This window comes from Nicotiana sylvestris, chromosome 3, assembly GCF_000393655.2.
Source record: "Nicotiana sylvestris chromosome 3, ASM39365v2, whole genome shotgun sequence".
Classification (NCBI taxonomy): domain Eukaryota; kingdom Viridiplantae; phylum Streptophyta; class Magnoliopsida; order Solanales; family Solanaceae; genus Nicotiana; species Nicotiana sylvestris.
This window is the reverse complement of record NC_091059.1, coordinates 22104118-22176206: the sequence shown is the minus strand read 5'-3', so window position 1 is coordinate 22176206 and position 72089 is coordinate 22104118. Positions and strand designations below refer to the sequence as shown.

At 38.2% G+C, this 72089-nt stretch overlaps 3 protein-coding genes and 2 long non-coding RNA genes across 5 annotated transcripts; 2 read left to right on the top strand and 3 right to left on the bottom strand.

The window, feature by feature from the left end:
- Window positions 1–4113: 4113 nt before the first annotated feature.
- LOC104215189 (uncharacterized) lies at window positions 4114–9130 on the top strand. The gene is made up of 3 exons (XR_011406002.1): window positions 4114–4441; window positions 4568–4636; window positions 8812–9130. It is a non-coding gene; the product is annotated as an uncharacterized lncRNA (long non-coding RNA).
- LOC104215187 (FT-interacting protein 1-like) lies at window positions 5602–8805 on the bottom strand. Its single transcript, XM_070170701.1, has one exon. The coding sequence runs from the start codon at window positions 7957–7959 to the stop codon at window positions 5602–5604; it is 2358 nt and encodes a 785-aa protein (XP_070026802.1). The 5' UTR covers window positions 7960–8805.
- An 8421-nt stretch (window positions 9131–17551) lies between the features above and the next one.
- LOC104215193 (uncharacterized) lies at window positions 17552–18309 on the bottom strand. The gene is made up of 2 exons (XM_009764947.1): window positions 17895–18309; window positions 17552–17799 (listed from the first exon to the last, which is right to left on the bottom strand). Exons 1-2 carry the CDS (start codon window positions 18307–18309, stop codon window positions 17552–17554), a joined length of 663 nt encoding a protein of 220 aa, XP_009763249.1.
- A 25635-nt stretch (window positions 18310–43944) lies between these two features.
- Window positions 43945–44800, top strand: LOC104215190 (uncharacterized). Its single transcript, XR_708115.2, has 2 exons — window positions 43945–44269; window positions 44356–44800. It is a non-coding gene; the product is annotated as an uncharacterized lncRNA (long non-coding RNA).
- A 281-nt stretch (window positions 44801–45081) lies between these two features.
- LOC104215191 (uncharacterized) lies at window positions 45082–48143 on the bottom strand. The gene is made up of 4 exons (XM_070170700.1): window positions 47717–48143; window positions 46067–47550; window positions 45647–45996; window positions 45082–45562 (listed from the first exon to the last, which is right to left on the bottom strand). The coding sequence occupies exon 2, from the start codon at window positions 47534–47536 to the stop codon at window positions 46670–46672; it is 867 nt and encodes a 288-aa protein (XP_070026801.1). The 5' UTR covers window positions 47537–47550; window positions 47717–48143; the 3' UTR covers window positions 45082–45562; window positions 45647–45996; window positions 46067–46669.
- Window positions 48144–72089: the final 23946 nt, after the last annotated feature.

The window sequence follows — 72089 nt, the reverse complement described above, 5'->3', positions numbered from 1 at the left end:
AATTCTGCCTATAAATCTAAAATCAGTTTAGTTTAAATAAGTCAGTTCAATTCATGTTAGTTTACTTTGAAATTGGTCTAATCAGTGGTTTGTTTTCCTTAAATGAATTCTTTCAAGGACTATCCTAATTAACTATTAGAAAGCATGCCTATAGGAATTCAAAAGTCCGTTTTTAAAATCTGCCCACTGTTTTACTATATCAAACGTAATTATCATGCTATTGGGACACCACTATTCAGCGTTTAGGCAAGCCTATAGGGCGAGTTTAAATGCAGCAACTCCGAAATTGTATTTCTACTACTTGAAGTTGTTCAGATTTAATAGGTCTAATCAGTAGGCAAGTTAAATAGGATCCTTCACATATTGTCCTAATTCAGTACTTTATAACATCTGCTCACTTAGATATCATGTTCTAGGATTTATTTTCTTAAGTGTTTGAATGTTGTTTGAAGACGTGCACTTATGTGATATGCTTGAGGAGGTAACTGTGAGCCTCTAACTTGCTTTATATACAGTCCTAAATTGTTCTTGCATGTCGCCTAGAATTTTCTCCTTTTAAGCACCTTAGGGGTTGTCTAAAACTGTCCAGCTTTAGAGGTCCTAAAATACCTCCAGGACCACAAAGAAGGGACGGGTAGTGCACGCATAAGACATTGTCAAGGTTATTAGAACGCTTTAGGCTATGTCCAAGGGGAGGGACTTGGGTAGAACGGGATATGATGACTACGCGCTAATGTCACGTATTGCCCCTCGTGGAGGAGTGTTTACCGGGCATTGCGTGGGGTGATCCTGTAGGCTAACCAACCTAGGACCCCTCTTCCTAAATCCCCTTTGCTTAAAAACTTTACTTTTTTATGCACACAACTTGTTCAAATTCTGTGTCTTATTATTTGAGCCATACAATGCCTAATATACTTTATTTATTTGTTTCAACTACTTATCTGTTAAAGGACTAAGTCATAAATATAAGTTCCCCTCAAGGTTATTTCGAGTCCTTACTCTAAATCTCTGGTAATGCAAACCAATCCAAGATTTAATCGCTCTAGGTGCCCTAATGCACCATAATCCGTTAGGTGGCGACTCTTCAAATACCCAATTTTCAAAAAGAAAATGAGTTATTAACCCCCATAAATGTTGAAAACCCAGACCTTTTCCTCCCCATAAAAGGGGAGGGAGAAAAAGGGGGCACGACACATATCATCAGTACCAAGTTTAGAAGTGTTACTTACCTCAAAGTGTGCAACTCAATGCGCCAACAAATCCTTGACTCACAAATCGGCCTCCGAACAACTCGAATCCATTCATTTAAATGATTAATAACCTTCCTAGTCCAAATATATAATTAGATTCTCAATCCGAGTCCAAATTGGTATTCAAATTAAAAGGAGTGTTTTCTTTTCTTTCCAAATCAAGACCCTTTTTTCAACCTTTAATTCTTTGATTCTAAGGCAAAAGTAAAGATAGATTCATATAATAATTATAGATCCATGTTAGTAATACTTACCCCAATGAAGTAGATGCAAATCTCCTAAAATTTTACCTTAATTCGAGCTCCCTAACTCCCAATATAATAAAATAAGCTCTAAGTAGGCAGAAAATGGTTGTTGGTGCAAATTTAATTCTAGTTTGCCAATTTTTGCCTTAAATATCTTCTCTGAGCACCCAAAATTCACCCGAGCCCTCAAGATCCCTCCAAACCATCCCAACAATTCCAAATACCCTATATGAACTTATCCAAAAGCTCGAAATGTAAAGAAAAATGCTTTAAATCAAATTGACAACTCAATTAACTTAAGATTCCTTAAAATTCTATTTTATTATGCAATAGTGCCGAAATATACCCGAACCCCTTGGGTCCTAATTCGAACATGCGTACAGGTCTAAAATCATCATCTGAACATGCGTACAAGTATTTCAAAATGCTCTCGAACCCTTCGGAACCCGGACCACCCATACTTGCAAGTCACAAATCATCAAGTGAACCTAAGAGAAGTCTCAAATCATAAAACAGCATGCTAGAACTCAAAACGATCAATTGAGTCGTTACAAGTTTTGGATTAATCAATTTGGTTATTTTGAATTTTAATTTTAGCTTAAAAGTTAGACCTTTTGTTCTTACAAGTAAGAACATCTATATAATGTATTCCTATCAAATTTGCTTATTATTTCTCATTTTCACCATAATCATTCAAATAAAGTATTCAAATAAAAAAAATGCAATTACTTTCTTAGCACAAATGAGAAAAATGAAAATCAAGAACGTTCAATCTCTGCTTTATTAGCGATAGAGGGATATTGAATATTGGTGATTGATTGCGTAATAAAATAACTTGCAAATTGGTATGTGAAAATTGGTATTCGGTGATTTAGTTTACGAACGAATTAATTTAGTTTACGAATGGATTTAGCATGGGTAGTATTTATTGGATAGAGCTATAAAGCCAAATATAACTGTATAAGGTATTTGAGGTTTGAAAAAAATAGGGAAATTTTATAGTTTTACCTACAAAAGTTAAACTAATTGCCGGTGCCTACCTATTGGTTTTTCTACTCATCAAACTAATATCTTCTTCTTCTTTTTTTTTTTTTTTTTTTCTCATTTTCAATTTTATTTCTCTGCTCTTTTTTTCTTTTCTTTCTTTTCTCTTTTTATGTTTTCTCGTTTTTATTTATTATATTTTTTTTCTGTTCATATATTTTTTTTCTAGAATCATATTATTCTTTATTTTCTTTATTCACCATAATCTAGTTTTATACTCAAATTGGATCTTTTTTCATTTTTTTTATTTTTATTTTTCTTTCCTTTTGTTTATTTTTTAGTTTCACGTTCCTTTTCTAATTTCATTCAGCTTTTTTTTTTTAATTTTTTTCCCGCATATTACTATTTATATCTTCCGACACCTACTTCATATACAATGAATATTATTTTCATGGAACTCCTTTAAAAAATTCATTTAAGAGAATAATTGCAAGGACCTAGTTGGAAAAATTAAAAATATAAATGACTTATTTATTAGTTATATTATATTGTATAGTATAACAATATAATGTTACTATAACCATGACTTTAGCTTTGCATTATAGCACCTAGATGATTCAACAAATAACAGTCGAAGTATATTATTATGGTATATTGTATACTATTACAACATACTATTGCAGTATAGTGCATATTATTGCAATGCACCATTATAGTATATTGTATACTATGATAGTATACTGTTACAATATAGATATACTATACTGTTAGGTAACTATGTTCTTCTTCGGTTAGTACAATATATCGTCACAGTATATTATATACTAACATTATACTATTGCAGTATAACTGTATACCCCTACATTAATTATATTGTTCACTGTAGCAGTATATTATTGGGTAACTGTGTTCTTCTTTGATTTTCAGTTGAAAAATTCGATCAAATTTTATTATGAACTTTCAAAAGGTACTATAAGCAATATTTAATAACACTCACTTTGAATCAAACAAGAATCTTTAAAATAAAAAAAAATTAAATTCAAGAGCTTCAAGCCCCACAATGGTGGATATTCAAATACATATAAAAATTCAGATCCAGAAAGCTTACTCGGAGATACTATATAAAATATGTTATAGCACCCATATTGAATCAAACAATAAATCTTCAAAATACAATTTCAATTTCAGGAGCTTCAAGCTCAACAATGGTGAGTCTTCATACACACAAAAATCAGACCTGGTAAACTTAATATATTAAGTAATTGTATGTGCTACTTAAAATAAAAAAAGACCAAATTATTTAGTTATCAAATTGTCATAGCTACTAAGTAACCTTGTAAAATGAAGGTGGATGCTTTACATTATGTACTTTAAATGCGAATGCAAATAGCTAATGGATGGGTCGGGTAAATAGTTTGGGCCGCATAAATAAAAAAAATAAAAATAAATAGTTTAGACTTAAATATTAAAGGGTAACTAGTTTGAACTTAATGAAAATTGAGATTTTCCCCAAAAAGGGTTACTTGAGGTTTCGAAAGTTTTCAAAAATTTTAAAAATTAAGTTCAAAATTCGATCCGTAATACAACCTAAACCAAAAATTCGAAAATTTTGAATTTCCATTTTTCCGAACTATGCCCACCTCGATTAAGAAACTTTGTGGAATTAAATAGAAGAAACTAGGGAAGCTTTTGTAACTAATCCAACTCCAAAAAGAAAAAAGAACAATTTAAATATGTGGGGCTCTGAACATTCAAGATTTCCAACTTAAATAAAATTTCCATAGATGGCTCAATCGTCCGGATTCAATTATTTAATCCTTTTCAATTAGTTTATGGAAGTGATTCAGTTTCTATTACTGCAAAGATGTTTTCCTGAGCAGCTTATGAATTTTTCTTATAAAGATGGTGTCCAGGACGCATCTACTACTTGGACTAGTCCACTGAAATACCTGCTACCCACCAGTACACACCTAGTTATTTATTATAACTTTTTCTTTTTTCCTTTTTCTAATTTGGGTGTGGTTCATGGGTTTATGTTGAATCTAAATTATGTCCACTTTTTTAAATTAACTTTTATTGTCTTTGTAGTCCGTGGAAGTAGTTAAAGATGCTGGATACGAGAAGATGAACTGTGGTTTAGGACGCCATGACCCTAAGGTTAGTCTTGACGTTCTCATACCTTATATATTTAGCTTGTTTTCTTGCTCTTAGAGTTGTTATTTCATTTATGAAGTGAATAAATAGGATTACAGTCAACAAAAACGAGGACAACTACTTGTAACTGTTCCAAATTTTTCTGTTTGTTACTAGTTTTCTTTTTGTTATCAGTTACTTGAGCTCAATTTGAAGTGCATGAGATCACAATGTGAAATTTGCTTCTGCATTCTGAGTATTAAAATTTGCTTCATTGTTTGTGCAATTATATTTCATTAATAGATTCAGTGAATCAGAAAAATGGAAGTTCATTTCAAATATGTTTGATAAAGATTAGAACTATTTGACAACATTAACCTCTGTATTACATTTCTCACTGAACAGTGAACATCCATCTTTTCTTTGATTGTTTGATTATTATCAATTTCTTAATCCCTGATCAATCCAATAACCTAAGAGATTTCTCTTTTAGTTTTTTAATTGTATTCTTAGATATTCCCATTATTCAACCTATTGGATTTGGAGCCTTCATTTTAATGATCAAGCTGGTGCTATTCAATGTAAAAAACGATTTCCCAAGCTAATCTGGATGATTTTAGCTTGTGTCTACATTGGTCAATTTAACTAAAAAAGAGACCCTCCTTTAAATTTAAAAGAAGAGACCTTCCTTTAAATCTTATTTAGAGCTTGGTATAAGGCCCTTCAGAGTACTCAATGTCAATGCTATGCGCAGATGCCATCTAAGAGAAGTATTTTGGTTATTTTACACCTACCGAGCTGAAAGAGAAGTGTTGCAGTAAAAGATATATAGTTAACTTTGTATTAAGGAAAATAATGAAAAGGGTCTCTTTTACTCATCAAGCAGAAAAATATCATAATGATACAAACTATTGAAACAGAAAAATGGAGAATACATCACTGATGTTCAGCTAAAAACATTAGAAACTCGTCTACTTTATTTATTTGTTTCAGAGCATGCTATCAGCTCGAGCTGGCAATCTTCGGAAGAAATTGATTGGTGGTGAAGGCATTTTGCTCCTGAATCTTGGGTGCCTTAGGTAAACGAGACTTGCAACTAGAGCTATGATTTTGAAAGGTGTCACATACAGTATCACTGCTGTGATAAGACAGAAGACTACGAAGAGGCTGGTTGCCCTTGGATCTCTCCAACTTAGCAGAGCCTGGAGTCTCTCTCCTTGAGTTGCCATGTCCCCGATGACCGTTTGGATTCTACCAGACACACTTCTAAGTCTGTCATACCTCATTTTGACTATATTCTCAGCCTTCGATGTGGGGAAAGTGTCAAACTCTTCGTCCAGTTCGTCTGGGTTAACTGCTTCAGCCCAAGATAATTTTGTGTCCATATGTGGAGGCTGCCTAGGTCTGGAGCGGTAGTTCCATATTCCAATGAGAAACATATAAAGGAATGTGGTTGGTAGTATTAACTCTGGGTAGCAGATCAATATGCAAAAGAGAACATGAACGAGCATAGTGGTGATTGGGTTCTTCCATTTGCAAACTTCTTCAAGCCACTTGCTCATGGAAATTACACCTGAGAACAGAGAAACAATTCTGAAGAAGTTAGCTTTGCTTCTTCTCATGCTCCACATGTGGGAGTCTACATCCAGCATGTACTCCACAACCTCTTTGTGCAGTGGTGGCTCAGCTCTTCCGAGCCTCACAGCTACAATATTCATGGCCTGATATCTCAAACTGTCCACTTGGTTTACCGTGAAAGGATGTAGATAATGCATCTTTGGGAGCAAGGGATGGCCATAGAGATATATGATGCTTGCAAGAGATAAACAAGTAAATCTAAAAGCCAGTTGAAGTTCACCCATCTTCTTCACTCCAGATGGTTGTAAAACAAGAAGGGGGTAAGACATTGTATAAATTCGATCAGTTTCCAGTGTTGATAATCTGATCCTTACCTTACCAATCCGAGAGTCCTTTCCAGCAGCTGAGTTCTCCCCTCCTAGGTGGCCGTTGTCGAAGACACCCAATGTAATCACTGTGCAGGGGTCATAAACCTCCCACGTGTATTGTTCGTTCCATTTAGGACTCAAGCTATCAAGTATAGTTCTGGTTCTTACCCACTTCAATCCATATTTAGCCACACAATAAGCATCTGTGGTTTTTCTTCCATCCTTAGGTTTCATAGGGACAAGCCCTTGTGCACTCAAGATGCCTACTTCCAGGATTCCAACTGGTTGCTTCCACAACTGCCTTGCTGTTGGCCTCTGATCGCTGATATACATTGTTGATTCATCTAGTACATGGTATCCACCTTCAAGGCAACCTCTGAGATGGATTCTTGTTGAAAACTTGAGTTCATTCCTCCTGTCTCCCTCTAGAACTCCGAACCCGAACCTTTCAAGATTGAACCAGCGAGAATGAACTGCCCGGTGATCCAATCGTTTCTCAAAGGTGTTAAGTGGCAAGACTATCCTCCCCGCAATCTCATCTTTGGAAGGATCAATCTTACATTCGATGGTAAGTACCAATTGCTCCTCAAAAGGCTCTGCAACCACAAATAATAGGTCTTCATTCCAGAAAGGATTAGTTGTTCGTGTTTGGCATACTTTGGTCTTTAGTACCTGCTTCCCGACTTGAGACTTCACAAATACCTGTGGGGGTTGGCTTTTGTCTTGGGATTCTACATCTTGCGCTTCAATGATATTGACTCTCAGGTACCACAGTTTAGGTGAAACATATACCTTTGATCTGACACTATGGACACCTTCTCCTTGAACTGAAGCAGCATCTGCATGCCATGCTTCTGAGAAGGCTTCATCTGCTTGGGTTCCCATCCACACTGCAAGCATGACCTCTCCCCTGACTTTGCTCTCCCCTCGTCGATCCACTAATCTATACCACTGAGGTGCCAAAGGGCTGTCAGGTGGAACCCTTGTAGGAACTTCATTCATGTCAAAAACTACTTTCCCTAGATAATCATCTCTCTGCACCATTTCCTTGTCTCTTACGAAAACTTCAAGAATTGAAGACTGAATCTTCTCTTTTGAAAAAGCAAAGACTTGCTTCCATTCAGGGTTTACCTTCTTATCAAAGTGCTTTGTTTTGCCTTTATAGTTTCCAAGTTTCACCTCCACATATGGATCGCAACTCCCTGTTACTGGATTTGGCGGTAGATCTCTTGCTTTCACAACTCGGACATAAAGAAAATGCATCTGTTCAACAAGATCATAAGTGCTTGTGACTCGGTCACTGCTAATCCATCCACCTCCACCTCGAAATCCTCCGTGTGGCCACCGTTCCCCAAGTTGAGGTTTCGTTTCTTTGGCTTTATAGTCGTCTTCAGCACCCATGTTTTCTTGTCTAGCTCTTACGTATTCCTTGAGGAGCTAGAGACTTTTGTGTTTATAAGACTTGTGAAAATGATAGCAGCTTCAGCAAATCCACAACACCTGAAGGGGACGATTTGTTTGTATTAGAAAACCTCAGTTGCAAAAGAAGAAAATGAATGGAACTCAAGACTGATGAACAATGTACTTGTATGAGGACGGGACTTCCTGTGCAGTCAGCCCTCAGGGTTTTAGTGTTTCACTCACCACCTTTTCTCTGGAACTAGCTGAAAGCTTGCCCTGCAATGAATGTTGCTGATAGAAATTTTCTTTCCAAGATTAAATGTTGAAGAAAAGGAAGAGTTCTTTCAGCTAGTTGGTATAAAGTTGGTGGTTTATTTGCAATCGTAAGTGAGGACTTCTGAATTTAATCCTGAGTTCAACCCTGTATTCTGCCAGCTGTTGTACTTTAGATTGTAACCATGAAAATATAGCCTTTGGTAAAAAATGAGTTAATAATCATGACAGATAAAAGCAGAAGCATTTTGTGGTTTGATTAGCAAATTATGAGTGTGTAAAGATTCTTGAAAGCATGCTGGTAGAAAGTACAGTATGCCATTTGCTTCGTTTAAACGCATGAATTCCACTTAGATTAAGTACTTTCTGAGTTGTTGAAAATTCATATTTGGAAAAAGTAATCTTGTGGCACATCTCTAATGACAAAGTTAGCCTTTGTGGACTTGAAAAGAAGGGAATTTTTCCCTTTTCTGATTATGATAAGCCTTTTAGACTTTTAATGTTCTCTGTACTTGCTTTCTAAGATGCCTGAGTTCACCAGCACTTGTATTCCGTGCTGCTTATGTATGTTTTGAGCAGGAGCTCATGGGATTCCCAGAGCTAAAGAAGAGCATTGGAAAGGGTACTTGAGCATGTCTATAAAGATGCTTTTTATCCTTTATTCTCTTATCTTTTATTCTGGCATTGATACTCTCTTTTTACTTGTTAAAGGAAAAATCAGAGATTCCTCCATTTTTTCACTTTCCTTTGTTAGGTGCGGAGATCGAGCATTAGGGTTGTAGGTTAGGAGTTAATTGAGTATTTTTCGACTTCGTTTCGAATGTGAGGATAGACTGATAGGATTTGTCTTAGATTTCTAGTGGTTTATGTTGTGTTCACGCTATTCTCCCGTTTTTCTACTAGTTATTGCTATTGCGTTTCAACTATTTTCTGGTTCTTATAGTGCTGTTATTATTTCTATAGTTTCTGTTGATGGTACTGATATATTGTCTCTTTCATCTTTTTCGTTTTCTTGAGCCGAGGGTCTATCGGAAACAACCTCTCTACTCCATGGGGGTAGGGGTAAGGTCTATGCACTACCCTCCCCAGACCCTTACTTGTGGAATTTTAGTGGGTTGTTGTTCTTGATGGCCTTTGTCTCAACCGTATTCTTTCCTCGCTCCTATTCGTTAATAGGAAGTTGTGTTCTAGATTTCATTTAAGTGTAGCACGAGCCTATGCAATGCGAAAGACTGCTAAAACTTGGTCTCGACTCTAAACTTATGTCTACTGAGGATTTGATTCAATTCATAATGCCAACACGAGTAATTTAATTCATCACTACCTTATAAGGGTGTCGCGAATTGCTTTTTCTTTTCTCTTTCTATGTTGTGAAAATAGACCCAACATACAATGTATAGAAGTTAAAATTGGAACTGGATAATGCCTAGAGGAAGGAAAGTAGAAAGAGATTGTTATGCGAATTCACTTGATGAAAGTGACTGAGATGTTAGCTTTCTCGGGGTCTTCAGTACAAAACAGAAGTGTAATTTGATCAATAGCATTAAACTTAATCAAAAGATATAAATAAGTTTCTCTTTTGTGCAGTAATTTCGACCCCTTCACATAACCAAATATATTGGAATCAATTATTATTTTATAGATTGATTAAACATCAAAATTAAGTACGGAGTGAATTTTAGGGGAGAATTGATTGGAAAAAGTAGGTTTCACAAATAGAACACATGGAGTTGCATGCTTTGAGGTATTGTTAAATGAAAACTCTATAATGGCAAAATTTCAAATGACAATTAGGAATTTCACATAAAAAAAGAGGCATTCATGGGAACAACTTGCCTGGGGGATATAATTTGCATGTCAGCTCAGTCATTTGCGTGAAGCTCTGTAATGCAATCTTATAAAACAGAACCACAATGCCAAAGAATTGAGAGAAATTATTTTATTTTATTTGAGAAGAGTTGAGAGAGGGGAAAAAATGAAATTTTATAACCTTTTTATTAAAGTGGAAAATAATTTTTATATATATTCCTCTTCATCTTTTGTGCAAATCAAACGCTGACAGATAGCGCTCGATTTGGGAGGCTAGATCAAGCTAAGCCTGCTTGGAATTCAGATATCAACTTCATCTCTCGTCCTGATTTTATATAAAATAAAAAGTACAACGATATATGACAAGAATAAAAAACTAAACTCGTAATTTATAACTGTGGAAAAATCTATGTGTGATATATTCCAAGAAAAAGTTATCTTATTTCCTTACATCGGTAAGCAAATTAACTAGCCTCTACTTCGTAAATTTTTCACAGTTTCATTAGCTCATATAGATGATTAAGGCTGCATTTTATGGAATCAATAGGACGTTTGTTAATGAATCAACTTATTCATTTTATACCGTTAAAAGGACTCACTAATAAAATTTTACTGGATTGTTGTTGTTATTGTGTTAAAAGGGAGTAAGGAAGGTCCAATTGAGTAACAATGACAATGAAATCATTAAAGGTGACCTCGTGCATTGTAGTTCGACTGTGACCTTTTCTAAGATAGTTGTCCTTTTAAGGAGGAATTAATTTCATTCAACATAAGGGGAAGTGCACGGTTAGCCACTAATAACACATGTATTTACTTTTAAGTCACTGTTTAAAATGTCTTTAGTTTTTAGCCACTGTTTTAATAAATTTTAACTGCCCGGACGAAAATACCCTTTTGCTCATGTCCTTAACTTTTGAACTTAAGTTCAAGACTTCAGGACTACATATCCTTAACTTTTGAACTTGGAACTCTGAGTTCAGGACTACATGTCCTTAACTTTTGAGCTTGGAACTCTAAATTCAGGACTTCAGGACAACATGTCCTTAACTTTTGAACATGTCCTTAATTTTTGAACTTGGAACTCTAAGTTCAGGACTTCTGGACTACATGTCCTTAACTTTTGAACCTGGAATTCTAAGTTCATGACTTCACGACTACATGTCCTTAACTTTTGAACTTGGAACTCTAAGTTCAGGACTTCAAGACTACATGTCCTTAACTTTTGAACTTAACTTCAGGACCTCAGGATTACATGTCCTTAATTTTGAACTTGTAACTGTAAGTTCAGGACCAAGTATCCTTAACTTTTGAGCTTGCTAGTCTAAGTTCAGGACCTATTGTCCTTAACTTTTGGGCTTCTTAGCCTAAGATCAGGACCTATTGTCCTTAACTTCCTTAACTTTTGAGCTTGTTAGTCTAAGTTCAGGACATCGAAACCTATTGTCCTTAACTTTTGAACTTATAACTGTAAGTTCAGGATCTATTGTCCTTAACTATTGAGCTTATTAGTCTAAGTTCAGGACCAAGTGTCCTTAACTATTGAAATTCCGATAACCTCCCTACTTCGACGACCCTCCTCCATTTTCTCAGACAACTTGCAGCTCTCACTCTCTCTTCTTCACACTCACCTTTTTAAGCTACATACCTATTTTTCCTCAATCTTTATTCTAACAAGAAAAGTCCTAAAGATCAAACATAACAGTAGCAACGTTTTCTTCTTGAGAAAGTAAAACAGTAGCAACGTTTTCTTCGAAGGAATCTCATTTGGAGGTCAAATTTGTCTTACGCGAATCACAGCCATGACAATGAAGACGATAACACGCCCAAAAGTAAGCAAAATCCCGCCGATCATAAAAACTTAGAAAGGGTAACACTGTCTTTTTATATTGATTTTAATAGACTAGTGGCTATTATTGCTAAACATTAAAAATATTGAATAAAAAGTAAATACCACTTTAAAAAGTGGCTATCCACACAATTTTGTGTTAAAAGGGAGTAAGGAAGGTCCAATTGAGTAACAATGACAACGAAATCATTAAAGGTGACCTCGTGCATTGTAGTTCGACTGTGACCTTTTCTTAGTTGGTTGTCCTTTTAAGGAGGAATTAATTTCATTCAACATAATTTTACAGTTATCGAATATGGGACCTGATAAGGTTATTTTGGTTTGGGCTTTCACTTTGATCCAATTCTTTTTGGGCTTGCATTATTTTCCAATTACTTCAAGGGAATATCGACACAAAGGTACTAGGGACTCTTATACAAATGTACTGCCCAAACAAGGGATTTTTATATACTTATACATTATTGGAAACTTCATGATAAAAAATATCTATATTTAATTAATTACCCGACCTAAACAAGTTTTGTCTATAAAATATATACATTTCACCTTAAAAGGCTCCCAATCCATTATTTGTGCATTCAATCAAGGGATTTAGTTACACCATTTTCCTTTTTTCTCTCCTCTGTCCCCTCTTCTCTCCAGATTCTCTCTTTCTCTCCATATTTCGAGTAAACGGAATGCTTTGAATAATAATGAATTTCCTAACTAAATCTGCTACTCTAACAGACTTTGCTCAAAATTCTCTTGTTTACTCTTCTTTTTTATCTTATTTATATACTGTTTAAGTGTCAATAGATGAGCTAACCTCATGTACTAGTAAAGATAGTCACTGAATTGAATGATTATGAAATGAGAATTCTCTCCAACTATCTTATGGTCCAAGAAAAGCACGTGTTGCTTCAATTCAAAACCACTACAGTAGAATTAGCAACTTGTTTAATTATAAACTGCACCAATTAACATCACTTAGGTGTTAAGTACTCCAAAAGTCTGAAGGTCTTTAGCCCATTGAGTACTAGCTTTTACGTAGCTAATTATTTAATCAATCATACAAGAGCCAGCAAATTACTGTCGTTCTAAAATATTCTGGTTTTACGGACAGCATCTGCTTGAGTAATTTAAAATAATTAAATATTCCTGTTTGAGTTAAAATAACATTGACACTTGGACAGTAAGTTACAATGTTACTACTCTTTATGGGAAAATGAAAAACAAGAAAGAAAGTAAAATTCTAAGTTACCGTTACACCATCTTCTCTTATAATCAAAATTCTTGCATTTTCTTTGCTATCTGTTCATATGGATGGGATAGTAGTGGTCGATATGTTAATTTCAATGTCGAGAAAATTGTGATAACTCGGAGTCAAGTTACGACGCATTACTTTCAGCCATTGCAGAGCATCTACCAATTGATATATAATTACAAGTTTCATACATTATATATATCTAGCTATATACAACTACAATATTACACCATTTAAATATAATTTTTATATAAATTTTATATAATATGTCTTTTGTATGAGAGTTATACATAGTAAAACAAAGTTCATACAACTAATTATATAATATACAACTTATCTAAAACGTTAATATATTATTTCTACCTAGTTATATACAACTACAATATCATACCACGTAAATACAATTTTTATACAATATATATTTTGTATCTTATTTATACATAGTAAAAATAAATTTCATACAACTAATTATATATTATACAACTTATCTATAATTTTCTACATTATTTCTACTCAGTTATATACAACTACAATATCATACAACTTAAATACAATTTTTATACAATATTGTTTAACTTTTATACAATATTTAAATTTATATATATATATATATATATATATGTAAACTTTACTACAATTTCTGCAGTATAATGTATGCCATGTCTTCTCTTCTTCGAGTTTCAATATGAAATTCAGCCAAAATAAAGTCTAATCTTCACCAAAACACCCTCAAAATTGAGATATAAACTCCAAACGATATTCCCAATTGTTTGCAACAACAACCTTCGAATTCAAAGTTTCAAAGCTTTTTAATGGCTATCAATGGTGGAGTTGCTGCTCCCTTTTCCTTTGCTTTACATTACTGGAATTAGGGATTGAGAGATAGAGAGAGACGTAGAGAGAATTCCCAATTTTTTGCAACAACACTCAATTCAAATAATTAATATTTTTTGAAAACCAAAATTCGAATTCAAAGCTTCAAAGCTTTTTAATGGCTGTCAATGGTGGAATTGTTGCACTCTTTTCCTTTGCTCTACATTACTGAAATTGATTCTTAATATAAAGGGATACTCATTTAATTCCTAAAGTGTATATAATTGGTAAATTTGTATATAGGAGGTAATTAAATTGAAACTTGAGTAGGGAGGATAATAATATTTTCAATAATGTATAGGTATGTAAAAATCCTCCCACACAAACAGTTTACACCCCGTATAGCCCCATAATATTTACACTAAAATTAGCAAATATATGTTTACATTGAATTTCATGCAGTATTATTTTTTTACCTTCTTCCCAGAGCTACCATAAAACCCTCATTTAGTTTTTTTTAAAAAAAAATCTATGTACATGATGCATAAAAGTAGATATACACTTTTAACTCTGATACGTTATATATTATTATATATATATTACATATACAATGTATATAGTATACAAATAATATATCTACTTTGTATAACCATGTTTAAATAATGTACTTACATTGTAAATCAATGTATAATAGATCATTAAACATTGTTATACAATGTGGATACATTTTGTATATGGCAAAATCGGAGGGTCCAAATCCTCGTCATCGAGGCACCTCAGAAGATCATCTCGAAGCCTCGAGGCTACAAGGCTATGGTCGAGTTTCCTCCCTCGAGGTTCGTCGACGCCTGACGTATGGACAATGTTGACCATGGCTGATGTTCTAAACATCAATACAACACAAGAGGGGGGAAGGTGATTTGTGTGGTACCCAATTTTTCGATCTAGAAGAACCTGGTTCTTCTAGATGTTCTAACTGCTACTGTTGTGGAATTAAAAGTACAGAAAATAAAGAACACAGAGATTTTTACGTGAAAAACATCTGGCTCAAAAGGTAAAAAAACCACGACCTACTACTCATTAGGATTTTCCCAAACATCCACTAAAATCACTGAGCCAAAATAGCGTTTACAAAACTCTTTGTAAACCTAAGGATTAACTCTAATCCCTGTGTAGCACACAACCTCAACTGTTGCGACAACTTCAAGTTAGCCTATAACTTGAATACTCAAAGTACCTATTACAAATACTTCTATGAAAGCTGAAAAGGTACAACTTTAAACCACCTACTACAATTGAACTAGAATAAGAATAAACACAACGAAACTGGTTCTTTTATCTCGTTCAAGTAGCTTAAGGTTTGCACACTTGAATTACACACGAACTGCTTGCAAAAAGCGTTGCTATTTTGCTCTCTATACACGTTTAACTTCTGCGTATGTGCAACACCTATAAAAGAGAACAATCACTGTTATTTAATGAGTTAGTAATCAGAGTTTGATTGAGACTCAATTGCTGATCTTCCATCGATGTGGAGTCCTTGTTCAATACAAACTCCAACCCTATCATTTATCCGAATTGTGTGATTATGTCCTCTTCCCATAAAGAGACTTTCTCTCCTCATCCAATATGCAACCTTTTCGATCAGTTCAGGAGATATTGCTGCTTGATTACTGAGACTTATCTCCTTCACGTGTATCTCACATGTCTAGGTTGATAAATACTATGCCTCACATGATGAACCTGGTCCATGACTAAGTTCATTTGTCATTCTTCAAAACTTCACCTGAACTTGGGCCAACAAATTCCCCCTTTTTGATGATGACAAACTCTGTGCTTTTACTAATCAAAGAACCTATAGGAACTCAGCTTGACCATCAACACATTAACTTAGAATTTTAACTTATCATCAAGGACCAGATTTAATTAGGTTATAAATATCACATTATTCAGAATAAAGAGTAAAACACAATGTCTCTTCTCCCTTTTGGCATCATCGAAAAGTTGCATGCATTGTGAATCCCAGATTTTAGTAATTACTCATGGCCACTTGGGCAACTACAAATGAAAACATGGATGAAATCATCAATAATCAACAAACATATTCAAACTATTAAGAGCAAAATCTTCATAGAACAAGAGAAACAACAGTTGTCATTGATAAGATATGTTTCCACCAAAAAACCACAAAAAGAAAGAAAAACTTCCAAAGCATGAGCAAAAAAAACGAAAAAGTCCCTAATCTGGGTCACCGGGGGTACTAGTTTGGTTCAGAAGACAAAAACTGGACATCCTAAGGCTTGGAGGAACTAGAGGGCTGGGTTTGGAGAAGGTTGAGCATATTTTGAAGCATCCCATCACTCTTTTCCTTTTCTTTTGCTAGCTCAGTTCTAAGGCCATCTCTTCAGTTTCCAATTCAGCTACACGAGCCTGGAGCCGAGCAATTTTAGCATCCTTAGATCCACAGCCTTGAACCAAAGCCCTAACCTTGCTATTCACAGGTGTCTTCAGGGATGAACCAGGTTCAACTGGGGTGGCATTGACTGGATAGTCACAAGCCAGAAGAGTCTTGACGCCAAAGTGTTCCTTGCTTGATACCATATCCCATTTCTTCAAAGGCACATTCAGCCTATCCAGAACAGTAGTCAATATGAACCCATATGGTGTGGCATGAGCCTTGGAGCCATTTATGACCCTGTTCAGTAATTTGACAATAAAGGCAGGCCAATTGATCTGCATTCCTCTCACATGGCACTCCATAAGAACCAGGTCCATGTAGTTGGCAGTGTGCCTCCTCTCCTATCTAGGCAGCAGGCACTTGTTAACAAATTCAAACAAGACCTTGTGCTCAGGCCTCATCTCACTTTTCTGCACAAACCTGGCTTTAGGCACATCTTTAGCAGTTGAGGCATCACAAAAATTCCTAGTGATTTGAAGAGCAGTAGGGAGAGAATCTAGACATGGCCACCTTTGCCTTGTATAATCATCATACCCCTCACTAGGTATGTCTAGAATCTTACCCAATTTGAGTGCATCAAACGACACCCTTACTCCTTTCACTATACTGGTGACTACCCCATTTTTCACTATGGCATTGGCCATAAACACAATCAATTCTTTCCTAGCCAGCCTCCCATCCATTTCAAGGACCATGTCCTTTCAACCTTATGCAGCTAGGGCATCCACCAGTCTTCTCATTCCTGGCTCATCCAGGTCTCTCAACAGTCTTCCTTTAAAAAAATTTCTTCTGCCAAAGATGGCAAACCTATCTTGTTCCTTTTCAGATTCCTCTTCTTCTTCTTCAGTAATTTTTACCTGCTTACCTTTCACTGCAGATCTGGTTCTTTTGGCTAAAGAGGGTTCATCAGATACAAGTTCAAAGGAAGACTTCTTGGAAGAAGCCTTGGCCCTTTTTGGTTTGGGTGTAAGAACCTCCACAGTTGTTCCCCTTTCTTGATGGACCAGTTCCATCTCCTCTTCATCTTCTTCTGCAACCTTATAACTCTCCATAGACTTTGCTTTTCCTTTATCCTTCTTTTTTTCTTGCTTTCTTCTAGAGCTTTTTGTAACTCATCTTCACTTTGTCTGACCCTGCTTCTAGTGGCTCTTCACTTAGGTACTGAAGGTACAATAGGTTTTGGGGATGACATTTTGCTTTTCTTTGTTGGCTTGGAAGCAGTTTGAGCCTTTTGTGTGGAAGCTTTACACTTCTTTGGATCATAACTGGCCCCAACCCTCTTCAGAAGATCAGCCAGTGTTTCTTCAACAGATGAACCAGATTCATCTTGTTGCTTGCTTAGATGCACAAGCCCTTCAGCCGCCTCCCCAGAACCACTTCCCCTTGACTTGTTGCCACCTTCTTCAACACCTCCACAGATAGCCAGAACGTTTTCTTTCCCATTTCCCCTCTCATCACCACTTGCTCCCTCTCTCTATTTTTCTTTCTTTTACCTCCACTTTTACTAGATTCAGCCCCCTTTATATCTTTGACAGGACCAACCAAGACAAACCTATTTTCTACATTTTCAACCACAGTAGAGAGTACCACACAAGAACTTACCTCACCAGGGGTTTCTTGAATTTTGGCAGTGTCAGAAGACCCATGTTCTTCTCCTTCACTGGCAGAAATAAAAGCTTCAGACTCAGAGCTTGAGTCATATTCTTGAGTAGGACTTTCCTTCCTCTGGCTAGCTTTCAATTTCTCATTTAGAACTTTTCTTAGAGCTCCAGAAGCTATAGTTTTTCTGGCCAACATTTTCTGTCTACGAAACCAAGGTTTTGGAGTTTCACTAGGGGGTGTAAATGAGGATGTATTCGAAGGGGATACTGGTGGGGGAGTGCCAGGATTATCTTGGGGGTTAGTCATGGTGGATTGTTTCTTAAGAAAAATTTGGGAATTTTGGAGAGAAGAAGGGCGATCAGAACTTGAGAAGAGTTTTGATGGTTATGGACTAATGAAGAAGATGTGTGGCGTGTATTTAAAGATGATTAGACTTAAATGCAGTAACGACAGCTTTTTCAGAGGTCAATTAGAAGTCTAATCAAGATGTAATTCCGGTCTCTTAGTGATTATTAGGCATCGCTAAATTTTAGGCAAAAATCCCGGTTTTTAGAGTTCTAGGGGAATGAAACTGGTTCAATGCTCAACGGATAGAATTTCTGAGAATTTGATGAATGTAGGACTTCTTCTCATGATTGGAAAAATAATCTTTTTAATTTTGCAGAGTATAGAAAACATACCTAAGCTTTTCATATGAACACATACTGATGAACCAGGTTCTTTATATAGAACTCTCTCGAACATGCCTCAAATGCCAAAATAGAAGAAGCTTTGTAAGAGATCAGTGAGTCATACACATGTCACAGGAGTATACTAATTAAAGTATGAAACTGAGTAAGAATTGATCTAGATATTTATACAAAGTTAGAACTCCTAACCAAAAAATATTTTTTTTTCATTGTGCATTCTGAACTGGACCTATTAGGTGATCTTAATCATCCCTAACTCCAACTTATTCCTCTCAAAGTTTTCTGTACTCAGTGCTTTAGTAAAGATGTCAGCTATTTGTTTATCAGTAGCATAGAATTCTATTGAAATCAAACCTTTCTCATAGTTATCTCTTAAGAAGTGGTGTCTAACATCTATGTGCTTAGTCCTCTTATGATGAACATGGTTCTTTGTCATACTTATAGCACTAGTGTTATCACAGATTATTGAAATACATCCCACTTCAATTCCAAAATCTACCAGCTGTTGTTTGATCTATAACAATTGAGCACAACAGGAAGCAACAACAATATACTCAGCTTCAGTAGTAGATAGGGCCACAGAATTTTGCTTTTTGGTAGCCCATGACACAAGATATGAACCAAGGAAATGTGCCATACCTGAGGTGCTTTTCCTGTCCACTAAGAAACCTACATAATAAGCATCAACATATCCAACTAGATCAAAATTACTACCTTTAGGATACCAGAGACACAAATTAGTGGTGCCTTTCAGATATCTCAGTATCCTCTTTACGGCAGTCAAGTGGGACTCTTTTGGATTTGCCTGAAAACGAGCACAAAGCCCTACACTGAAAACGATGTCAGGTCTGCTTGCAGTAATAAACAAGAGTGAACCAATCATACCCCTATACAACTTTTGATCGACTGATGAACCAAGTTCATCAATATCTAATTTGGTGGCAGTTGCGATAGGTGTGTCTATTTCTTTAGATTCCTCCATTTTAAACTTTTTGATTAGCTCTTTTGTATACTTTTGCTGATGGATCATGGTTCCATTTGGACTTTGTTTGATCTGCAAGCCTAAAAAGAAGTTAAGCTCACCCATCATGCTCATTTCAAACTCACTGCCCATTTGTTTTGTAAAGTCCTTACTCAGCCTATCAGTGGTAGCCCCAAATATGATGTCATCCACATATATTTGCACAACAAGGAGATCTTTACCTTTTTCCCTTAAAAATAAGGTACTATCAATTTTACCTCTTTTGTAACCATGCTCCAGTAGGAATTTGGATAGTCGTTCATACCAAGCTCTTGGGGCCTGCTTGAGCCCATAGAGAGTCTTGTCTAACTTGTACACATGCTCAGGACATTCCTTACTCTCAAACCCTGGAGGTTGTTTCACAAACACTTCTTCCTTTAGGTAGCCATTCAGGAAGGCACTTTTGACATCCATCTGATGAAGAGTGAATTCCATGTGCACTGCAAAGGCTATAAGGAGTCTGATTGCCTCTAGTCTTGCAACTGGAGAAAATATCTCATCATAGTCTATGCCCTCCTCTTGGTTGTATCCTTGTACCACTAGTCTTGCTTTGTTTCTTGTAACTATTCCATCTTCATCAAGTTTGTTTCTGAAGACCCATTTTGTACCAATGACTGATCTGTCTTTGGGTCTCGGAACTAGATGCCAAACTTGACTTCTTTCAAATTGGTTGAGTTCATCTTGCATTGCATTCACCCAATCTGTATCTTGCAAAGCCTCAACAACATTTTTAGGTTCAATAAGAGATAGGAAAGCATCAAAAGCACACAGATTCTTTACCTGTGATCTAGTTTTGACTCCAGATGTTGGATCAGTAATAATGTTCTCAGTGGGATGAGAACTTTGATACTTGTGAGGTTTCACAACCAACTGGTTTCTGCTAGATGTCTCTCCCATGTTCTGTTGCTGAGGAACAGGTTCATGAACAAGTTACTCTAGGGGGTTTGATTCAATTTCTCCTTGATTAGTTCCCCCTATCAGGTTGCCCTGATTTGAAGGACCTGTTCCATCACATGTTCCTTCTTTTGATGCCACTTTGACTTGTGCTGTGGATTTAGTCAATTCCTTTACCAATCCAATGACTTCATCTTCATGTTCCTGTCTCTTAGAAAGAATGTTAGTTTCATCAAATATTACATGTACACTTTCTTCTACATAGAGTTCTTTTATTAAACACTTTATATGCTTTGCTATGTGAAGAATATCCCAAGAATACTCCCTCATCACTTCTGGGATCAAACTTACCTAGGGAGTCTTTTCCATTATTGTGCACATAACACTTGCAACCAAATGCCCTAAGATGGGATATGTTTGGTTTTCTCCCTTTAAGTAACTCATAGGGAGTCTTCTCTACCAGAGGTCTGGTCATGCACCTATTGATTATGTAACATGCAGTGTTTACGGCCTCTGCCTAGAAGCTGTGGAGCAATTTACTAGAAAGCAGCATGGTTCTAGCCATGTCCTCTAGAGTTCTATTCTTCCTTTCAACTACTCTATTTTGTTGAGGGGTCCTAGGGGCAGAGAAATTATGATCTATACCATTTTCATCACAGAATTCAACAAACTTGAAATTTTCAAATTCAGTTCCATGATCAGACCTAATGGATGCAAGTTGATTTCCTAATTGTTTCTGAGTTTTTCTAACAAATGCAATAAACATGTCGAATGCTTCATCTTTGGAGGTTAGAAATAGAACCCAGGTAAATCTAGAATAATCATCGACAAGCACCATTACGTAGTTCTTTCCACCTCTGCTCATGGTTCTCATTGGACCACATAGATCCATATGGACCAGTAACAACGACTTGGTTGTACTTACCATTTTCTTGCTTTTGAAGGATGATCTTACCTGCTTCCCCCTTGCTCATGCCTCACAAACTTTGTCTTCCTTGAACTTTATATTAGGTAACCCTATCACCAAGTCTTTAGAGACTAATTTGTTTAGCTGATTTAGACTTGCATGACCAAGTTTTTTGCGCCACAGGAGGGGATCATTAACCAACACACTTAAGCAAATGAGTTCATTTTCTGAGAGAGTAGACAAATCTACAATGTAAATATTGTTAACTCTTTTTCCCTACAAAACAATCTTGTCAGTGGTAAGGTTAATCACAAAGCATTTGGTAAAAGCTACAAGATTACCTCTGTCACACAATTGTGACACACTTATTAGGCTATATTTCAAGACATCTATCAGGTAGACATTCTCTATGGAATGAGAATCTGTTTTGCCTACCGTTCCAACCCCAATGATCTCACCTTTCTTTCCATTACCAAAGGAGACATTACCTCCTTTTAAGTCCTCAATTAAAAGGAACTGGTCCTTGTTCCCAGCCATATGTTTTGAGCAGCCACTATCCATATACCATATTTGGCTCCTCCCTTTCACTTGGACCTGCAAAAAGAAATCAGGGGTTAGTCTTAGGAACCCAAACTATTTTGGGTCCCTTTCTATAGGCAAAAGGATGAATCAGATTCCTTCTTGCCCACCCAGGCAGCTTGTTTTTCTCTTGAACAAAGACTTTGTTCTTTTGACTGGCCTTTTCTTTTATATTACATACATTTTTGTAATGGCGGCCACACTGCCCAAAGTTCAGCTTTTAGAAGTTTCATCAATGCGGTCCCCACAAAATGGTACTGCGGATCATACCGGGACACTATGGACTGCACAAAATCGACTACGGTCCGCACTGAGTGCCCAGAAGTGGCACTGACTTAGGGTTTAACGGATTTTTGATTTTAAGCATAATTAACACCTAAACAATGCCCCTAAGTGATTTCCCATTGTTTTTAACTACAGAAGCCTACTCTAATCAAGAAATTTTACAACCCTAACATAATCAAATGGCGAAAAACTACGGGAAACATAGAGAGGGAAACATGAAGAACTAAAATTAAAAGAAATTAACAAAATTGAACAACTAAAAGGCAAGTAATGGTACCAGATGTGAGATGAAATGAAGTTAATCATTTCCAACAATTAGTTACGAGAAAAGGGAGGTGATGAACAGTGTTTGTATTAGTCTGAGATTCAAGGGTTCGAAAAGAGTAAAAGGAGGGCCTCAGGCCCTATTTATAGAAAAGGACCTGGGGCCCAGTCTCACTAACCAGTGCAGACCGCACAAAGTGGACCGCGGTCCGCACTACACAAAAACTTTCAAGCTTGAGAAGGCAACACTTAGTGGTCTGCACAAAATGGACTGCGACCGCAGAGGTCCATTGCGGACCGCACAAAATGTAGTGCGGCCGCAATGGCAAACTTCAGAGAGGTTTACATTTCACCCTCAATAGTGCGGTCCGCACTAAATGTAGTGTGGTCGCATTAGCAACTTCAGAGACCTGGCACTTTTTCCACTGTGTCCTGTACTGCATCAACACAACCTTGTAACATCTCACAACCAGTTAGCCCAAAAATGAATCCTATACTACAAAGAAAATCAAAGAAAACAAGAAAAAAAAAACGCATGGTTGCCTCCCAAGAAGCGCCTGATTTAACGTCGCGGCACGACGTAGGTTACCATCACATTATTTAAAATGAAGAAGTGCCACCACGTGGCTGTTATCAATTTTTCCAAGATAATGCTTGACCCGGTGCCCATTAACTCTGAAAACTTCACCATTTTTGTTCTTTAAATCAAGAGCACCAAACGGGGTCACACACACCACTTCAAAAGGTCTACTCCATTTTGACTTGAACTTTCCCGGAAACAAACATAACCGGGAGTTGAACAAGAGAACCAAATAACCTACTCTGAACTCCTTTCCACGAGCATATTTATCATGAAGGTACTTCATCTTGTCCTTATACAAGGACGAATTGGAGTAGGCATGGAATCTGAATTCATCAAGTTCATTGAGCTGCTCCACGCGAAGATTGGCTGCAACATCCCACTCAAGATTTAGCTTCCTCAAAGTCCACATGGCCTTGTGTTGTAACTCAACCAGTAGACGGCAAGTTTGCCCAAACACCAACCAATACGGAGACACACCACTCAGAGTCTTGTAAGCAGTCCTATAAGCCCATAGAGCATCATCCAACTTCTTTGACCAATCGATCCTATTTGCATTGACCGTCTTTGACAATATGCTTTTGATTTCCCTATTGGAGACTTCAACTTGACCACTTGCTTGAGGATGATAGAGGTAGAAACTATGTGATACTTTGAAAGCAAAGTGTCGAAAGCTCTATTGCAAAAATGAGACCCCCCATCACTTATGATTGCACGAGGAGTACCAAACCTTGTAAAATGCTTTTCTTGAGAAATGCAACAACACTCTAGGCCTCATTGTTGGGCAAAGCCACAGCTTCAACTCACTTTGAAACATAGTCCACCGCCACAAGAATGTAAGTGTTCCCACAAGAGCTAAAAAATGGGCCCATGAAATCAATACCTCATACATCAAAAATATCCACTTCAAGAATTGTATTGAGAGGCACCTCATCTTTCTTCGAAATTCCACCCACTCTTTGGAATTCTCGCATCTCTTCACAAAATCACTCGCATCTTTGAACAAATTTGGCCAATAAAACCCACATCTAAGCACTTTAGAAGTCGTCCTCGCCCCGCCATGACGGCCACCATAGGGAGAGGAATGACAGCCCATCAAGATACTCAATTGCTCCTCCTCCGAGACACACCTTCGAATCACACCATCCGTGCAAATCTTGAACAAGTACGGCTCATCCCAATAAAATTCCAAACTATCTCGCTTGAGCTTCTTCCTTTGGTTAGAAGAGAACTCACACGGGATTATACCAGTCATAAGGAAACTAGCAACATCGGCAAACCATGGCATATCATTCATCGACACCGAAAGGAGTTGTTCGTCGGGAAATGAATCATTGATCTCTAGGCTATCACGAGGCCTCCCCTCCTCCTCCAAGCAGGACAAGTGGTCTGCCACTTGGTTCTCACTACCCTTCTGGTCCACAATCTCCAAATTAAACTCCTAAAGTAACAAGACCCATCGCATTAGTCTAGCTTTGGAATCCTTCTTTGTCATCAAGTATCGGCGTGTGGCATGGTCGGTATGAATAATAACCTTAGTACCCATAAGATATGGCCGGAATTTTTCCATAGCAAACACAAAGCCAAAAGTTCCTTCTCGGTCACCGTGTAGTTCACTTGAGCATCATTCATAGTCTTGCTCGCATAGTACACTGGATGATATATTTTGTTCACTCATTGATCCAAAATCGCCCCAACCACAACATCGCTAGCATCACACATGAGCTCAAAGGGAAAGCTCCAATTAGGCGCGGTAATGATAGGAGTGGTGGTCAACTTATGCTTGAGAAGGTCAAAGGCTTGCATACACTTATCATCAAACACGAACTTAGCATCTTTTTCTAACAACTTGCATAAGGGATTCACTACCTTCGAAAAGTCTTTGATAAATCTCTGGTAGAACCCCGCATGCCCAAGAAAACTTCAAACTCCCTTGACGGATGTCGGGGAGGGAGCCTTTAAATCACATCGATCTTTGTTTTATCCACCTCAATGCCATGCTTCAAAATTTTATGCCCAAGAACGATTCCTTCTTCCACCATAAAGTGGCATTTCACCCAATTGAGAACAAGATTGATTTCTTCACAGCGGGCCAATACCCTATCAAGATTCTTTAAGCATTCATCAAATGAGTCCCCCAAAACACTAAAACCGTCCATAAATACCTCCAAAATATCTTCCACCATATCGGTAAAAATGGCCATCATACACCGCTGAAATGTAGCTGATGCATTACACAACCCAAAAGGTATCCTAGAGAAAGCAAATGTGCCATACGGACAAGTGAATGTGGTCTTCTCCTGATCTTCCGGAGCAATCAAGATTTGGTTGTACCCAGAATACCCATCCAAGAAGCAATAGAAGGCACGCCTAGCAAGTCAATCTAATATCTGATCAATAAATGGCAAAGGAAAGTGATCCTTGAGGGTCACTTTATTCAACTTGCGGTAGTCCATGCATACCCTTCAACCGGTAACTATTCTTGTCGGAGTCAACTCATTTTTAGAATTTGTCACCACGGTCATGCCACCCTTCTTCGGTACATATTGCACCGGTGAAGTCTAAGAGCTATCAGAGATGGGGTACACAACCCCGGCATCCAACCACTTGATCACCTCCTTTTTCACAACTTCTTGCATTGCCTCGTTCAACCTCCTTTTATGCTCTAAGGAGGGCTTTGCATCATCTTCCAGAATAATCTTATGCATATAGAATGTGGGGCTTATTCCCTGAATATCAGCTAAAGTCCATCCAATAGCCTTTTTCGCTTTTGAAGCACCGCCAATGTGGCATCAACCTGCATGTTAGTAAGGCAAGAAGAAAGAATAACTGGCAAAGTAGAATTTGAGCCTAAGAACCCATACCTGAGGTGTGGAGGAAGAGGTTTCAACTCCAACAACGAAGGCTCCTCAATTAACGGTTTGGTTGGTGGAGTCTTTCTATTCTCGAGATCCAAAGACATTTTCCTAGGCTCATAAGAATAAGAGCCCATTCCATGTAAAGCATTCACATACTCCACTCGGCTTGCATCCTCATTGACATTAAGATTCAATAATACGGCCTCCAATGGGTCCTCCACATTGATCATTGCACTGGTGTCATCAATTATCATTCTGTGACGAGGTCAACAAAAGAGCACACCTTGGTACTGTTGGCTGCTTCATAGACTTGCACACATGAAAGACCACCTTTTCATCACCCACCCGGAAGGTGAGTTCCCCTGCTTCTACATCTACCAATGTCTTCCCCGTAGCTAGGAAAGGTCTTCCCAATATGATAGGAACCTCGTAGTCCACCTCACATTCCAAAATCACAAAGTCAGCTGGCAAGATAAATTTATCCACCCGGACAAGCACATCATCAGTAATACCCAAAGGTCTCTTCATCGATCTATCCGCCATTTTTAACCTCATGGAAGTTGGTCTAGGTTGCCCAATACCCAAGGTTTTGAAAATTGAGTAAGGCATCAAATTGATACTAGCTCCTAAATCACATAGAGCCTTGGCAAAATCCGCACTCCCAATGGTGCAAGGAATGATGAAAGCACCGGGATCTTCGAGCTTCGGGGCCATTGAATGCACTATAGCACTAACTTGGTGAGTCATCTTTATAGTTTCACAATCCATGGAACGCTTCTATGTGACCAATTCTTTCATAAATTTTGCATAGCCCAGTATTTGTTCAAGAGCTTCCACTAAAGGCACATTGATGGACAAGCTCTTCCTCATATCAATGAACTTTTTGAACTGATTATCATTTCTCTACTTCGCGAGCCTTTGAGGATAAAGTGGAGGTGGCCTTGGCAAAGGAGCCTTGGTTTTTGGCACAACCGGCTCTAGCATGTCGATTATGTGTTCCCTAGACGGGTTCACATCATTTTGAGTTTCCACCTCGACATCTTGAATATCAATCCTCACTTCATTGTTCACATTTTCATCAACCACATCTTTAACTACCAAAGGGATTTCCTCTTCTTTCAACTCAACATCATCACCCAAAACTTGCTTTTGCTTAGAGGCATTCACATCACCGCCTCTCCCACTTCTTGTTGTAACCGCCATCACATGATTGTTTCCACCCTTCGAGTTCACTACCGTATCACTTGGTAGAGCACCTTTCGGGCAAGTATTCAATGACTCAGAGATTTGGCCTAATTGCACCTCCAAGTTTCTAATAGAGGTATTGTGGGAAGCTAACTGTGCATCAGAATCCGCATTCTTTTTCATCATCTACTCGAACATCATTTCAATTCTACCCATATCATTGCCAAAAGAACTAGGACCTTGAGATGGAAATGGGGGTGGATTGTTCGGTTGTTGGTACATTGGGGGCCTTTGAAAGCCTTGCCTCCGGTTTCCTTGGTTTCCATTGTTCCATCCTCCTTGATTATTGTTGCCACCTCAATTGTTGTTATTACCATTCCAATTCCCTTGGTTGCCTTGATTATTGTTCTGATTGCCCCAGTTGTTGTTTTGGTTGTTGTTCCCCCAATTACTATTGTTTTGTTGTTGATTGCCCTAATTGTTATTGCCTTGTTGTTGATTGCCCCAATTGCCTTGAGGTCTCCACTATTGTTGGTTGGAAGAGCTGCCCCGTTGGCCTTGATAATTGTTTACATATTGAACCTCTTCACTTTGTTCATCATAACCATCATTTTGAAACCCATTACATTCATCATCAAATTGCTCAGAATTACCTTGGTTTTGTTGCCTTCTCTTGTTGACAAGCATATAACACCCTCCATGGCATTCACTTGGCGAGGATTTTGAACTTGTTGTGATTGTGCCTTTGCCAATTGGTTCATAGTAGTCGTCAACTCCGCTATAGCTTGCCCATGGTCATGCAATTCCTTGTGCAAATGAGTAACTGTGGGGTCACCCTGAGGCACATTTGTTCTACTCTGCCAAGCCGAAGAAGTGTCAGCCATCTCATCAAGTATATCACATGCCTCATCATACAACAACTTCATAAAGTTGCCCCTGGCAAGTTGGTTCACTATGCATTGATTTGTTGTATTGATGCCCTGGTAGAAGGTTTGTTGCATCATAGCCTCGGTCATATCATTGTTGGAGCATTCCTTCACCATCGTTCTATACCACTCACAAATCTCATGCAAAGGTTCCGTGGGCTCTTGCTTGAAAGCCAATATCTCATCACGCAATGCCGCCATATGCCCCGGTGAGAAAAATTTAGCAATGAATTTATCTGCCAACTCATCCCAAGTTGTGATGGAATGGTTGGGAAGTCTCTCGAGCCAATCTAATGCCTTCCCCCGAAGTGAGAATGGGAAAAGTCTAAACCTAAGAGCATCCTCAAACACATTCGCCTGCTTGCTCCCCCAGCATGTATCCACAAACACCTTGAGATGTTTATAGGCATTTTAATTTATAGTGCCCGTAAATACCCACGCTGCTCAAGTAAGGTCAACATAATATTAGTTATCTGAAAATTGCCCGCCCGGATTTGGGGTGGGACAATAGCACTCGCATAGCCCTGATTCAGAAGTACTCTGGGAGCCACTCTTGGAGGTGGCGGAGGAGGGTCTGGAATATCACCATTCAAATTAGCATTGGCATTACGGCCTATACGTTGTCCTTGAGGTACAAGAGGCACCTCATCTTCCCCGACATCATCTACCTCCTCCCCCGTAATCACGTTTCCAAGAGGGTCAATAGCGTTGTTCGCTGCCATTTGGTACCTGAGTTATTACACAAACAAGTAAGTAACAAAGAAGTAAAGAAGAACAATACACAAAACTAACTAAATAGATATCCAAAACCGTTAGCTCCCCGGCAACGGCGCCAAAAAGTGATCTCGGCCTACTCCGCACTATGAATTAAGTAGCGAGAGAGGGTCAGAGCAGCTTTTACCCGATTTTGGGTCGGGATCGATATCCATAGAGAGCTAGAATTGGAATCGAGTATCTATCTAGTTTAGGATTGCGTATGTGTTCCAAATTACACTTCTAATCATTTTTTGGGGTTTTTATTTAATTCTACTTTTATAAAACTACAATTGTAAATGAAACTAGATTAAGCTAGGAGTTAAAACTAAAAAGGGTTGTTCAAATAGTTTAAAAGGCACTAGGGTAGTGACTTTCACCTAGGTGGTTAATTGACGGGTAATTGAATTTAAGACACGATTGACATAATTGGGGAGTATGATATAACCGTTGCACGACTTTACCCACTCTACACCTCTCGGTGGTTCGAGTGATTTTGCCCAAATTGACTTTCTCAAGACCAATTGGGTATGCAAATTTGCACAAACAACTAGGGTTCAAGTCGGGTATTACTCTCTTAAGGTTTAACCCTTTAATTGGGGCTATCAATCTCTTGAGTACGCCAATTCCTTGTTGGACCAATTTCGGAGACTTCAACTCTCTTTTTCAAGAAGAGCCCAAGTCAATTAAGCACAAACTAGCATTTGCAACCACTAATTCATCAATTAACCATGAAATTGATCCAAGTATCAAACACCCATAGTCAATCTAGCCCAAAAATACAAGACCCATCAATTACCCACACTAGAGTTGAGCCACAACCCTAGCGTATGGGTCTAGATACTCATAGTTAAAGAAGAAAAACAAGAAATAGATGAAGAACAACTCATATTAATTAATCACTAAGGTAAATAACAAGATTCAATGATGAAAAGTAGTGAAAGTTGCCCAAAATAACTAAGAAACTCGACCCCACGAGCGCAGCTGCGTAATTACAATATCTTATACCCTAAAAATGGAAAAAGAAGCAATTTATACTAAGCTAAAAAAGCTGGACAAAATTACCCTTGCGGGGTTAGTGCGGACCGCACAAAATGGTGTGCGGCCGCACTAGGGCTCTGATCCTGAAAATTGAACTCTCTGAACTTAGGCACTGCGGACCGTAGAGAATTGACTGCGGCCGCGGAGGCTTCTTGTGTGGTCCGCATAAAATGGAACGCAGACCATATTGACTTGACAACTCCAGAATGGTACTCTCTGATTCTTGGCTCTGTGGACTATACTAAATCGAGTGCGGCCGTGTTGATCTCAGTGCGGACCACACAAATCCTAGTGCGGCCACATTGCCTTTGTGCCTGATTTCCTACCTCTCTGAATCTCCTAGTGCGACCACACAGAATGGTGTGCGGCCGTACTGGTCCTGTTTTGCCTGAGCTTGCCTTGTCTTTGGCACTTGTTCAAGTTTCACTCCTTTTGAGCTGATCTTTGACATCTTGCCACTTAGTTGATCAAACCTGCAATCAAGCACAACTTGTGAGCTTTTTGGGACTATTTTGTATGAATTTCTAATCAAAACATAAGCAAGAAGGAGTATAAAATGCATCAAAACCCCTAGTTATCAGAGACTAAGTCAAATAGGCATGAATCAATGTTTGCAACTATTAATTCTTGAATATAAGCATGAACAAGGCTAAATATTACTAACTCACTCACAAACAAGCCCTAAACTAAACACCCATTAAGTACTCACACTAGGGTTGGGCCACAACCCTAGCTAGAATTTAGCTACTCATGAAAAATGAATAAATACAAGAAGAAATTAAGATAGAATCCATAATAATTGATTAGGGAAAGAAAATCTAATGTTTAGAAGTAAATCTAGTACAAAATTTCTCAAAACAACAAAGAAAACGGCTGAGATGCTCTTCCCAAAACTGAACTTAACCTAAAAATGACAAAAAGTTCTATTTATAATAAGCTAAAAATATCTAACATAAATGCCACTGCGAAGGTTGTGTGGCCGAATAATTTTGAGTGGGGTCCGCACGATGAGCTTCTGCGGCCGCACAATTATAGTGTGGTCTGCATTCCTGGAACTTGGGCTTGGCACTTTGGGAATTCTGTGGTCCGCATAAAAATGAGTGCAGTTGCACTTCAGATTGTGCGGCCACACAAAAATGATGTGGTACACACTCCTTGACTTTGGACTTGAACCTAGCTCTCTGATTCTTCACTTCTGCAGACCGCATAATAATGAGTACGGCCGCACTTGACATCCGGTGGCTGCACAATTTCAGTGCGGTCCGCATGCCTTCAGCAGGCCCAAAAACTAACTCTCTGACTCTCCTCTGCTGCGGCCGCACTAGAATTGTGCAGTCCACACTATTGGTCTTTTTGCTCTGTTTTGGTTCTTGTTCACTTTTGACTCCTTTATGTGTTGATTTTGACTTCTTTGGCTTGTTTCACAATATTCCTGTACAAAAGCACATTTCATTAGTTCTTTGGAATACCTTTAAGAAGTTTTGAGCTAAAACTCAAGTAAAAGAGAGAAAATAAGCGGTCAAAATCCCTACTTATCATAGCATAACGCATGAACAAACAGGACGACCAACCAAACCCCCGACTTCATGTAAAACTCAAACTATCACTGATAATTCAAGTGACAGCATCCTCGCTGCCGTTCTAAAAAGAATGGATGAAATGAAAAACAAGAACAAGTCACTCAGGGACCAAATGAAAGAGCACCAAGAACGGGTAGACAAAATACAGGTGCTCCCAAATTATTACCAAAAAGAGACGCTGACAGATTCATGGAACTTCCGTACAGGGAAGAAGCGGCTCTATACGCCATACCAAGAAACCTTCAAGATGCCCTTATATCTCAGAATTTATGACGTGATGACCGATCCTGAAGATCATATAACCCACTACGTCAGTGCCGTGAAAGGCAACGACCTCATCAAAGAGTAGGTGTCCTCCATCTTGGTGAAAAAATTTGGAGAGACTCATTGACGTGTTACTCACAGCTACCCACTTTCTCCATAGAATCATTCAAATAGATGGCCTATAAGTTCGTAACAGCACATTCTAGAGCCAAGAAAGCTGAAACAAGGGTGAACGATATCTTTGCCGTCAAACAATCCACAAGAGAAAGATTGAGGTATTTCCTCGCCTGTTTCAATAGGGTCAGGATGACTTTGCCAAACGTCTCCGAAGGAACGGCCGTGGGATCCTTTCAGAATGGTTGGGCAGAGAGGGATCGAGGGTGACCAGAAATCTACTAAGTCGACTAATGAAATATCCAGCGGCTACTTGGGACAAAATCCATATTGCATACTATCCTGAGGTTAGAGCAGACGACAATGACCTTAATGGACCAACTCAACGGCTCACCTCGGTACAAATCGAGCCTAGGAAAGAGCGCATGGATAATACACAAAGGGACCATCATGTATTGCAGCCAGGCAGGGAACGACACCAAGCCTATGTAAGGACACATATCATCTTCTTTTGTTATGAAGATGACCTATCTAGGTCGAGATCAAGCACTCACAAGAATGATCGAGGTATGCCCCCTTACTATCTGCTCACAACTTTTGTGTGTCTCCTACAAAGGTGGTCCACGTTCTTGAGAAGCTCGGAACAAAGGTAAAATGGCCACCAAAGATGAGATCCGACCCAAGCATCCGGAAATCTGATGCCCTCGGTGAATTCCACCAAGAATGTGGACACAAAATAGAAGATTGCATTGCCCTAAGACTAGAAGTAGCAATCTTGCTACAGAAAGGTCATCTCAAAGAGCTACTCATCGATAAAGGCAGGAACACCTTAGCGAGGGGCCGAGAATGTCCAGGGCCACCAAAGTCGCCTTCACCAACTCACACCATCAACATGATCATTGGTGGCAGTGACGATGCCTCAGTCAACGACTTCAAATTCACCGCCACCCACAAGCTCAAAAGATCGATCACCCATGAAGGGTATGGTAGACTAGAAGAAAGTGTCATCTTCGATGAGTTAGATGCCGACAGTTTGACTTTTCCTCACAGTGATACACTAGTCATTACTTTATAAATTTTAGATACTGATGTTAAGAGAATTATGGTATATGATGGAAGAGGGGCGTGCATCATCCATCCCCGAGTCCTCGCAAAGATGAGATTTGAGGATAAGATAGTGTCGCGCTACATTACGCTAACCGGTTTTAATAATATAGTTGAATAGACTTGGGAGAAATTACACTTCCCGTCCTCGCTGGAGGGGTGACTCTAGAAACAACATTCTAGATAATGGACCAGGACACTGCATACAATGCCATCGTGGGACGACCATGGATACATCATATGAGAGTCATCACCTCTAGCTTATACCAAGTGATCAAATTCCCAACACCTTGGGGAATATTCAGTATACAAGGGGAAAACGTATATACCGGGAATGCAACCGAATAGCCATTTACAACACAACAACTCAAAAAAAGAAAGATAAGGAAAAAGAAGCATAGCAATCAGCGGGGTCGAGGTCGCCGCAAGTCGAAGCCAAGGAAGCCATTATGGACCTAGAGATGGTCGAAGCCGCAGGATCAACTATAGAAGACCTCGACCCCATCTAACTACATCATAGAGGCCTCAGCAAAAAGGCCTATATAGGCTGCAAACTTTAGGAACCAGCTAAATTTAGTCAATTCTTAGTAACTAACACAAATTTATATTCCTTTAGTCACACAGATATTTCCGGCATCCCCAAAGAAATCGCCACGCACAAGCTACATGTTGACCCATTCTACCCCCGGTAAGGCAGGTCCAACGAAAGTTCAACCCCACCATCAATGAGGTCGTCCACGAAGAAGTAGAAAAGTTATTGGCAAACGGCTCTATCAGGGAGTCGAAGTACCCTAAATGGATTGCCAATGTAGTGATGGTTAAAAAGAAAAACAGGAAATGGAAGATGTGCGTGGACTTCACATACCTAAATAAAGCATGCCCAAAAGATTCATTCCCACTGCCACAAATCGATCAACTCCTCGATGCAACGGCAGGACATGAGCTGTTAAGTTTTCTATACTCAGGTTAAAACCAAATACTCATGGAGGAAGAATACCAAGAGAAGACTACTTTCATCGCACACAAGGGAACGTGTTGTTATAAAGTCATGCCATTTGGGTTAAAGAACGTTGGGGCTACCTACAAAAAGTTGGTCACGAAGATGTTCAAAGACAAACTTGGTAAAACCATGGTGGTGTATATCAATGATATGTTAGTCAAGTCCATAAATATAGAGGATCATACCACCTACGGAAAGCCTTCGATATACTAAGAAAGTACAACATAAAACTAAACCCCGAGAAATGCACGTTTAGCATAGCCTTAGGGAAACTTTTGGGCTTCTTAGTATCATAGCAAAAGATTGAGTTCAACCCAGATCAAATTAAGGCTATTGACGGGATACCAGAATAATTAACCACTAAGAAGCAGTCTAGAGACTGACCGGTCGAATTGCCCTTATCCAGATTCATCTCGCAGTCATCTGATGAGTGTTATTGGTTCTTCAACGTGCTCAAAAAGGACAACAACCTCGAGTGGATGCCCGAGTATGTACAAGCATTACAAGAACTGAAGGAGTACCTGTTCTCACCACCCATGCTCTCAAAGCTCGAGCCTAGGAGCGCCTCCTAATTTAGCTTGTTGTATCAAAAGTTGTCGTAAGTACAGTCCTGGTCGAGACGAAAAAGGTACGAAATCTCTAATTTTGTATATAAGTAAAACACTTGTCGCGCCGAGATGAGATATCCTCACCTTGAGAAATTAGCCTTGGCCCTGGTCGTAGCATGACAAAAGCTTAGACCTTATTTTTAGTTCCACCCGATATCGGTCGTCACCACTTTTCCTTTAACAAGCGTATTACACAAACCCGAGTTGCTGGGGAGGTGGGCCAAGTGGGACATTGAGTTAAGCGAGCACGACATCACTTATCAGCCTCACACAGTAATAAAGTCGCAAGTACTCACCAACTTCGTTGCATACTTTAACGCAAAAGTAATGTTTGAGGCTGAAAAAGAAGCCGCCCAAGCTTCTCTTCAAACATATGTCCTCTAGGTCCTATACCCTAATGGAGCGTCCAATGCATACAGATCTGGACTGAGACTCTTGCTCGAGACACTCACCGGCAAAATAATTCGTCAATCCATAAGGTGACCAAATATGACTAACAACGAGACCAAGTATGAGGTTGTAATTGCAGGATTGAGACTAGTGCTCAAGTATGGGGCAAAGTGATTGAAGCTCCATTGTGATTCTCATCTCGCGGCCAACCAAGTTATTGGGACTTTCCAAATCAAAGAGTATAGTTACAAAAATATCATATTGAGATCTACAGATTGCTTCCCAATTTCAACGAATGTCAACTCGACCAAATCTCACGAACCCAGAACATCAAGGCAGATGGCCTCGCCAAATCGGCCGTCGCCACCTAAAGCATAACGACCAAGGAAAAAATTGTAGTTCTTCTCCGTAGCTCGACATTAGACCATATTGAGGTAATATCTATAAATGTAACTTGGGACCGGCACAATTGTAGTACTAACTATTTGCAGGACGGCGCCCTCCCAAGGGACAGAAAGGAAGCTAAAAGCTAAGAATGCAAGTTGCTAGATACAACCTCTTTCATATCGACTTGTATAAAAGAACGTACGGCGGACTCTTAGCAAAATGCTTAGACCCAAACCAAACCCAACGCGTTCTCGAGGAAATCCATGAAGGTCATTATGGCACTCATTTCGATGATCGAGCACTTATCAGGTGCCTCATATGAGTCAGGTATTATTGGCCCAGCATGAATAAAATGCCTCAAAATTTGTAAAGAAATGCGAGCAGTGTAAAAAATATGCCCCAATAATCAACTGAGCAGGCGAACACCTCCACTCTGTCACCTCCCCAAGGCCATTTATTAAATGGGGAATGGACATCGTGGGACCACTTCTTCCAGGACGAGGTAACGTAAAAAAAATGTAGTTTTAACTGACTATTTCTCTAAGTGGGTGGAAGCAGGAGCATTCTCCCAAGTTCATGAGCAAGAGGTAATTGCATTTATATGGTAAAATATCATCTGCGGATTCACCTACCCAAAGGGATAAGCTGTGACAACGGGCCCTAGTTCACAGGGAGAAAAACCACCAAATTCTTTGAGAAGTGGCACATTAAAAGGATACTTTGTACTCCTTGCCATTCAGCTTGCAACAGACAAGCAGAATCCTCCAACAAGTCTATCTTAAACATCATGAAGAAGAAGCTCGAAGAGGCTAAATGACTGTGGCCAGAAATACTCCCAGAAGTATTATGGGGGCACAAAACTACCCCGAATACTAGCACATGAGAGACACCATATTTTCTAGTCTACGAAATGGAAGCAGTTATACCAATCGATGTCGGAGAACCCAGGCTGAGGTACTCCCATAAAAGCGGCAATAGCAATGATGAGAATATGAGACACGATCTTGACGAGGTCGAAGAGCGACAAGACATGGCATACATAAGGATGGTCGCTCAAAAATAACAAGCATAACGCTACTACAACAAAAAGGCAAAGGTTCGATTGCTCAAAAACGGGGACTACATGTTCAAAGCCACGACCCAAGCAAACAGGGACCCATAAGAAGGCAAGTTGAGAACCAACTATGATGGACCATTTAAATTATAGGAAAAGTAAACAAGGGTTCGTTCCAATTGGAAACTATGGAAGGGAAGCTACTACCAAATGATTGGAATATCAGCCATCTCAAGTACTTCAACTTTTGAAAAACAAGAAATGCCCCGTAAGTTGTACTCTTTTTTCCCTTACTTGAGTTTTATCCCAATAGGATTTTCTCAAGGAGATTTTAAACGAGGCGACGAGTGGGACACTTTGAGTCGAAGCACACGAGAGCAGACATATTTTTTTCATTGTCCGACTCCTCAAAAATCTCCAAGTTGAGAAATAAAAGGGACTAGATATACCGCGACTGGGACTGGAATGTCAGCCAACACCCGAAAGTTAACATTTTCTCAATCGCCTAAGGGCGAAATGATGTAATTGAAACAATGATGTTGAAATAGTAAATATGCACGTCTGATCGAAACTACTCTCCAAAATATATCTTCGGCCAGTTCGAACAACACCTATTATCCCTTGTCCACTACATAACCAAAGGTACGTTTGACCAGTTCGAACAACACCGATCGGCCCTCGTCCACAACTTAATAAAAGGTATGCTCTATTCAAATAACACCTATTGACCCTCGGTCACAACTTAATCAAAGGTACGTTCGACTAGTTTGAACAACACCAATCGGCCCTTGGCCACGACTTAACTTAAGGGTACATTTGATCAGATCGGAAAATACCTATCGACCCTTGGATGCTTCTCAACTAAGAGGCAAATTCAACTGATTCGAATAAAGGCCGATATGGCCATGAGCACTCAACTCCATAGTTATCACAACCTAGAGGATAACAACGAAGAAAGGAAGTACAGAAGCAAAACACACAAGTACAGGAAAAAAAACACAAAGATAAGAAAGATGCATATAATACACAAACCAACTTTGATATTTAGATAAAGAGTCTTTACAAAGGCGCCCAAAGACGCCAACAAAAATACAAAAAGTTAAAAAAAACACAGGAAGAATATTTAGAGGCCATTACCACCCTGGTCTCTGATGTCCTCTCCATCCTCGCCTCGACCATATGAGGAATCATACCAAGCGCTATCCGCAAGGTGATTCACACCCCTCATCATCTTCCTCAAAATCAGGCTGAGGTGTGGCGGGATCATAGCCATAGGAAGTCGGGCCTCACGAGCCTTAACTCGAGCCTCCTTGAGGGTCATCTCAGAGATAGAGCTCATATTATTCAATGGATCATATACAACCTTGACTCAACGTGGATCCACTCCTCGTATCTCTCGGGGAATGTTAGGAAACGCAGAGGCATGAGATGTAGAGGGCCGCTCGAGCAGTCGGGCATTTTCGACCTCAAGAACAACATCTTACTCGAGTAGCCTGGAGTTCCCCTTACCCAACTCTCCAATCCTCTTCTCGAGCATGGCTTTTTTAGCTTCTGCTACTGATTGAATGCTATCTCGCTAAGAATGGAAAATCTTGTTCGTCAACTCTAGAATGTCAACCTTCCTCCGAGCATCCAATCGGGAGGACTGCGCCTTCTTGAACATCTGTTGCTTCTCAGCGACCTCCCCCTGAGAGCATCCATCTGAAATTGGAACCACCTGACTTTGTAGTTGAACCACCTGACTTTGGACGTCCCTACATTGGGCCTCCATGCACTTGCTCAGCTCGGGATCTTCCTTTTTTCTCTTCAATACTCCCTCAAGAATGTTGAACCTCTCCACTACCACCATCAGCTCCTCATCCTTTTTCTTCAAGTCCTCCCTCACGGTCGATATGTCGCCCTTCTCGCGAAATTGCCTCTAAGCATCCTGGTACTTTTTGCGGAACTCCTGGTACTTGCCCTTTAACCTCTGATAAATCTCTTTCTATTTCTTCTCCCTCCTCACACTTTCAATCTCTAGAATAATAGTCTACAAATCAAGGAAAAGTAAAAGTTAGAGCCTTGAAGCAATTCAAAGCGAAGAAAAAAGAATGAGGAACGACTACACTTACCCTGAGGGCGAGGCCGACAATGCTCTTCGACAAGTTGCCGTTAGTCAGTTCCTAGAGAGTCACCCACTCAGCTTCGGAGTAGAGAGGACCGAGAGCGTTGACCACATCCTCGATATTCTTCAGCAGATCACGATCCCTGGGAATCTTGATAGTCCTTGATCCCCCCCCCCTCCCCCATCCTCACCTCTATCTGGGTAGTCCCCTCATCAATCATCTTAATATCATCAGGGTCCATGTCAGAACTCGATCTGTCACCCTTGTCGATGACACCCTTTTCTTTGTCCCCATCAATAGGAGAAGCATCCCCTGTCGGCCTAGAGGAAGAGGCCTCATCTTTCCCTAAAGGCGCGGAGCTATCACCAAATGTCCCTTCTGCGTCCATCTCCTCATCGGGACGTGAAAGCATGCCCACATTGGTCTCTTCAAACTGAGGGGTTTCAAAGATTGCCCCAACACCATCCCTAATATGTATCGTCGATGTATCGTGTACCACGAACTCATCCCCTAATGAGTCGACGACCTAGGTTACTCCTACTCCTACATCCACAACCTTCCTTTTGTGGGACCTTAGGTCCACGTCACGTCGAGAGACCTAATCATCTCTGTCGATGAGTGAAAGCGAGGGAGGAGCAGGCGTAGTAGCTAAGACAGGGGAGGAGGTGGAGGCGGAAGGCGTAGCGCCCCTTCTCCTCCTAAACAAGGGAACATGCACCATGTTCCTTCTTATAGTCCCCCCGATGGAGCCTAAAGAAAACACAAAAATTAAGCATGACGACGTAAACCAATATGAATATGATGACGACCAGAAGAAGAAAATCACCTATCGAATGGAGGGTTGGTTAGAACCTACCTGACCCAATTGGTGAGATAAGTCACTAATTGAAGAGTTCGACCAGTGGCTGCAGGAAAAGAAGGATCACACGACCAGCTTGGAATGAACAAAATATCTGAAAGGGTAAAGGCAAAAACATTTGTACTTACGAATATGGTTCCAGGCTTTGGGGAAATCAGTAACATCAGCTACAACGGGCTCGATCCTGATGAAGAAATAATCGAGCCAGAACTGTCGGCTACCTTTATCGTCCATTTTTAGTACCAAATATTTGCCCCCATGGTGTTGAAGATTCAACATCATTCCTCGATAAAAATAGGGTACAAAAAGATGCACCAAGTGATGCACCGTGACCTCGACCTTGGCTAGTTCGGAAAAATTCAATGTCTTAATCACTTTGTAAACATAGGGGGTGAGCTTAGCAGTACAAACATTGTAATGGAAACAATATTCCTCCACCAGCAGAAGAAGGGGGAATAAATAATCGCTGGCGAATGGGTAGGCATAGAGAGCACAGTACCCAGGACAGTGGATGTGTACTTCATCACTAACATGGGAACTAGCTCCACGTGGTCGGGAAGGACAAATTTGGTTTTAAACTCAGCCATGCGCTTGGCTGTCACCGTGGATTGGAATTTCTCGGTCATCACTTCTGGCGGCCGTTGGAGATCAAGTTTGGCATCAGGATAACGGGGGATGATCTCCTCCACTAAAGGGAGAGCCTCCTCCTAAGCACCGGCGACGGCATCTTCCCCATGAAGGGGAAATACAACAACCAAAGGAATGGAATGGTTCTCCTCATTTACATCAGAAGGAAGGTTCGACATGGTTATAGAAGCTGAGAAAAATGAAGAGAGTAAAAGCAGTAAATATAAAGAACTGTTATGAAGCAAAAGAAGGAAATTCAAAGGAAAAGTTTAGAGAATATAAAGTTTGAATTATGGTGAAGCCACCCCCTTTTATAGAGAAGAGGGCATCGAACTCGAAACTATTAACCATAGTTGTCACTAGAATCGGAACGGCAGAGCCAATCATGGGCTGCGTGTGAATCGACACGACACGTCGGAAACCGGCGTCATCGTGATGAATGACGTCATGACATCACATCTTCTCTTTGACAAGATGGTTCCACTGAATCACCCAAAAATTTTAAGATTTGAGATATGCGGTTCACGAACACCACGTCGCCTGTTTTTCACAAAGACAACGACCGTTGTTATCCGCTCATTGAACTCGCCCACGAGGATGGCCTCAACAAGCGGAGGGACTAACTATATGGGCTAAATATTACCATAATTATATGTGGACCAAGTCGATATTAAGAAATCCTTCAAAGGCTACCACGTGTCGTCAACAGGATATAATGATTTGGTTGCAAAAGGTCGAGGTCATGAGAAAACAACATATCGTCGTCGAGGTCGAGATGGGTCAACGGAGAATGAGGACCAGGACCAGGACAAGTATTCCTTCTATTAGAGTAGTAACGGCTAGTTCTGTGTTGAGGGATCCCTAGAGAATATTTCAGTGAATATTCCTCGCAGTTGTACTATTTAGGATTTTGTGTCCCATCTAGAGTTGAGCTAATTTTTAGTCTAAATTGATTCAAGAATAACTTTGCTAAAATATTTTAAAAATAATTTTTTTTGTTTGATATATTATATATGACCATAACACAAACAAAATATCTTATTTAATAATTAAATAATTCATAAGAAAATAACACACATTATTAAAAGCTTGGTAAAAGTCCGTCGAGTTGTGCTATGACTTAAATTTTAACTTATCTTGATCCAGCCCAATTACATAGTATTCACATGGTGAATGCATAATTTTCTTTTTTCTCTCAAAAAATTATCATTATCGCCAAGCGTGAGGGAATGCTAAACGTTTGGTAATTTCTTCTCCGAAAGTGTTAAAAAAGTGCAATTGAAGCGACTAATCCCATGTACTATGTTTCTGTGGTTATTAATTAGGACAGCACCAATTCTTTGTTAGGTGCTTTGGAGTCAAAATAATGCGCTAAGCTGCCAGCCTGAAGAGCACCTAGTCAAAATAATGTTTTTTTTTTTTTTTTAACAATTAGTGTTAGGAATAACAGCTACATGAATTGAAATAATTCATTTCACTCTGTTCCTTTTACATGATTAAAAAGGTAAGAGAAATTTTCATTTTCTTTGACAATTTCGTTGGATCGGAATAATTGTTTTTTATATCCAAAACCAATTTACCTAGTTACCTAGATGAAAGTAAAGATATTTCGTTAAATCAAACTCTAACGCAACATCGAGTACTACAGCTACAAGACCAAATGGTGGTAAAAAATTTTATAAGGTGAAAGTTTTTTATTTAATTTGCTGACGTGAAATTTAAAGAGTGGTAAAATGTGGCATAACAAGTGATGTGTCATAACTTGATAACAAATGTTGACTTTCTCGTTTCGTATTTTTCTGTCCCATTTAATATGATATTTTTTATTTTTTGAGATATAAACTTTTTAATATTGACAATGTATTTAAAAATAAAATTCTTAAATTTTTTAAATAAAATTTATATATGTAAAAACTACTTAAAATTGCATATGTCACAATAATTAATAATTTAGAATACTTAAAAAGCATATAAAAATTTTCGGTCAAAGAATACTCTAAAATAAATTGCGATGGAGAGAGTATCTTTTTAATAAATACACATATAATTCAATTATTTGGATATGACAAAATAATTTTATTATTTGATATTATAGTGAGTAAAACTCGGTGATAGTGTGTAAAATTGATTGGAAATGTAATATTTTTTCTGTACTCTCTCATCTATAACTAAAAGCAAAACCCTCTTAAAAAAATCCTAGTATAATATACTTAGATGAAAGATTGTGATTTTGTTAGTACAGTAGGAAACATAAGAATAAAGAAAAGATACGTAGTACCTAGTAAGTAGGGGTGTACATTCAAATCGGTTTATTGATAAATCGAATCAATTATTTGTATCGGTTTATCGATATCGATTTATCGATTTATCGATTTCGATTTCGAATTTTTCCTTATCGATTTCAATTTCGGGTTTGTCCTCTTCAGTTATCGGTTTATCGATAAACCGATAAGATATACTAAAAAGATAAAAAAAAATTAATTTTTTTTAACCCTTATATTCTACAATACCCTTCCCTTTACCCTTAGTCCCTAACCCTATTATTCCTCTACCACATTTAAGAAATAATCATATTTAAAGCTCAAGGGAATGGAGTTCAAATTAATGGAAAACGGAATTAGCCGTGATAATGTATTTCTTTTTTATACCGTTGGAGTGTTGGTGGCATACATTTGATCTCTTACTTTAGTTTCGTTGCATGTGCTTGTTGACACAATTTTTATGTTATAAACGGTGTTCGTCTTATTTTAGCTTCTTTCTGTCCATATTAGTTAGCCGTGTTTATAGCGATATACTTTCCATGGAATCCCGCAAATTTTCTTATTGGTGTAATCGATAACTGAATCGATAAGCACAAAAAATCGATAAATCGAAAACGAAAAAATCGAAACCTTATTGAAACGATAACGATAAGCATATGTACAAATCGATAAATAATTATCGATGAAGGTCAAAATCGAATCGATAAATCGAATGCACACCCCTACTAGTAAGTATCCTTTCGTTTCCATTGACGTAAAGGTATTCAGATTTTGAGAAAATGAATTATTATTTTTTATATGCTTTTTTTAATATTTTAACTCTTTAACTATTCTGTTTCAGTTTATGTGAATCTATTTTCCTTTTGGTCCGTTTCAAAAAGAATGACCCCTTTTTAAAATTTGGTAACAATTAGCTAAAACTTACAATTCCACTCTTAATGAGAAGCTTTTGTAACCACACAAATACTCTGGACCTCTTTTTGACTTGTTTAGGACCACAAATTCCAAAAGTCTATATTTTTTCTTAAACTCTGTGCCCAGTCAAATAAGTTCACATAAATTGGAATGGAGGGAATATAATTTATAATACTTTTTATGTAATTTTCAAATACATAATTTTTAATTTAAAAAATTTAAAATTTTTATATTCAAATATCTGATTAAAATTAAAAAGTTGAAAATCTAAAAGTGTCATGATGGAGTAATAAAAACAAACATAAAGATGCTTCTAACTTTGCTTGAATTAAATGTTAGAATCATCTTTATGTTTCTAACATGTAGAGTCGTGACGGAGTTCTCAATTTTCATGATATGTCATCAGTCAAAAATGGAATATCAATTTTGCCTCGGTCCCATACTACTTGCCTACCTTATTAAAAATAGGCCAAACCCATAAGCACCCCTTTTAAGTTGGCCCCGGTTTTTATTTTGACACCTCAACTCAGACTTGATCCATTTTGACAATTTAATCTTTTATCTCATGTGTCATTTAAACACAAAATATTGACCTGTCACATTGAGTGAACTTCGTCGCCCAAGTCGCGCGTGAGACAGAAAGACTCCCCTTCAACGGAACTAATTACCGTTGGAGCCCCATTTATACCCCACTTCTTCCTTCCCTTTCTCCATTATCAAATGTAAAAAAGCCTAATTATCCATAGATCCATCTTCATGAATATTCTAAAGGCTGCTTTCTTTCTGTAATTTTCTAAAGCTTAATTTGAGATTAATAGAAAAGTGAACCTTTCTGTACTTCTTCTTCTTCTGTGATTTTGAGCTTGAACTCCATAGCTATTGTAGCTATGTCGGAAAGAGCAGAAAGTTCTCAAAAAGGATTGGATATTTGTTTTTGTGGTTTTAACGCGAAATTGAGAATTTCATTGTCCCGTAGAAATCCAAGTCGATGGTTTTATGGGTGTAAATTTGACAAAGTAAGTCGGCCATCTATTTGCACTTAAATCTCATAAATTCTTGGTTTCAATTTGTTAAAAAAAATCTGTTTTATCTTGTTTTGAAGGATTGAGGTGCTTGCGAGTACTTTAGATGGTATGACGAAGATTTTTCCGATCAAGGGAAGAGGACCATTAATGGTTTACTGAAAAGGGTCAAAGAAAATGATGCAAAATTGGCTCGGGCAAGGAAGAAGTAAATTTTTGTGTGTGTAGTTGTGTTCATCGCATGGAATTGTTTGGTTGTTCCTTCATTTTGTTGAAGATGGTAGTATGAATGTTAGTTTTTGGTGGATTTTATGTACTGATTATGGGAATGTTTTTGGGTGGATTTATGTTGAAGATTGTTGTTCCTTTGTATATGTACTGATTATGGTTGTTCCTTTGTATATGTACTGATTATGGTTGTTCCTTTGTATATGTACTGCTTAAATTTCAGTAGCAAGTAGAATTTGTTCTTTTGTATATGTACTGATTTTGTTCCAACAAAATTTGTTCCTTTGTTCCGTTGTATATGTACTGATTTTTGTGTTTTGCAAACTGTAGTAGAGTTCCAACAAAATTTGCACAACAGAATTCCTATAGATTTTGCACAACAGAATTGCAGAAATATACAATAAAATTGCAATTGAAACATGAGAAAAATACCAGAAACAGAACAGAAGCAGAATGATTCCAAACCTTAAAACAGAACAGAACATAACAGAAACATAATTCATCAAATCTGCTTGCAACTGGAATAACATATCTGCTTGCAACTGGAAATAAGCTAATGGACTTTACTTTTAATCAACTTCACGGAAGCGTAATTCATCATCTTAAAATAGAACAGAACATAACAGAATAGAATAGAAACAGAACAATTGCAACTGGAAACAGAATTCCAACCTTAAACTAAAGTAACATCACTGAAACTAAAATACCAATACCAAAATAACAATACCAATACAAAAATAACATATCCAATACCAATACCAAAAAACACCAACAGGGTCTTACATATTCAATACCAAAAAATATTACACAAAAGATTCAACAACCTTGACGTAACTAGTCCTACGACATAAACAAAAGACTTCTAAAGCTGGGATTCCTAGTTGCACTCCTTTGGTTGACTTGAAGTCCTTCGATTTGCACTCATCCTTTGAAGTTGGGTTGTTGTAACTGCTCTTTTTCCTTTCCATTTTAGACCATTAGGCTTAAATCCAATATCAATGTTTGTTGCAGATGCATCTCTAAATGTACCATATGCACTCTTTCAGAAGGTGCACCAGGCTGCAAAATAATAAAATTAGCAATTGATATATAAAAGAAAGAAACAGAGGTATAGGCCTCTTTTAGAAAGGTGCACCAGCTTACATTCAATATGCTTCTTCCAGTCATTGTGTCTTGATAAATGCCAAAACCTGACTGTCTAGGCCTTTTATACCTTGCTGCCTGTTGAGTTTCATGTGCTTGTTGTATGTTTGAGCTTACATTGCTAGTACCCCTTCCTTCAATAGCAGTGTCAGCAAATCTAAAATATCCCCTTCCTAGGCCTAGACCTCTGCCTCTTCCTCTTGATGTAGACTGACTATGAGACCGCTTCTTCTTACAGCAGATGTGTCTTCACAAATTGAAGATGGAGTTCTATGCATGGTTGTTGCAGTAGTAGTTGGCTGACTCCTTTCAATTGGCTGACTTCTTTGAGTTGTATCTCTCATTGTAGGCTAAAAGGATATACAATAGTTAGTGTGCATTAGAGAATGCTAAAAAGGACACAAAATAAATTTGTCTTACCTCATATTTGCAAGCAGATTTGTTATGACCCAACTGGTGACATTTTGAGCAAGTCATCTTTACTCCTTTCTTTGATAACTTGCCAAATTTTTTTCTTAGCTCATCCTTTGCTCTTATCCTACACCTTTTAGGTCTCCCTGGCATTGGTTTTGGTTTAGGTGGCTCAATTTAAGGATTTTCTGATTCTGGCCACATCTTCATATTGGGCATAGGTTGTATAGAATATTGGTAAGCTTTCATGAAGATGGACTTCCTGTACCAATGCTCAACCAACTCATCTGGATTTTTTTCTTTATGATATAATGCAGATAGCATGAGGACAAGGAATTCCTCTTAACATCCAGGTTCTACAAGTGCAAGTCTTCCATCTTAGATCAACAACATGTTTAATATCACCATCACTAATCTCACATCCATTATCCCCATTCCAAAGAACTTTACACCTCTTAGAGGTATCTTTATCTTCTTCTAATGACATTCTTGCTATTGGGGATATATCTGTTATCCATGTCTCAGCAAATCTCCTCATATCAACATGCATAGTCATGATTTTGCACCTTATTTCTTTTAACATAGATATAATTGACTTATGGTTAGGTTCTACTATCCAAGAATTAAATATTTCACATATAGTAGCACATTTAGCTCATCGTGACTATCATCACTTCCTATATCACTACTATCATAGTAATCCTCATCCCCCCCCCCCAATTTTCTAGCATACTTGTCTCTCTTACTTGGCCTTTCAATATCATCAAAACCTATGTCTACTTCAGCTTCCCCTAGCTCAACTTCCTCAGTTGGAGTAAGTTTCTTCTTCTTCTTTAGCTTTTCTTTCTCCAAAATCTTCATCCTTCTTTCATTCCTTATTGCTATTAACTTCTCATCTAACTCACTATGATCTTGCTCAGGTATATCATCTAAATAACTGTCACCAGAGAACAAATCTGATAAATTCAGATCTGTATTTTCACCAGCAGCATCTAAATCAGTCTCACCATTTTCAGCTTGAGTGTTTTCTATAGTTGTATTTACTACAGCCTCTACAGAATATTCAGCATAGTTTTCTGCAATTATACCAGCTAAATCACCATCTAAAGTTGCCCTAGACTGACTTTCAACCACTTGTGGCTCACAGATAAGAGTAGTTGGGACCACCTCCACATGAGGGTAATCAATAAGATGACAAACAAATAAGTATAATACTCCCTCTTTACAATGACAGCCAATATTATACAATTGTTCATCATTTTCAATTAGTACAAACTTTTCTGACCTAGAGTTAAATACATAAAAGCCCCTAACAGAAATATACCCCATACTTCTAGTATAATACTCAAGCTCAAAAAAGGATAAGTGGTCCTTATCTATAGAAAACTCTTTTACCTCACTTTCACCAACGTATTTAGTGACAGGAGCTTCGATAAAAACTCCACCGTGGTGAAAACGAAAAAGAATATATTCTGACATGTCTTCGATTTTACCTACAATGAAAAGGAATAAATGAAAAGAAAGACAAAAGTTAGAAGATTCGAAAACAGCAAATGAAAACCCTAAATTTCCATCTGAAAATTTCAAAAACATCATTATAACAACAATGCCCAAAATAAACTACAAAAGTAATATTAAAGTAGGTAAATGGACACTTACCAGTATTTTAAAGCACGAACATGAAGGACCAACACTGTAAGAACCGATACACTGTAAGAATCGATCCACTGTAAGAACGTGATGAAATTTCGAAAGGACCAAGACTGAAATTTCAATTATCCAGCCTTCAAACAAAAGGAGCAACACTAAGAATTCATGGTTTCATCTCCTAGGGCTTGTGATTTTGGTTAACGGGTGACAGAAGAACGGTGACTTTTGAGAATTAGGTAAAAGATGAAAAGGTTTATTTACTGAAATTGGGTGATGTTATTTTTTATCGGGTCCGGATTTTTTTAACGGGCACGGGTTGAGATTTATTGGGATGGAATTACGTGGATAATAAATCTCTTTATACGTTGGCAGTGGTTATGAACACGCGCCTGAGTCATAAGCATAGGTCAGTATTTTGTGTTTAAATGGCACATGAGATAACGGGTTAGAGTGTCAAAATAGAACAGGTCTGAGTTGAGGTGCCAAAATAAAAATCGGGGCCAACTTAAAGAGGCTGCTTATGGGTTTGGCCTTAAAAATATCTATCCCAAATTACTTGTCAATTTACAAAACCAATACAGTTAATTAAATTTTTTCCCATTGTACCCTTAAAATAGTACATTTGCCACCTCCATAAATGTTGTAAAGTTCCAAAAAAAGTTCCTCCACGGTTAACAATATCAGATTGAACATGCATATTTAGATCATTTTGGGATAAAATTTGATAATTGTGTGTCCTTGCCATGTTTATTTTAGAAGGCTAGACTTAAATGGTGAGCAATGGAGCACCACTCCAATAAATGAGTTTGTCATAATTCTTTTTCCATCAATGGTTAAGGCGCGCAACACAAACGAGCCTTCTTCTTGTAATATTAATGTTCCCAAACAGACGGACTAACAACAACAACAACAACCCAGTATAATTTCACTAGTGGGGTCGGGAGAGGGTAGTGTGAACGCAGACCTTACCCCTACCATGGGTAGCGAGGCTGTTTCCAAATAGACCATCGGCATCCTTCCCACCAAGAATTCCCCACCTTGCTCTTGAGGTGACTCGAACTCACAACCTCTTGGTTGGAAGTGGGGGTTGCTTACCATCAGAGCAACCCCTCTTGTCCAAACAGACAGACCGTTAAGTGTAATTTGTGAAGAAGGCGCGTTCAGTAATTGCACCTTCAGTGTAACTTTTAAAATCAATTAAAGGTGTGATTAACGGACGCGCCTTCCTTATATTTTTTTTACACAGAAGGCTCAATAGGGTGACGCGCCTTCAATTGAATTAAAAATTATGACGCCGATTTGACTTCTGATGCTACTGCTTTACGGAAGACTCATTGTCATATTGCGCATTTTGTGAAAAATGAAAGGTTTGCGTATTAAAATGTGTTTTTTGTTGAAAACAAATGCTAGAATACATGCATTTGGATTCTACATATACTGATATTATTTCACGGTGAGCATGGTGTGTTTGAATATACCGAAGTTTGTTAAAAGGTTAGTATTATTTTCATTTTTTGTAATCTAATTGCCAAATATTGGTATTATTTATTGATTATAATTGCTACTTTCTGTAGGTTTTAAAATGTCAACTGATCAACGTGTAAGGGTTGCGATGTACTAGGGCGGTGAGATAATTTATGAAACTGACACAGTTAGATATAGTTGTGGTGCTCATGCCATTGTCAAACTTCTATTTAATGTTAAGTATGAGTGGCCAGTTAGGAACTTGAATACTAGGATGTATGCCAAGCCTAACGAGGTAACGCTTGTTATCTCTGGTAGGTGGCCATATCAGACCACACAGTGTATTGCTCAATATATAGAAATTCCTATAAATAGTAAGTCATTACAAGATTTTTTGAGGGCACCTGATAGATTAAGACATATGATGAATTTTGATGTGCTTGAGATGTTTATTAAAACTGAATTATTGGAGGTTGTTGAGCCTACAAATATTTTTCACGAGTCATCTGCTTTCTAATGTGCCATCTTTTAATCTTAATGAACTTTCTTCCGAAGCTTATGTGTCATGTACTGATTCACTGGGTAGTTATTCAGAATTTAATAGTTTTACACGGTTCTTATAACAAAGTATAATACCATAAATTGAACCAACACCTAGTAGCTATGGCCATGGTTGTACTAGTTTGGGCACACCGTTTAGAGATGGTGTAGGAACAAGCAATGCAACCAACACACTGGAGAATAATGAAATCCCACAAATTTTAATATTTTCAGATATATTGGCTCGTGTTGAAGCTGATGCTCATGTCGATGAAGGGGTGATTATTCTGTCGGTGATGCCTCGAACGACGCATATGTGTCAGATGAGGTTGATGACTCTAGTTCTGATCAAAATGTTGACGATGATAACCAACCACAAGTTGATGATGTACAACATACACAACCATTTCAAAGGGAGAATATTCTATTTGTATATGATACTCAGGGGAATCCAGAGGTGTCTGCATCTACATATGAATTAGAAGGTGTTTGTTGCAAAATTTGGATGGATGATAATGCAACTGTTCTTGAGTCTGAAATGTTGTTCTCTACCAAGGAGAGACTGAAAACTGTTGCGAAACTATGAAGCTTGCGGGCAAATAGGAAGTTTCTGGTATGGGAAGAAAAAAATAATTATTGGACCTTTCATTGTAGGAGGTGGGATTCCGGATGCAAGTAGATGCTTAGAGGCAGGAAAACTCAAATCAATTTATGGGCAACTGAAAAATCTATGGCAAGCACATATGTCTGATTGGTGTAATTCCAGAGGATCATTATAAATTGGATACCAACCTTATTGTTTCTTTGTTATTACCTTATGTTAGGAACAATCCTCAGTTCAAGCTTAAAGAGGTGCATACTACAGTCAAGGTTGTAGTTTCACACACTCCGTCATACAAAAATGCTTGGCTCGGTCAAAGGAGTGCATTCAAGATAATATATGGTGACTTTGATGAGTCATTTGCCTAGCTTCTTATGTATATGAATGCACTCAAGCATTTTAATCTAGGAACTGTGGTGGAATGAGTACATACAGATCAGTCAACGGCGGAGATAAATATCTTTAATTATATTTTTGGAGCATTTAAACTTTGTATAAAAAAAATTTAAGAGTTGCAGACCTGTTATATCCATTAACGACACTCACATTTATGAAAAGTACGAATTAAAGATGTTAATTATTGTGACTGCAAATGCAAATGGGCAAATATTCTCATTAGCATTTGAAATTATCGATATGGAGCCAAAAGATGCTTGGTCGTGGTTCTTGTCATGCCTTGCAGTGCATGTTGTAAAAGGTCGCAGGGGAGTTACATACACCTGTGAGCACGTGATTTTTGCCTCACGAAAACTACTCCCAAATAAATTAAAAATAAAACTAATTTCTTTTAGTGTGCAATTTCAGAATTTGTGTTGCGTTTATTAATTGTCTGTGTTTTGTCCGTAAAATATTTGCTTTGTTATAATTAGACAAAATTAAAATAAAAATACATGTTTCATGTATATTTAGGATTTAAGTATGCATTTAATTAAGTTAATTTAAATAAAATCACAAAAATATGCATTTTGTTCTATTTTTAATGTTCCACTGTGTGATTAATGTTTTGACTATGTGTTAAATAATTGTTATGAAGTAATTAATATTTTTGTGTAAGGTTAAAAAATGTTTTATAATTTTTATTAGTATTTTTTATAATTTAAATAAAATTAGAAAATATATATAAATTGTGAAAGGAAATTGGACCTGGATTAAAATCCAGGCCCAAGTGAATTAATTCCCCCCCCCCCCAGCCCAATCCAAAACAGCCTGTCCGGTTCAATTCAAAGCCAGAACCAAACGACGTCGTTTGGTCATCTCTCATCAAGGGCCGTTGGATTAAATCCAACCAACGGCCAAGATTTCATCACCCTAACCCAAGACCCTTACCCGATCCATTAACCCGATTCAGTCCGACCCCAACTTTAAACCAAACGACGTCGTTTGGTTTAATGAATTAATCTTGGCCATTCATCTTGCTTGATCGGACGGACGATATCAATCCACCCCACCCCTATATAAGTCCCAAACCCTTACCCCGGCCCCTAACTAAACACCCCCCCATCCTCTCCTGTTCATCGTCTTCTCAAACAGACCCCTAACCCTAGCCGCCCCTATTCCCCTTCGCCTGAAACCCGGTGGCATCAACGCCGCCGGTCACCAAAGTAACACCCCAGAACCCCCTAAACCTCCTCTATCCAAATATGTTATCTGCTTGGTTCGAATCTCCCTGAAGGTTCTCGAATCTTCATTTGAAGATTCGAGCCAAGTTCAGATCTAAACCAAACAACACCTAGTTAACACCATAGCTTCCCCTAGTCATCCTGAGTATGGATCTGTTGGTTGTTTGGCTCGAATCAGTACTGAACTTCTCGAATCTTCTTTTGAAGATTCGGACCAAACAAGGACAAATTCAGATCCGTTTCAAACTAACACCAAATGACCCCTAGGCTACCCTCACCCTTATATCATGTTTGGTTCCTTTCGAATCTAACCAGAAATGATTAGGTCCCAAATCGAACCTTCAGGAAACCTAGAAATACCAAACTTCTGGATTTTTGTCCAAATTGATTAAAGGATTGAGGTTTAATCGACCTTAGTCGAAGTATTTTCAGTGGAAAATACTTCGACTAAGGTCTGTTTGATTTCAAACAAAAAAAATCCGAAAGCCGAGTTGAGTTCGAGTCTGATTGAAGATTCAGAGGTATTTTCTATTTCTTTGTGTATTCTACGTGTATTGTTGTTTGTCTTAATAGCTTGTTAATTTTTCATGATTTTATTTGATTAATTCTGTCATCTTTGTCTCATGCCCGTATATATGGTCAAATATGAAATTATTTCTGTTGGTTGTTACTATTTATAATGTAAGCAATCGACTCGATTAAGTTCGTCGATTAGTTATATTATGAATTCTCATTCATAATAATACTGATTGAAACAATCTGTTTTCTATTATTATGTACTGTTTGTTGACAGATATTGTAGATAATCACTTTTTAACTAATACTCGTCAGTTAAATCATCCTGGTTTATATGAATCTGTCAAAATAAGGGTTGTATATATGTTATTGTCTGAACATTAAAGTTTCAGGGCATTGTCAATATTGACAATGATCCTGTGTGTGTTTGATTCTGGTTCAATGTTAAGTCCAGTCTGAATTGTTGTGATAAATTCAGTAATATGTTGTTAGTTCTGAATTCAGTGTAATATTGCTGTAATGTCAAGTTTGAATTCAAGTTTACAAAAGTTGGTCAAATACAATTGTATTAGGAGGTTAATAGGATTGGTTTTAGCTGTAAATCAGAAAGATAGTTAAGTTTATACAGATTTTAGAATCTGTTTTGCAGTAGGTTCTGATTTTTCAGTAATTACAGTAGGTCAGGGGCATTTCTGGGAATGAAACAGTAAAAACAGGGTGTTAATGCTAGTGTATTATAATGTAATGTTAGTGGCTATAGTTTAAGATACTAATGGGAAACAAGGGATAATGGGGCTGCTGAAAATCATGTTAGGATCATATAAAGTATTAAAAAGTAGTTTTTAATGGAAACTTTCTAATTTTTAAAGGGATAAAGGGTCCATCCAGCACTAAAAGGGTGCAACCAGCCCTGTATAAATACAGGAGCTGGACAGACAGAAAGAGATCAGTTTCCGGAGAGAGGGAAATCAACTTTTCATAATAGAGGGCAGTCAGTTTTTTTTAAGATCAGAGAGAGAAAGTTTGGCAGACTTAAAAAGAGAGTTTTAAGAGAAATAAAAAGGGAGTTTTTCAGAGAATAGGGGCAGTTTTCAAAAGAAGAGAGTTTGAGAGATAGAGCTTAAGGCAGATTTTAGGAGATTGAAAGAGAAAAATCAAGCAAAAACAGAAATTTAAAAAGGAAGATAGAAAGAAAGGAAAACAGAGACACTAAAACAAAATTCTACATTGGAAATTAGTATTGAAGCTGATTCTGTATTCTTGAAATTGAAAGTTTTCAGTCTGCTTTGTTCTAAACATCAAAAATCAGAAATATTACTTTTGGTATTGAATCTGTCCGGATTTGTTCGATCTCATTCTTCAGTTAAAAATCTGAAGTTTCTTAAAAGTACTTTTACTGTGCATCTGGGCTCTTCGAATCCTATTCTTGTTCAGATTTGCTGTGTTATCGGTATATTCTACTGATTTTGTTACTGCTGCAACTGCTGAAACTTACTTCTTCTACCTCCATTTCCAGGTACATATCTTCTTAAATTATATGTTGGAAAGAGATTCAACATGACTCATCAATGAAGCTAGAATTGAAATGCTATTCTCCAATTGTCCAAGTTCATTAGTTTTAATTTCATTTTTTATGTTAGTTAACTAGTAGTGAATTTAATTTGATAGCTATGAGTTAAATTGTCTTATTTTGAAATTCATATAAAGTTTTTTTGTAATAATGTTAGCCATTCCGAAATCTCATTGGTATAGATATATGTGAATTGTCAAAACAGGGAGTAAGGCATAAAAATGGGCCATTGATTACATCCCATAATACCATTAGCTAAATGTAGAGATTAAGAAGTTACATTAGTAGAATATCTTGTAACAAATATGATTTTGTTTAGATTGGTATAAGTTATTATATGGTATGATGACAGGTATAATCATATGAGTAAAGTAAGTTGGTATAGCTCATCATGATGTTAAAACGTTATGAATGTTTACGCCAAACAGTTAGGTTGCATGTAAGGTAACTTTGTTGAATTAACTTGTATAATAATTCCCTTTCTATAAATTCGATGCTTATCTATCTTCATAAAACAAAGTGACCAAATAATTAGGCCTATTAGATTAAAAGCGAGTATATGAGAATGAAAAGAGATGTACAAGCATAAATTGCCACACTTTACATCAATGATAATTAGAAATAGAATTTGCATTAAGTAAATAATGAAAATTCTCGGAAAATATTTCCTTTCTTTATGAATCATTTATTTTCAGTTTCATATGCAATTTATTCTTTGGTATATATATATATGTCATATTTGTTTAAAAATAGTATTAATCATATTTTTATTCTGTTCTTTGAATTTGAATAGTTGGAATGAATATAACTTATATTCGGAAATCATAATCGACGAACAACCTTTAATAGATTGCGAATTCTTTTCAAAGAATTTATAGGCCTCTAAATAGGAGTTTCTCATGATTTTCACATAAAAGAAATACATAAATATAATAAACAATTTGTGGAAAATCCCTAAACCATTACAAATATTTTGCGCAATTAGGGATACGTTCGCGTACCCTGATTATATTTTTAAAAGTAAAAATTCGGATTATGCGTACGCGCAATTTCGAACGAATATTTAATAAAAGGATTTATCCAAAGGCGTTAAATCAATTTCATAAAAACCCGAGATGTACGGTTCACTATTCAAGAAAAACAAATATTCTTGATTCGACACAATTTTGAAAAAAAATGATTGCTTAATAAATATATTATCAAAAGTTATTGTGTACACGTACGCGTGACACAAGTCCGCAATTTTTTAAAAAACACGAATATACTACGCGTAATTCAATTCAAAGAAAGGTCCTCAAACACAGTAAGTATAAGCGGTAGCAAAAAATCATGTAACATCAATATGTTTAATAAAAATCAAGATAATTAAGCCAATAATAAAAACAGTTAAGCGACCGTGCTAGAACCACGGAATTCGGAAATGCCTAACACCTTCTTCCGGATTAACAGAATTCCTTACTCAGGATTTCTGGTTCGCAGAATAATAAACAGAGTCATATTCTCCTCGATTCAGGGATTGAAATTGGTGACTTGGGACGCCTTAAAATTCCCAGGTGGCGACTCTGAAATAACTAAATAAATCCCGTTTCGACTGTCCTTCAATTGGAGAAAACTCCCCACGCGCCCCGCTGGCGCGACAAAAAGGAGGTGCAACAGCTCTGGCGACTCTGCTGGGGACTGGCTGTTATTGTAACCCAGAACCATTGGTTCAGGGTTTAAAGAATTCGAGCTTGAATATCTGTTTTAATTGGCTTTATTTTCTATATGATTTTCAACTGTTTATATGCTAATATGCTAAATGTTTTTTTTACCGCTTTAATATTATTTGAATTGTGAATATATACAACTGCTACGAAACCCCCTTCTTTCTGAGTCTTCTGAATTTATGGTGTACACGTGCGCGTGACCCACCTTTCTGTTAAAGTCATACCAAATAAGACGGAGTTGGGACAAGTAACTAGGCCGGGCAGACTTTCGTGCTCCCGGTACATTACCCCCGCTTCGGCTCAAACTGTCCGTTTGGGTAAGCCAGGTTTAGAACAATCAACCTAAGGTTTTACACTTAGAATAACTCAGCCATGTACCGGATCCCTAGTAGGAACGAATATTTGCATCATATGCATTTGGCCTTGGAGACTCAACACAGGGGTTGGGTCTGTCTAGGACAGGTGAACCCAAAAATTAAAAGACCATCATGATGCATCCTACTTGTTACTTGTGCATTCATTTGCCTCGAACATGCTTGTTGACCAGCTTAAATAAAATCATGGTAAGCATGAAAGGAATAAAATGGGTTGTCTTAAAAATTTCAAAAAAAATATATAGTTTTAAAAATTTTGAAATAAAGATATTTAATAAAAAAAAAAAGTTCGAAAATAATTTTTAGTATAAATTTCCCAAAATGAATTTTGACTTTATTAAAATTAAATTTCAGATACAAAATGAGCATCACACAAAGCCCCTCATCCACAAGTACGGAAGAATTTCTATGTCAGCTTCAAATGTGGTGGTATGATTTAGGCGAAGACGGTCAAAAATGGGTCGTCAAGCATTTGGGAAATCTCACGGACATTATGAAAGTTAAACCCCGTGATGATCTGATTGCGGCGTTAGTAACTTTCTGGGATCCTGTTCACAATGTTTTTCGTTTCTCTGACTTCGAGCTTACTCCTACATTAGAGGAGATAGCTGGATATACTGGTTTTGAAGGAAGTTTAAGAAATCAAAGCTTGATATTCACAAAGGCTCCTTCGGTACATCGATTCTTCGGTCTTTTGAACATCAGCAGTCAAATCAGGAAAAGCAATGTCATCAATGGATGTTGTTCCTTCAACTTTTTGTATTCAAGGTTCGGAAAGTCAGATGGGTTTGAAATTCATGAAAAAGGCCTTACTAATAAGCAAAACAAAGACACTTGGCAGATTCACCGTCGATTTGCTTTCATGGTGGCTTTTCTAGGAGTCATGGTCTTCCCAAATAAAGAGCGAACAATTGATATTCGCACCGCAAAAGTTGTGCAAATCCTTACCACCAAAGAAAATCACACCCTTGTCCCCATCATTCTATCAGATATTTATCGGGCTCTGACTTTATGTAAATCAGGAGCAACGGTCTTCGAAGGATGCAAAATTTTGTTGCAAATGTGGGTGATGGAGCATCTCCAACAACAGCCCAAGATCATACAATATGGGTCAAGAAATGATAATTGCATCGAGAGCTATGAGGAAAGAACAAAAAATTATCAAGCTCCAGAAGGGATAGAAGCATGGGTATCTCATCTAAAGGCTTTAACGGCAAATCAAATTGAATGGACTCTGGGATGGTTCCCGATGAGGGAAGTAATACATATGTCAACCTCAAATAGTTATCTACTACTATTGGGATTAAGAAGCATTCAGCCGTATGCACCACTAAGAGTCTTAAGGCAACTAGGGAGATATCAAATAGTTCCTGATGATGAAGATTTGAGTATGCAAGTAATCGAATTACACCCAGAAGCCACTATTCCCGAAGCTCTACTTCAGCAGATGTGGAATGGATGTCGATACTTGAAAAGTGATACTCAAGTCCCAGACACTACAAAAGGTGAGATGAATCCTGGATATGCAAGGTGGTTTGAAAAACGGTCTCGCGTGGATGATGTACCAGAACCTGAGCTGAAAAGGCCAACAAAAAGACCCCATGTTCAAAACTTCAATGATAAAATCCAAGAGCGGTTGATCTGGGGAGAAAAAGAAAAAGGGTACAAAGCAACTATCCATGCCCTAAAAGAAAATCTAAGAAGCCTCAGTTTGGAGAAAGATTTGCAAGAACAAGAAGCCGAAGGCGAGAAAAAGAGTCTAGCTTGTGAGAATGAAAATCTTCATGCTCGATTCCAAAAAATGAAAAGAGTTTCTGAAACGCCAAAGAGGAGCTGGAAGGATCAAAAAACCATCGCCAATCTCTTTGAAAGAATGCAAGATTATGATTTCATTCTTGCGGAAAATGAAAGGGCATTGAGCAAAGCAAAAGAAAAGATCCAACAATTAAACGAAGAAGCCAGATCTAACAAGGAACGCCAAGATAGGCAATCCGAAAAAGACAAGGCACAATTCAATAAGGAAAAAGACTATTGGATGCGATCAGAAGACCAGCTTCGTGCACAACTAGAAGAGGCAAGAAGATGCAACAGAGAACACCAACAAGCAGACCTCGACAGGGAAAGAGCGCAAGCAAGATTAGAGCAGGCCAGACTCCGAGCTTTGTTAGAATCAGCTCTAGATCGTGAGAACCGTGTCAGAGATATAGCCACCACTCGTCAGCAGCAATTGCAAGACCAAGACCAACGTCTCCAAGGTTTCAGGGCACAAATCCACGACCTGGCAGTCTTCACATCTCAAAGTTATGTAAACTGCCAAGGAATGGATTATGAAAGATTTACTGAGCATGCGCCCACTTTTGCTCGTCATCTAGCAATGGAGTTGGAAAGGATATATCGTACGCTGGGAGGCCATCTGGGTCAAGCACCACATTGAGCAGATAATCCAATATTTGACAACAAAAATGGAAAGTGGGACATGTTGTGAGATGTTATGAATTGTATCTTTTATTTAAGTGTGTGTGTTTTCAAGCCATTTTCTTAAAGTTTTCAAATGTAATTCCATCTTTGTGTAATGAATAAAAATGATTGCCTTTGGTCCGAACTATGCAAGGTCTGATTCATGTAAGAGCATGATACGTAGGCAATCTCTCAGATTCGACCACCACGATAAAATATATATATAATAAACAAAATTTAATAACAATAAAAATTTCAAGAAAGCTGGGACGACACAAGCAGCCGAGCAAATGCATAATAGAAAGGGATTATTTGTCTAGGAGCATTGCATCTCAACGTGTGATTATATATGTGTTAAACTCTCAAAACTAACAAGTTTGTTCATTTCCAGAATTCAAGCAGTTAGTTTCTCTAAAGAGTATACTGGCATATTATCACTATCACACAAGATCAAAAGGACCAATACCCGAAAGTATGTCTATCCCAGATGTTGACACAGGTATGGAGATAGAAGAGATGGATGTCGGGAAAATGAAAGAAGAGATGTTTAAGCTCAAGCAGCAAATGGCTGAGATGTACCAAGCTTGGTCTACAGGACAGTTACCCCCATCTTACCCAAATAACCCTGCTCCATCAATGACCCAAACTCAGGATAATATCACCACTGAATTATCCCCAAGTTTCCCCATTTATCAGCACTACCGAGGCACCACCTCTCAGACACCACAGTCTCCACCTCCAAAACCAGTTCCGTACTTTCCTCCACCTATGACTCCTGTTTTCGTAGCACCTCCCCCTGCTACATTTCACAAATCTCCTAGCGAGCCTACATTTCAGGCCCAGGACAACCAAAATTACCCCTCGGAGCCCACCTTCAAAGCCTCCGAAATCAATTCAACTGCTCCTCGGTTTGATCTCCCAACCGAAATTGACAAGCCAGCCAAAAATGTTGAACAAGAAGAGATGTTCAGGAAGGTCAAAAGTCTAGAACAATCGTTCCGAGACATGCGGGGATTAGGTGGGCAAGTCAGTGTAGCATACAAAGATTTATGCTTATTCCCCAATGTACAATTGCCAGTTGGCTTCAAGATGCCCAAATTTGACCTATACAGCGGGCACGGCGACCCAGTAGCCCACTTAAGGGGTTTCTGTAGCAAGATGCGAGGAGCTGGGGGAAAGGATGAATTATTAATGGCATACTTCAGTCAAAGTCTAAGCGGATCAGCTTTGGAGTGGTATACACGCCAGGACCATGGAAGATGGTACACCTGGGATGACCTGGCACAGGCATTCGCATACCATTTCCAATACAATCTGGAAATCATCCCAGATCGATTATCTTTGACCAAATTTGAGAAGAAACACAATGAAAGTTTCAAAGAGTATGGTTTTCGGTGGAGAGAACAGGCAGCAAGAGTGGATCCTCCTATGAAGGAGAGCGAAATGGTAGATTACTTCCTCCAAGCCTTGGAACCAACTTACTATGCCCACTTGGTTTCAGCGGTTGGAAAATCATTCAACGAGGTAGTAAAGATGGGAGGTATGGTGGAAGAAGGCCTCAAAACAAATAAAATCATGAGCTATTCAGCAATTAAGGCAACTACTCAAGCTATTCAAGGCAGGGTAGGAGGAATCGGAAGAAAGAAAAGGGAGGAAGCAGCAGTAGTTGATTCAGGAATTTGGCCGGGACCCAGAGGTTCACCACTTTACTATAATCAACAACGACCTCGCCAATCAGCTTACCACCATGATTCATCCCAACACTACTATCACCCTTCAGAGCCTCATTTTGCCATTAACCATGCTCAAGCATACAATCAGCCACCTGTTCACACCAATTGGCGTGCTCCTGTCACACCAAATACTTACCCACGAGCTTATCCCGGACCAGGTTTCAGGCCTAGGCCAGCATTCAGGGGAGAAAGGGAACAGAAAAAGAAAACTTACACTCCATTGGGAGAGTCTTACACTAGTCTGTTCCACAGGCTGAGACAGCTAGACATGCTGAGACCAATACAATCCAAACTACCCAATCCTCCACCAAAGAATCTGGATTACACCATTAGCTGTGAATATTGCTCCGGTGCACCAGGCCATGATACGGAGAAATGTTGGCATTTGAAAAATGCAATACAAGAGCTGATTGATACTAATAAAATCGAGGTTCAAACCCCCGAAGCTCCAAATATCAATAGAAATCCAATGCCAGCCCATCAAGAGGCTAATATGATAGAAATCATACAAGCTGATGGGGAGACAAAGAAGCCGTCACAAACTGTCATGATGATCAAGTCTCATGAAACCAAGCCAGATAAGCAGTTAATGGAGGAAAAGCCGGTGTCTAAGCAGAACAAGAATGGTGATGAACCGTCTATGATAGTCGATGAGGTATCATCAAGCAAAGTTGCCGCAAGACAAGAAAGGCCGAAAGTGATAGTACCAGGGGTTGCTAACAAACCCATTGTATTCGTGGAAGGAGCACGTACAGATCGGGTTATTATTGCACCTGTAATCCAGTTGCCGGTCATCAACAACAAAGCCATCCCATGGAACTACGAACGAGTGACTGTGATGTACAAGGGAAAAGAAATCAAGGAAGAAGTGTGTGAGGTGCAAGGCTTGACTCGTTCGGGAAGATGTTTTACTCCTGAAGAGTTGAGAAAAACTAAAAACAATCCAATGCCAACAAAGAGAGCTGTGACGGAAGAAGAGGCGGAGGAGTTTTTAAGAAAAATGAAACTCCATGATTATTCTGTGGTGGATCAATTAAAGAAGACCCCCGCTCAAATTTCATTGTTGTCATTACTGATCCATTCAGAGGAACACCGTCTGGCGTTGATGAAAATCCTGAATGAAGCTCATGTTCCTGAAAAGATATCTGTAAATCATTTGGGAAAAATAGCCAACAGAATCTTTGAGACAAACAGAATTACATTTGCTGATGATGAATTACCTGTGGAAGGTACCGAGCACAACAGAGCTCTTTACCTCACCGTGAAATGTGAAAACTCCGTAGTAACCCGGGTATTGGTTGACAATGGGTCCAGTGCAAACATATGCCCTCTCTCCACTTTAAACAAATTAAAAATTAAAGAGGAGAGGATCCAGAAGAATAGTATCTGCGTACGAGGATTTGACGGTGGAAGCAGAGATTCATTTGGCGACATAGTATTGGAACTAACTATAGGGCCAGTTGAATTCACAATGGAATTTCAAGTGTTGGACATGACTGTTTCTTACAACTTGTTATTGGGTCGACCATGGATCCATGCTGCTAAAGTAGTCCCGTCAACACTACATCAGGCTGTCAAGTTTGAATGGGATCATCAAGAAATAGTCGTGCATGGAGAAGAAAGTTTAAATGCTCACAACAGTACCACTATACCGGTCGAGGGAACAGAAAATGACCAGGGACCATGGGCATACCAAGTGACAAACACAGTGTCGATAGAGAAAATTCCAGAAGGGAAATACCTTCCGAATCCAAGGATATCCTCTGCATCAGTCATGATAGCTTATGAAATGTTAAAGAATGGCTTTATACCCGGCAAAGGTCTGGGCTTATTTCTGCAGGGAATTGTACAACCAGTATCTCTCCCCGAGAACTGGGGAACATTCGGTTTAGGGTTCATACCCACCACCAATGACGTGATAAGGGCCAAGAAGTTGAAACACCAAGCATGGGTTCTTCCAAAACCAGTACCACATCTGTCAAAGTCTTTTGTCAAGACCGGTGCTAAAAATCGCCCGATAACAACAATTCCTAAATCCCAGGTCAATCCTGAGGAGGAATTAATTGAAAGGTTCGAGAAATTGTTTAGTGATGTGAATATGTTGGAAGGCGGAGAAGGGTGTAGCAACGCAGAAGTTCAATTCGTTGGACCAGAAACAAAGCTCAATAATTGGAAAGCCACTCCTCTCCCAATTCGAAAGGAGTCTTGGTAGTTTATTTTGATTTTCTTTCAGTTTGTTTGGGTTATTTCAAGGTTGTAATCCCAAAGTTTATCTTACAGTTGGTTTGAAGTGTGCAAAACCTTGTTATCTTTCATCATCCAATAAAAAGCAGTTTCCTTTTTATTATCATTCCTGATAGTTTTCTTTTCTTTTTCTTCTTTCCTATACAGTTCCTTTTACGCTGGCTCTAGTGATATGGCATGCATGAGGAATCTTCAGCCCAGTCTTAAAAATCAATCTGGTTACGAAATATTAATTCAAGAAATATATTGTGATTATGAATCAGAATATGATGAAGATGAGGTTTTTGAAGAGATTAGTAAAGAGTTAATTCACTTTGAGGAAAAAATCAAACCTAACTTGAGTGATACCGAGGACATCAATATAGGGGACACGAGTAATGTCCGGGAAACTAAAATAAGTGTCCATCTCGAACCAAAGATCCGAGAAGAGTTAATTAAAGCACTCATAGAATTCAAAGATGTTTTTGCATGGTCGTATGACGACATGCCGGGCTTGAGCACTGATTTAGTGGTCCACAAATTGCCCACCGATCCAACGGTGCCTCCTGTCAAGCAGAGGCTGAGAAAATTCAAGCCTGATATGAGTATGAGAATTAAGGAAGAAATCACCAAACAATTGGAAGCAAAGGTCATTCGAGTCACTCGATATCCTGTTTGGTTGGCTAATGTCGTTCCTGTGCCAAAGAAAGACGGCAAAATTAGAGTATGCGTCGACTATCGCAATCTCAACAAAGCAAGTCCAAAGGATAATTTCCCATTACCCAATATCCATATTTTGATCGACAATTGTGCCAAGCATGATATAGGGTCTTTCGTGGATTGTTATGCCGGATATCATCAAATTCTAATGGATGAAGAAGATGCAGAAAAGACGGCATTCATCACACCATGGGGAACTTATTGCTACCGGGTAATGCCATTCGGTTTAAAGAACGCCGGAGCAACCTATATGAGAGCAATGACCACAGTGTTTCATGATATGATACACAAGGAGATTGAGGTATACGTGGACGATGTGATCATAAAATCAAAGCATCAGGCCGACCACGTTGGGGATTTGAGGAAGTTCTTCTTAAGACTTCGCAGGTACAACCTCAAGCTTAACCCTGCCAAATGCGCATTTGGAGTTCCATCCGGAAAGTTGTTGGGATTCATAGTCAGTCGACGAGGCATCGAGCTAGATCCGTCAAAGATTAAAGCCATCCAAGAACTGCCACCTCCAAAAAACAAAACTGAAGTAATGAGTTTGTTGGGGAGGTTAAATTATATCAGCAGGTTTATTGCTCAGCTCACAACAACCTGTGAGCCAATTTTCAAATTGTTAAAAAAGGATGCTGCAGTCAAATGGACCGATGAGTGTCAAGAAGCGTTCGATAAAATAAAAGGGTACTTGTCAAACCCACCCGTGTTGGTCCCGCCAGAGCCAGGAAGACCTTTGATTCTTTACCTGACGGTTTTGGAAAATTCATTTGGTTGTGTATTGGGGCAACATGACCTCACTGGCAGAAAAGAACAGGCCATCTACTACCTTAGCAAGAAGTTCACGGCTTATGAGGTTAAGTATACTCATCTGGAAAAGACATGTTGCGCCCTAACATGGGTAGCTCAAAAATTGAAACACTATTTGTCATCCTACACTACTTACCTCATTTCTCGGTTGGATCCATTGAAATACATTTTTCAAAAGCCTATGCCAACGGGAAGACTTGCAAAGTGGCAGATATTGCTCACAGAATTTGACATCATCTATGTGACTCGAACTGCAATGAAGGCTCAAGCACTGGCCGATCATTTAGCCGAAAACCCGGTCGATGAGGAATATGAGCCGTTGAAGACTTATTTTCCTGATGAAGAAACAATGCATATCGACGAGGTGGAACAAATTGAAAAACCTAGCTGGAAACTTTTCTTTGATGGAGCCGCCAACATGAAAGGAGTCGGAATAGGAGCTGTAATCATTTCTGAAACAGGGCATCACTATCCTGTTACGGCTCAATTGCGATTTTATTGCACCAATAATATGGCTGAATATGAAGCTTGCATTTTGGGGTTAAGGCTAGCTGCAGACATGGGTATCCGAGAAATCTTAGTCATGGGAGATTCGGATCTTTTGGTACATCAAATTCAAGGAGAATGGGAAACCCGAGACTTGAAGCTCATCCCATACCGGCAATGTCTACATGATCTTTGTCAACGGTTTCAATCAGTGGAATTCCAACATATTCCAAGAATCCATAATGAGGTTGCCGATGCATTGGCTACCCTGGCATCAATGTTGCACCATCCAGACAAAACTTATGTAGATCCAATACATATTCAAGTCCACGATCAGCACGCTTATTGCAATATAGTTGAAGAAGAATTTGATGGAGAACCATGGTTCCACGACATCAAGGAATATATCAGTATGGGTATATATCCCGCACAAGCCACAGGAGATCAAAAGAGAACCATAAGGCGATTGGCAAATGGATTCTTCTTAAGCGGAGGAGTTCTGTATAAAAGAACACCAGATCTTGGATTATTAAGATGCATAGATGCCAGACAAGCTACAACTGTCATGTCTGAAGTACATTCAGGAGTTTGCGGACCCCACATGAGTGGATATGTGTTGGCAAAGAAAATCCTCCGAGCTGGTTACTATTGGCTTACCATGGAGCGAGATTGTATCAGTTTTGTGCGCAAGTGTCATCAATGCCAAATACACGGAGATTTGATTCATTCTCCACCATCCGAGTTGCACACAATGTCGGCACCATGGCCCTTCGTTGCCTGGGGCATGGATGTGATTGGACCAATTGAGCCGGCAGCATCCAATGGGCACAGGTTCATTCTGGTAGCTATTGATTATTTTACCAAATGGGTTGAGGCCAAGACATTCAAATCAGTGACCAAGAAAGCTGTGGTCGATTTTGTCCACTCAAATATCATATGTCGATTCGGAATCCCGAAGGTGATCATCACAGATAACGGTGCTAATCTTAACAGCAACTTAATGAAAGAAGTATGTCAACAGTTTAAGATTACACATCGTAACTCTACCCCATATCGGCCCAAGGCGAATGGAGCAGTAGAAGCAGCCAACAAAAACATAAAGAAGATACTTCGGAAAATGGTAGAAGGTTCAAAACAATGGCATGAAAAATTACCATTTGCATTATTGGGATACCGCACTACTGTTCGCACTTCAGTAGGAGCAACTCCTTATTTGTTGGTATACGGCACTGAAGCAGTAATTCCTGCAGAAGTTGAGATTCCTTCCCTTCGGATCATCGCCGAAGCAAAGATTGATGATGATGAATGGGTCAAAACCCGTCTAGAACAGTTAAACTTGATTGATGAAAAACGATTGACCGCAGTATGCCATGGTCAATTATATCAAAGAAGAATAGAAAGAGCATACAACAAAAAGGTGCGTCCCCGGAAGTTTGAAGTAGGTCAGCATGTGCTGAAACGTATTCTTCCACATCAGGTTGAAGCAAAAGGCAAATTTGCCCCGAATTGGCAAGGACCATTCATTGTGACCAGAGTATTATCGAATGGTGCACTATGTTTAACAGATATTGAAGGCAAATGCATAGATATGGCGATCAATTCTGACGCGGTAAAGAGATATTATGCATAACTTTTTGAGTGTTTGTATTTAGCATTATTTCGAAGATTGGAATGACAAAGGCAATTTATTCTGCTATCCAAACACTATACCATTTGCTTCCCCTTTGAGCCATACTGGTTTCTTTCCTACCCTCTCTTGGAATCAATAAAAAATCAAGTATGAAATAAGATCATCACTATTATTTAGTGAACTACGTTTGACCTGATTCCTCAAAAGAAGGATACGTAGGCGCCTCACGGCTCGGTCATAAGGTGCACCACATGCACAACGTGCACGAAAAGAAACATTAAGAGACCCCAATCAAGAAACTGGGGCAGGAATTGTATTGGAAATAAGAAAAGATTCCAAGAGTTGTAATTTTAAACCCATACCAAAGCTATTTAGCTTTTAATACCTTTTCCATTCCTAACCTTATACCAAAAAGACCTTTCGATCAATCTTAGAAAAATGCTGAGGCAAGCAAATGAAGTGGTTCATAACACTCTGGTACAAACAAGGAAAGAAAGTAAAAATGAGAGAGTCTTATAGGTGAAAACCCACACGGGCACCATAAGACGAAGGAAGTTGAGAGAAAAGTAAAAAGAGAGAGTCTTATTGGTGAAAACCTTCGCAGGCACCATAAGGCGAAAAGAAAGTGAAGAAGTGAAAAATGAGGAAAATTTATCGATGAAAACTCCTTGAGACAATTGAAAGGAGATTGATTAAAAGACTGGGTTGATTAATCCGAAATGCATACCCTGATCATTGGTGCCAGTAATTCCAATCAGATAAGTCCTTTATTCCTTTTCCAACAGTCATCCAAAAATTGGATTTTTCTTTTCATTCTATAATTGTCGAAATCAGCGTATTTCGTTACTAATAATCTTACTTTCTCCAAGCTTTGAGATAAGTTTTATTCCAAACAAATAAGAAGGAATGTCAAGGTATACTACCAAGATTCAAGGTTACAAAATACGGCCACGAAAGGTGGGAGATAAAATATGGGTGTAAGAAAGATGAAATCAAAAGTGGATCAGCAAAGTCAGAAGAGGCATATGATTACAGTTAAAAGGTTTTGAAGGAAAACACACAGAGGGGAATCCTATAGTCAAGGATCAATTACAAAGACAAAACAGTCTTTTCAATCATTCCAAGGCAATAAAGAGAGACGAAGAGAAACATCACCATCGGCAAAAATACCACAGCCAGCCACCCTGCTTTAAACTAACGAAGTTTTCTTTGATTTAAAACAGGGGCAAATACAATCTTTGTGTCAGGAAATACCTGGTAAAGAATTGAAGAAGTCAGGCGTCCACCTGGAGAATGAGGATGAAGAAAAGAAGAAGTCAGGCGTCCACCTGGAGAATGAGGATAAAGAATTAAAGAAGTCAGGCGTCCACCTGGAGAATGAGGATGAAGAAGAATTAAAAAAAATCAGGCGTCCACCTGGAGAATGAGGATGAAGAAGAATTAAAAAAAAATCAGGCATCCACCTGAAGAATGAGGATGAGAATTAAAGAAGTCAGGCGTCCACCTGGAGAATGAGGATGAGAATTAAAGAAGTCAGACGTCCACCTGGAGAATGAAGATGAAGAATTAAAGAAGTCAGGCGTCCACCTGGAGAATGAGGATGAAGAATTGAAGAAGTCAGGCGTCCACCTGGAGAATGAGGATGAAGAATTGAAAAAGTCAGGCGTCCACCTGGAGAATGAGGATAAAGAATTGAAGAAGTCAGGCGTCCACCTGGAGAATGAGGATGAAGAAAGAAAAGAAGCAGTCAAGGCACCCACCTGAAGAACGAGGGAATGCAATTGAAGTGTTGAAACCAAAAGCCCACTCATATGGGAAAGGAGCACACTTAGAATCAATAAAGCAGAGGAGTCCAACAGAATCCCCAGCGAGAAACAACAAGAGTTCCAAAAGGAATACGGAATAAGACAAATGCCCAAGAGTCACCAAGATATCAAGACAACAAGAAACGCAAGGGCATGATCTAGATAAGATTTTATAATTCATGTACCATAGTCTAGTTTAATTTTGTATTTCCTTTAAAGTAAGGTGTAATAAGGAGGTCAGCAAGCAGTAAAAACAGCACGAAGCAGCAGTAACATCACAGTCCCACGGTAGTCCCAGCTACCCAAAACTTCCCGAACTACATTGACCTGATTCCTTTATAGCCAAGGATATGTAGGAAACCTTTGAAGCAGAGGTTCGGTCAAATCTTTCTAAAAATGCTTCCCACGGAGTATTCGAACGGGCAAAAATCGCTCGTATCCGCTCACTTTATCTTTGCACGAAAACTCTTCGAGTTTCCGCACAAAGAGGGGCAGCTGTGAGCACGTGATTTTTGCCTTACGAAAACTACTCCAAAATAAATCAAAAAATAAAATAAATTTCTTTTACTGTGTAATTTCAGAATTTGTGTTGCGTTTATTAATTGTCTGTGTTTTGTCCGTAAAATGTTTGCTTTGTTATAATTAGACAAAATTAAAATAAAAATACATGTTTCATGTATATTTAGGATTTAAGTATGCATTTAATTAAGTTAATTTAAATAAAATCACAAAAATATGCATTTTGTTCTATTTTTAATGTTCCACTGTGTGATTAATGTTTTGACTATGTGTTAAATAATTGTTATGAAGTAATTAATATTTTTGTGTAAGGTTAAAAATTGTTTTATAATTTTTATTAGTATTTTTTATAATTTAAATAAAATTAGAAAATATATATAAATTTTGAAAGGAAATTGGACCTGGATTAAAATCCAGGCCCAAGTGAATTAATTCCCCCCCCCAGCCCAATCCAAAATAGCCTATCCGGTTCAATTCAAAGCCAGAACCAAACGACGTCGTTTGGTCATCTCTCATCAAGGGCCGTTGGATTAAATCCAACCAACGACCAAGATTTCATCACCCTAACCCAAGACCCTTACCCGATCCATTAACCCGATTCAGTCCGACCCCAACTTTAGACCAAACGACGTCGTTTGGTTTAATGAATTAATCTTGGCCATTCATCTTGCTTGATCGGACGGACGATATCAATCCACCCCACCCCTATATAAGTCCCAAACCCTTACCCCGGCCCCTAACTAAACACCCCCCCATCCTCTCCTGTTCATCGTCTTCTCAAACAGACCCCTAACCCTAGCCGCCCCTATTCCCCTTCGCCTGAAACCCGGCGGCATCAACGCCGCCGGTCACCAAAGTAACACCCCAGAACCCCCTGAGCCTCCTCTATCCAAATATGTTATCTGCTTGGTTCGAATCTCCCTGAAGGTTCTCGAATCTTCATTTAAAGATTCGAGCCAAGTTCAGATCTAAACCAAACAACACCTAGTTAACACCATAGCTTCCCCTAGTCATCCTGAGTATGGATCTGTTGGTTGTTTGGGTCGAATCAGTTCTGAACTTCTCGAATCTTCTTTTGAAGATTCGGACCAAACAAGGACAAATTCAGATCCGTTTCAAACTAACACCAAATGAACCCTAGGCTACCCTCACCCTTATATCATGTTTGGTTCCCTTCGAATCTAACCAGAAATGATTAGGTCCCAAATCGAACCTTCAGGAAACCTAGAAATACCAAACTTTTGGATTTTTGTCCAAATTGATTAAAGGATTGAGGTTTAATCGACCTTAGTCGAAGTATTTTCAGTGGAAAATACTTCGACTAAGGTCTGTTTGATTTCAAACAAAAAAATCCGAAAGCCGAGTTGAGTTCGAGTCTGATTGAAGATTCAGAGGTATTTTCTATTTCTTTGTGTATTCTACGTGAATTGTTGTTTGTCTTAATAGCTTGTTAATTTTTCATGATTTTATTTGATTAATTCTGTCATCTTTGTCTCATGCCCGTATATATGGTCAAATATGAAATTATTTCTGTTGGTTGTGACTATTTATAATGTAAGCAATCGACTCGATTAAGTTCGTCGATTAGTTATATTATGAATTCTCATCCATAATAATACTGATTGAAACAATCTGTTTTCTATTATTATGTACTGTTTGTTGACAGATATTGTAGATAATCACTTTTTAACTAATACTCGTCAGTTAAATCATCCTGGTTTATATGAATCTGTCAAAATAAGGGTTGTATATATGTTATTGTCTGAACATTAAAGTTTCAGGGCATTGTCAATATTGACAATGATCCTGTGTGTGTTTGATTCTGGTTCAATGTTAAGTCCAGTCTGAATTGTTGTGATAAATTCAGTAATATGTTGTTAGTTCTGAATTCAGTGTAATATTGCTGTAATGTCAAGTTTGAATTCAAGTTTACAAAAGTTGGTCAAATACAATTGTATTAGGAGGTTAATAGGATTGGTTTTAGCTGTAAATCAGAAAGATAGTTAAGTTTATACAGATTTTAGAATCTGTTTTGCAGTAGGTTCTGATTTTTCAGTAATTACAGTAGGTCAGGGGCATTTCTGGGAATGAAACAGTAAAAACAGGGTGTTAATGCTAGTGTATTATAATGTAATGTTAGTGGCTATAGTTTAAGATACTAATGGGAAACAAGGGATAATGGGGCTGCTGAAAATCATGTTAGGATCATATAAAGTATTAAAAAGTAGTTTTTAATGGAAACTTTCTAATTTTTAAAGGGATAAAGGGTCCATCCAGCACTAAAAGGGTGCAACCAGTCCTGTATAAATACAGGAGCTGGACAGACAGAAAGAGATCAGTTTCCGGAGAGAGGGAAATCAACTTTTCATAATAGAGGGCTGTCAGTTTTTTTTAAGATCAGAGAGAGAAAGTTTGGCAGACTTAAAAAGAGAGTTTTAAGAGAAATAAAAAGGGAGTTTTTCAGAGAATAGGGGCAGTTTTCAAAAGAAGAGAGTTTGAGAGATAGAGCTTAAGGCAGATTTTAGGAGATTGAAAGAGGAAAATCAAGCAAAAACAGAAATTTAAAAAGGAAGATAGAAAGAAAGGAAAACAGAGACACTAAAACAGAATTCTACATCGGAAATTAGTATTGAAGCTGATTCTGTATTCTTGAAATTGAAAGTTTTCAGTCTGCTTTGTTCTAAACATCAAAAATCAGAAATATTACTTTTGGTATTGAATCTGTCCGGATTTGTTCGATCTCATTCTTCAGTTAAAAATCTGAAGTTTCTTAAAAGTACTTTTACTGTGCATCTGGGCTCTTCGAATCCTATTCTTGTTCAGATTTGCTGTGTTATCGGTATATTCTACTGATTTTGTTACTGCTGCAACTGCTGAAACTTACTTCTTCTACCTCCCATTTCCAGGTACATATCTTCTTAAATTATATGTTGGAAAGAGATTCAACATGACTCATCAATGAAGCTAGAATTGAAATGCTATTCTCCAATTGTCCAAGTTCATTAGTTTTAATTTCATTTTTTATGTTAGTTAACTAGTAGTGAATTTAATTTGATAGCTATGAGTTAAATTGTCTTATTTTGAAATTCATATAAAGTTTATTTGTAATAATGTTAGCCATTCCGAAATCTCATTGGTATAGATATATGTGAATTGTCAAAACAGGGAGTAAGGCATAAAAATGGGCCATTGATTACATCCCATAATACAATTAGCTAAATGTAGAGATTAAGAAGTTACATTAGTAGAATATCTTGTAACAAATATGATTTTGTTTAGATTGGTATAAGTTATTATATGGTATGATGACAGGTATAATCATATGAGTAAAGTAAGTTGGTATAGCTCATCATGATGTTAAAACGTTATGAATGTTTACGCCAAACAGTTAGGTTGCATGTAAGGTAACTTTGTTGAATTAACTTGTATAATAATTCCCTTTCTATAAATTCGATGCTTATCTATCTTCATAAAACAAAGTGACCAAATAATTAGGCCTATTAGATTAAAAGCGAGTATATGAGAATGAAAAGAGATGTACAAGCATAAATTGCCACACTTTACATCAATGATAATTAGAAATAGAATTTGCATTAAGTAAATAATGAA

Excerpts from the sequence above, each read along its gene's own strand:
- LOC104215191 (XM_070170700.1), bottom strand. The coding sequence starts at position 47,536 with ATGTCAGAATATATTCTTTTTCGTTTTCACCACGGTGGAGTTTTTATC.
- LOC104215187 (XM_070170701.1), bottom strand. The coding sequence starts at position 7,959 with ATGGGTGCTGAAGACGACTATAAAGCCAAAGAAACGAAACCTCAACTT.
- LOC104215193 (XM_009764947.1), bottom strand. The coding sequence starts at position 18,309 with ATGACTAACCCCCAAGATAATCCTGGCACTCCCCCACCAGTATCCCCT. Across the intron at positions 17,800-17,894 it reads TGAATCTAGTAAAAGTGGAG|GTGGCAACAAGTCAAGGGGA; the intron begins GTAAAAGAAAGA and ends GTGTTGAAGAAG.